Genomic DNA, 70,071 nt, shown 5'->3' on the forward strand with positions numbered 1-70,071 from the left:
CCCAGACCAGCAGAGGACTTTCCTTGGCCAACAGGAGCTGGGTACCAAAAAAGGGGATCACTGTGGCAAGATTCAAAGCAAACCTCAGCACCCAGCTAGGTAAAGCACAGGGACAAAACTCAACCACCTCCTCCCATCAGAGTGGGACCACCACAAACCAGCAAGAGAAAACAGTCCGTCCCAAACTGGAACACGAGGACGGGGCCGTCTCACCAGGGCTCTCCCTTGGCACATCCCAGCACCCATGCACTGCGCTTCGGATGCTAAACGATCGAGGTCACGGGGAATTTGGGCTGAGCTTGCTGACGAGGTGCACCACCAACTTCTGCAGGGCTTTGGCCCGGCCCGCTGAGACGCGCAGCACGTCCTCGTGGTTGGCCTTCTCCTGGCTGCCATAGCTCATCACCGCCGTGTTGGTGACGAGGGACAGCCCGAGGACGCTCAGCCCACAGTGCCGGGCCACGATCACCTCTGGCACAGTGCTCATACCTATGGGGGGGAGGGGGGAGAGGAGCAGGATGAGTGGAGGCGGTCTGGATTCCCAGTACAATGGCTCTCTGAAAAGAGGCTGTGCCAGGGGAGGTTCTGGTTGGGTATTAGGAACAATTAGAGCTCTGAAAAAGCAGTGAGGCCTCGCCACAGCTGCACCAGAGAGCGGAGGGAGTCACTGTGCCTTGGAGGTGCCCCAGAGCTGCGGGGATGTGGCACTGAGGGATGCGGGAAGCACCATTATTTCTGACTGGGTCCCACTGAAGTGGAGCCACCTGAGCGTGGGAGATGTATGATTTGGAGAATAAAGCAGAATATTGTGCTTGGCTCCTCGTTCTAGACAGACATAAGCACACAGACCCGTTCTGCAGATCCATCCTAGCAGCCTCGTGCAGGACAAGTTGTTTAACCCATTGCTAAGCACCCCACAAGCCCGGCCCCGCGCAGCTCACCCACAGCATCCGCTCCCAGGGCCTGCAGCACGCGGCACTCAGCAATGGTCTCGTAGCAGGGGCCTGCCATCATGCAGTACACCCCATCACGGGTGAAGCCCAGGAAGCCCAGCTCCTGTGAGCTCTCCATTGCCAGGCTGAGCAGGTCCTGGTCGTAGGCATCAGACATGCAGGGGAACCTCACGCCAAACCTGCAGGACACAGAAGGGCACAGCCACACTGACACTGCAGCTGCTGCCTCCAACAGAGCCCCGCAACACTCAGCCTTTGGAGGAAGAGGGAATGGTTGGGATGCCAGGCTGGGTCAGGGCCCTCACGCAGGCTATCAGAGCTCCTGGCTGGCTCTCGTATTCCTCCTACGAATGCTCAGGGCAGGAGCAGCTTATTTTATGTTCATAAGCACTAAAATATTACAAACAACTTTCCAGCCTGGTCTAAAGGAATAAGTACTCATCAGCATGAAAATCACTTCTTTCCTGAAGGATGCCCAGCAATGCGCTCAGGCCAATCTCTAATTTATTAAATCAAATCTGCAGATTCTTGCCTATATTCCTTTTCCACATCACTTCATTGCCTCCAGATTTTCCTAGCTATGCTTAGATAAATCCTCTCTGGTGGCTGAGTGGGACTGGCTTTTAGAAAGAGTTTGCTCAGCTGAAGCTCGTATGAATCAGCTTGCAAAGCCTTGTCGGACCTCTTGCCCATTTGGTGCCTCCATCAGCACTACAGAACTCCCCAGGCACTGCAGTCTGCACTGAGAAATTGCATCTGGGAGGCAATGAGACAGCCATGCTGCCTTTGAATTCTGCCCAGATGAAGCTACTGTTTGGCTGGTGTTTTCTCCTCCTATCCCCTAGTGATTCTGAAAGCCCAGAGAGCTTCAAGCACTCCTCTGTGTGGCTTCTTTGCTTTTGGTCATCCTTTCCTCCCACCCACACCAATGCCTATTGAAGATCTGAAAGGAACTAATGTTAACTAGAAACTAGGCAGACCATCGTGCTCTCTGCCAGAACTTTCTTTTTGGAAGGATCCCAGGTGCCCGCCCTGCAAACATGTCCCTGTCATCAAGGAGAAGGTCCCAACCCAATGATGCATTCAACCCCCCAGTTAACTAAACCCACTCTTTGCTCATAAGCTATCACCATCTTCACCACCTCCAATCCACCCTCTGGCTGTAGATAACTGCTTTTCATCCCACTTCTCTCCTACCCACTTGGTTAGGAGATCCTTCTTGTTGCTGTTATCTCCTTTTCATCACAATCCACCCTCTTTCTGCCCTGGACCTCCTCTTATTTTTAACTGACATCTCATGCTCCCTTCCGTGCTCAGCCCAAGTCTTCCACGGACACATCCAGCAAAAACTCTGGCCTGGGACCATTAGAAGACCTCTCTGAACCTCAGACCCCTCCGTGCCCGCTGACCGCATCCCTCAGAGCCATATCTCCACAGTTCTTGATCACCTCCAGAGAACATAACTCCCCACCTCCCTAGGCAGCTGTGCCAGTGCCTCACTGAGAAGAAAGTGTTCCCAACCTGTAACCACCCTGAAATCCAACCCCTCACACTCTTTTCAACCCTACTTGGAGACCTGGCACATCCCCTCTGGTGCTATGACCTTGCGAGCGTTGGTTGCCTTCTACCACACAGTGCTCTGGGAGGGATTCAGGATCATAGATGATTGGTATGAGAGATAATGGCTTCATGCTGTGGCAAAGGAGGTTCTCAGTTTAACGAGCTGGTTGCTTCCCTTGGGGCAGCTCTCAGTACTTGGGGTACAGGAGACATCTAGGGACTAGGAAAAATGTAATCAGCTATAGGACAGCTTGGATGTCACTGTGGAGGAGACGAACAAGGACAGAAGCTTTGTTGGAGCCTGCAAACAGCCCTTCGTGGAGAGAGTGGTTTGGTGCTAGCACTGAGAAGTGTGGGTGCCCCATCCCTAAAGGTGCTCAAGGCCAGGCTGGATGGGGCCCTGTGCAGCCTAGTGCCTTTAAGTGGTTGGCAACCCTGCCCATGGCAGGGAACTGGATCTGGATGGATGATATTTGAGGTCCCACCCAACCCAAGCTGCTCTATGGCACTGTTTCAAGACAGTAATATTAAACCTCTATCAAAAGAACACTTATTGAATGACTGATTTTTTGTGTGTTGCCCGCTATAGGACTGGGAAGCCTCCTTACCTCTCGTCGTTTGGTCCACGCAGTGGGTTCTGCCCTCCCATGCCAAACATACCAATGTGATCCCTAATGAGCATGATGTCCCCCACCTGGAAGTGGGGGTTCAGCCCCCCGGCAGCATTGGTGACAATCAAGATCTCCACCCCCAGAAGAAAGAAAACCCTGATGGGAAAGGTGACCTGCAGGAACCGAAGAGACACATCCAATGAGTGACAAGTCTCAGCTCAAGTGTTTGGCACTCAATGCACATGGTCTGCCAGTAAACTGAGAAGATCCAAGAATGGAAAGATGAGATCACAGTGGCCCAGTAGTGCAAACAAAGCTGAAAAAAAGCATTACGTAGCTGGTTAATTGCCCCTGTTCAATTAAATGTTACTGCAGCAGAAAAAGACATGACGACTGTGACCAAGAGCATGGGGAGTCCATGAGGGACAGGGAGACAGGGCTTGGAGCAGCCTGCAGTGGCCTTCCCAGGGAGAAGGGGAGGCTGGAGGAAGCTCATGCTATGCACAGAGGGGCCTCTGGGAGCCCACGAGCAGACAGGCCAATCTTTTTTCCCTAATTTTAAATTGCTCTCTAATTTAAATAGTTTTAACATTTTTTAAACATATTAAAAAGCTAATTTTGAGAAGAATCCCATTAAAATGCAAGCCCACATTTATTATGGTTGCTGTAAGGTTAAGTAAATGCAGCACAAATAGAATATGCTGATAATTTTTTTCCTCTCTGTCAAGGTCTTGTGGAGATCAAACCTCTGTGCTGATTGGAGAGACTACTTATGCACACAGGCCTGGAGTTTAATTGATACACGAGCTTCTTACAGCAACGATGCGTTTTGCAGAAGCACACAGATTGCTTTCTTAATTTCAGTTCATTCACATTAGTTTGCTTCAGCAACCTCAACTGAAGTTAAGGAACTGCTGGGAATGGAAAAAAAGCAATCAAAAAAATTAAATTTTGAGGAGTCAGGATGGAACTAGGAAGGTGGATGAAACTCCTGAAATGCTGAACAATGTAAATGCTTGAATGTTCACATATGTGAGCTGGGAGAGTACATCAGCTTATTCCAGTCAATGGAAAAAAAAAGAAAAAACTAAACTATACAAATGCAAAAAAAGATTAAAATGGATTATTTCTATCACTCATAGTTTTGTGGTTGCAGATTCAAACTGTGATTAAAATGACTGAGCTAAACCATGAAAATAATCTGCCTTGTACGATGTATGATTCTGCCCTAAGAGCATGGCAGAGCTATTCACAAACTGCCTCTCCCCCTTTGACTTCCTCATTTTATTTCATTCTGCAGGGAGAAAGCCATTTGTACGTTCATTGCTGGAGCTACCCTCCCACAGCTAGGTGCCAAAGCACACACATTGCTTTCCTCTCTTGGTAAAGATCCCTTTGGTGCATGAATGATGTTCAGAACTCACTGTGTTGATGGAGTGTCCCTCGTAGAAGTGGAAGCGTCCCTGCATGCAGACACACGGCCGCCCGCTCAGCTCCCCGAACACCAGCCTGCCCACGTGCCCGGACACTGCAAGGAACAACAGCATCATCTGGGGCTCACCCATTTTAGAGGGATGCACAGTTAACAGAATGAATGGTTCCGAGAAGTATTGCAGTGAGGATGGTATTTTACAGGTTGTATAACTGGAAAGATTATCACAGTGGAAAGAGATAATAAGAAATAAATGAAACGCTCATCCATGCCCTAGGCTTGCAGTTAAAAAACTCCAAAGGAGCAATCACCAGAAAGAGCTCCTTCCCCAGTGGTGGTCAGCCCAGACTCTACCCCTTCTGGTCACACAGGTGCATTGCCTTCACCTGTGCTCCTGCAGCTGACTCAGTGCTCGCCTCAGGTGATCATCAGCAGTTCAGGCTGTGATTCAACAGTTCCCATACAAGGGAATTCTCAGCTGGCTATACATCCCACCTGAAACGTGGATTTCTGCTCACTATCAGGTGAACCAAGAACACAGCATTCCTCACTGGACCCTGAAGGGTCATGAGATGTTTAAGAACAAGCAGTGAGAGATGAATTCGTGCTGATAGCCTGCAGGGGAACACCAGTTCAGGATGTTACCATTTCTTGAGGTTTCCCTCTGTCTAAGAAGCCCAAATATCCATCAAACCAATCTGCTGAACCCCACCACTAAACCACAACCACACCTCAGGGATGGAGAATCTACCACTGCCCTGAGCAGCCTGTTCCAGTGCTGAACCACTCTGTCCACAAACAAATTCTCCCTAACGTCCTGAACCTCTCCTGGTACAACTTCAGGGAATTGATGTTGAAACTTACTGAGACATGGAGGCCCTGCAGCGTGTCCAGGGGAGGGAGCAGAGCTGCGAGGAGTCTGAGCACAGCACTGTGGGAGCAGCTGAGGGAATGGGATGGGTCCATTGGAGAAGAGGAGCTCAGGGGAGAGCTCGTGGCTCTGCAGCCCCTGAGAGGAGGGCATGGGGGGGGGGCAGCCTCTGCTCCTAGGTGACAGCAATAGGGTGAGACATGGTAGCCTCGTGTAGAGATTCAGGTTGGCTACTGGGAACAATTCTGCACTGAAAGAGCAGTGAGGCAGTGGCACAGCTGCCCTTGGAGTGGGGGGAAGTCACTGTCCTTTGAGGTGTCCCAGAGCTGTGGGGATGTGGCACTGAGGGATGTACAGTGAGCACGGCACAGTGCGTGGTGTGGGACTATGCTACACTGAATCGAGGGTGAAGATGCAGGTCTGTGAATGCACACTCTGCCTCTGTGGGACCCTGTGCCCAGAGCCAAGCCACGTGGTGGATGCTGGTTGAAGTTACCCCCATCTCTGTTGCTGCTGATGGATGGGCTGCTGTGCTAACCTGTGCTCCTTGGGAAGTGAGGGATATCCTCATAGGGAAAGACCATCTTGTGCTCCAGCGTATCTGCCAGATCTCCCAGCCCGGATCCACAGATGATGGCAATCTTTGGGCACAGAGCAGTGCGGGCACGTAACCAGTCTGCTGTTTCCTTGTACACCTCATAGCTGTTTCTGCAGGAGGAGAAGAGGTCGGTGAACCCATAACCCCATCCAAAGAATAAACTTCAAAAGATAGCAGCCCTGAAAAAGTGCAGAGAAAAAAGATTTATTAAGACTAAAAGGGTAGGAACTTCACTGCTATTACAGAAGATGTTTCTCTATAGCAATCACTTTTAATCTCATTTTACCCCTGGCCACAGGCAAGTTATTTGAATCCTCTCTGCCAGACTTATTTTATAGTGGAAACTGGCTAATGATACCTATATCACCCAGATGTCACAAAGCATAACAGTTCATGCTTCTGATGTGCTCTAGCCTCTCCCCAGTTGGTGAAGGAATGGAAAAAGCACAGTTAGCCTGAAAAACCTCAACCTGTGTGCATACATGAGAATGTCTAACCCAGGCTGGGGAAGTACAAGGGAGAAAGGTGTGGGATCAAGCAGCACCAGCAGAGATGAGGAACCCGACTTCATCAGCACTGAGTGCTTGCAGCTCTCAGGGCTTTCTTCCAGAGCCAGGAACACCTTGCAGACATCCACATCTTGTGGTTTCAGTAAGGATGCTAAATGTGGATGCCTGGTTCTTCCTCTCCTCCCCCATGCAGCAGGTTACACTCACAGTCCAGTCCTGAGCAAAAAGTTCAGTAACACATCTATATGAAAATATAAATTAAACCCACACATTTAGTTTGTGGGTTTTTTTTCCTGTTTTAAAGGGGTATGCTCAGTTACTTTGCCAAAAATAGATCTTATTCAATGCTGGCATTACTTTGCCTGCTTTGAACTTGTCTTTTCAGTAGAGAGACAACTTCAATATTCAGGCGTGACAGTCCAGTATTCTTCAAACACATTAATCACAGTTTTGAAACTCAGTCAATAGAAGAAGAATCCCGTAATCCTTCTTCCAATAGGACAACAAAGATACTTTCTGAAAGTCAATATCGAGGTTGATTGGAGAGTCTCTTCAAATGCAAGGCTGTTGATGGCATTTCTTGATAGCTATCTGCTCACTGCCACCAATGAGCAGCATTGGTGGCCATAGACAGGGGAGGACTAGGAGCTGGAGTGAACCAACACAGCCACGAGCAGCACACTGCCTAGCAAGAGGCAACAGGATCAGAAACACCCAAGCACGTTACAAACTTGTGACACCGTGGGAGAAAGACCTTCTGCAGTCCTGAATTAAAGTGCAGTCATTTAGCTGAGATGCTTTTCAAAAGAGCTGAAATAAGCAGAAGGTTTGAAAACCTCGAGCCTACTCTTGACTACTATCTCTTGCCCAACAACAGCTGTCCCAGGCAAAAACTAAGAGTACTTTGCATATACCAAAGAAAAAATCCTCAAATATTCCTCTGTTGGGTAACTGTAACACTTAGCAAAACTGCTGAATAATTGAAAGCCTTATTTAGAGGGAACAAAGAGACCTTAAACACAATACCCAAATGGATGATGTACCTGTGGAGGCATAAGAAAAACAATGAGGTCATCAGTATCTGCTCTTTCACTTGACCATGGTTCCCTCATCTCTTTATTTTTACACATATGTATATGTATTAAAAAAAAAAGGAACATGTACACACCCTTGAAAGATAACATAAAAAATTGGCCATTATCCCCAAAGCCCCCAGAAATTTGGGGATGGAGTAAATCCAGTTCACTGTCAGCTGAAGACAACAGGACTGACTGAGCTGTATAGAGTTTCAGAGGGACTTTTGTTTTTCCCCTTCCGAGCAGAACATGAGAACACTTCCTATCCCAACGTGTTGGAGATGCAGAGCACTGCAATGCCCAAATTCTTTGCTGTGCCCACTCCAAGCTCCTCCTGGGTCCCCATCACCATGACCCAGCAAATGTAGCCTGTACCCTGGATGTGCACGAGGTCTAGGCAAGCTCCTTGACAGCCTGAATTAGCAGGGAGCACCGAGCCCCCTGTAGCTATCCCTTCTCACACAGTGCCTGCCTAATAATAGTGCTCGGTAGCATCGCTTTGGATTAAATCACAGGATCAGCTGAAAGCACAATCCCCTTCATTGTGAGGGCTGTCATCTGCTGGAGGAACACATCTGCTGCAGAGCACAGGATTGCCATTGATGACATCTTTTGTGGCATGAAAAAAAGTCCTCATTCCACTTATGGCTTGGTTGAAAGCAAATCCATGTAAAACGCAGACATCCCACAACAAATAGATGGGTTATATTTCAGAGAGGGTCACGCTGATATGCGGCGTACGCCCATCTCTGGTCCCACGGCCTCTCCAAGGTCAGCTGCTCGCTGCCATATTTCATAATAGCAGCACCTGACGTGGGCAGATGGCCAGAACCCTCTTCAGTAATAAGACATTTACTCCTGAGCAGCCTTCGCCTGACATTTATTGAGTACCCAGCGAGGAGAAGAAGAAAACAGGGCAATGCGTTTCTCCATTCCCTTCCATCTCTGACATCAGTGTATCCCCTATTGCAAGCACCTTACCTGTCCTCTTCTGCATAGGCCATCCTCCTCCTGCTCAGCTCAGCCCAAGAAAGGAACAGCTGCTGGAAGCAGAGCTTTTTTGGCCAGCCCAGGAGCAGAACCCAAGAGCAGGTAGGTGCCCACGGAGCTGCTGCCAGCCCCAGCTGGGCTCCGCTGTCCCTAATCCCCAAAGAGGAGGGGCACGTCAGGACAGCGGCTTTTCTGCTCTCACTCCACGACACGGCAGCTCCAGAGCTCAGCAGAAAGCCCCACACGTGCTTTTATCGTGCAGATGGAGCCTATGGAAAGTTCACGTGCAACTTTTCAGCAACCTCTCAGAGCAGCTGACAGCGAAGCTGCATCAACACGCACGCGCTTGTGTCAACCTGCAGAGTCTGCAGGTCAACCCGTGCCACCCAGCACCGTGACAATGAGTTGTTTCCACATCTCACGTTATCTTCCCATTCGTTCATGCCTGCCCTGCTAGCTCCCTGCAGCTCTCCATGCATTTAATTGCTCCACTCACCTCGAAAGGAAATAATACCTCGAGTCTGAGAGTCGCAGAAATGTGGGGGTGGGAAGGGACCGCTACAGATCGAGTTCAACCACTGCGCCCAACACGTCTGAACGAGTACATTAAGGGAGACCTGGGAAACAAAACACGGCCCCATCACACACCTTTGCAATATGACAACCAAGTGCCAAAAAAAGACATTGGTGATAAGTAAAGAAGAGACGGAACATCCACAAAGGCCACATGGGCCTGAAGTTTATAAGTATCCCAAGCTGGGAGAAAGACTTGATGAGAGCTTGTAAACCTCAAGGCAAATCAGCCTGACACGAAGAAAATTGAGCTAGACAAGTTTCAGATCTCAAAGCATTTCACAGTACTTCCATCCACGTTTGCTTGCTGGCATCCAAGACCACACAACGAACTCATCACCTTAGCAGGAAAGACCCTGATAAAGATGGCTTTCCCTCACACAAAACCCATCAGGCTGAGAGCAGAGACGGCTTCAGGCAGCACTGCACCAAACCCTGCACCCAAAGAGGCCACCCAAAGAGCACTGCTCACCTTTCTGCATGAGCTCACGTGCTCCAGTCACTGTCACCTGCCTCGAGTCCTGGGGCCACCTCTCTCTGTCCTTTGTGCCCTCTGGAGCCTGTGCTCTGCTCACTGGCACTCAGCACATCCCTGAAGGCGACTACCTCCTCCTGTTAAACTAACGAGTGGAGCAAAGCTGGGCCCTTAGCATTCACTTTCCATACAGTTCTTCAGCATCGGAGTTCTGATGCCCCCCAGATATGCTCCCTTGTTATAGCCTTAATCTGATTACATTCATTAATCTGATCTTTTTGCAAAGCAGACAAGAGATCAGACAGCCTGAGAGCTCTTCCCAATTTGTTCTTGTCTAGGACAATCTCCTCCCTAGTTCAGATTTACATGGAGAACAGGATTACCAAACAGGACCGTTTTATCTCTTCCTGCAGCACCCATTATTTAACAAAAGCTACTGAGGTTTATGTTGCAGTGGTGCATGGCCTGGACAGCTACGAGATAAAGGCTCACCCTGATAGAAAAAAAAAAAGAAGATTTTGGCATTGAGGGCATTCACACCAATAACACTCCAGAGAGGAAAAAAACTAATTAAACTTCTGCTCCTATACAAATACTCCAAAGAAGATCCATCTAAAGTTAGTGAATAGCTTGCATAATTCTTAAGAAAAAGTATTTCGTTGTGAATCTCTCAGCCCTCTGCGTGTGTCTACAGAAAATTATATCTCCAATCCAGATCTGATTGACTTGGGTGCCATTCAAGCCTCATTTCTGCAGCCAGAACTTCCACAGCTCCAGGATGCAGATACAATCACCTGAAATAACTTCCTAACGACGCTCTGCCTTCCTGCAGCAAATTTCTATCTAAATAAGTGTCGTGAAGTGTTTTTCCAAGTGTTTCATCAAAACATTTAATTAATGCTTTAGGGTACATCTCCCACTTCCCCATGCAGCATCGCATTATCACGCAGTCCTCTCACGTGTGCTGCACATCATGCTCCTGGGAAAGGGCTGCACAGGCTGCAAGCTCAGCTCAAGAATTAGTAGGTGTTCTCCAAGAACTAACCAGGATTTTCACAGTAATTTGTCAACTCATTGCTTAGGAAGCTCACTTGTTTGTATGCTTGGCTATCCCACAAGGAAGGCAAATGAGAGCTAATTATTTATCAGGAAAGTTATTCCCCTCGAGATGGCCTTAATCTGTTGGAAGATCTGAAGCAGTGCATGTGCTGCCATCATATATCCACAGGAAGGAAGCTACAGCAACGCACTACAAGAAAGGGGTGGTCAGGGGAACAGTGCTGAGAACTAACAGAGCTCGTCACAGTTAGCTGAGCAAAATGAAAACCGAGCAACGCCCTGATGGCAGTCTGAAAATGCTGCCATGGAGGCAGGGGAGAGAAACTCTGCACAGGCACCACGGCACAGGGGTGAACGTGTGGAATTGAGCTAGGCATTAAGAAAAAAAGCCTTCTAGCTACCCAAAGCACAGGGCTCCAAGCAGCCCCACTGCAAGGGCAATGGGGGTAGAGATACAATCATTAAGGTTGGAAAGGACCGCTCAAATCACCTAAGTCCAACTGTCAACCCATCGCACTCTGCACACTAAGCCATGTCCCTCAGGTAGGTCTGTGTAAAGGGTTGCACAAGCAACAAAGCAGAAGTTTCATTCAGAAACCACGCTGGCCCTAAAAGTCACCTCTTCTTTTGGAGTTTAATAAGATTTAGAGCTTGTCCAAATCTATGAATCAAGTTCTTATCCTGGCATCAGAACCAGCTGTTGGCTCTGGGCATGTTTCTCCATGGTAAGAAAAGGACTTCTCCATGGGTAAAATAAGGGCACTTTCCCATGCCAGGGCCAATGCTGGTTACATTTTCTGATCAGATTACCTCTCAATAGGCAATCACACCTTCACACAGCAGAGCTCCAGGCCAGACCTTCTACCAGGCTCCTGTGCACTCCCAGCTCCTCTTTAGGGAAACACCACTTCTTGGAGGTCAGTGGGTAAACACAATCCTCCAGGATGTATTTATGCTGTCCCAACAAAATAAATACTTTCTTTACTATCTCATTGAGTAGTCTGTAGGACTTCCACTTAACGTCCAGTTCTCAGTGATTGTTGTGTAAAGAAGTAAGAGCTGGAAACTACAGATCATTTTACTCATCATCAATATTAGACGTCGTTTATCAAAATCTCACAGTTTACTTTCATCACAAAAGCAGTTTGGCCACAACTCCTTTGGCAAAGGAAGCAAAATGCAAACCTGCCTGACTTCAGACTGCAAATCAGAAGAGCCCTTACAGAACCTGTCATCAGAGTCATGAGAAAGCACTGTGTTAAGGACAACCAGCCTTCCCAACTGGCATGCCCATGGTTACAAGTGGATTAACACCACCACGAGCTGCATGTCCCACCTTGGTGGCTGCCTCCTCCCAGCAGGGACTCTAGTTGCACCCAGCAGAGGCTCCTGGGTAACGTGAATGTGAAAGTCACAGCTGAGCACATCCAAAGCCCCCACAGCGGGTGCACTTCTGCAAAAGAAATAGAGGCTGTTATTTGCCAGCCTTCAAAGAAAGCCATGCTGCCCCCACAAACGACAAGCACCTTGCATCCTCACATGCAAAGTGAAAGCAAAACATATGATAAGCCTTGATCCACAAATACGCATTTTGGGGTCTGAGCTGGTAGCACTGCAGAAGTGGGGCTGACCCAAAATGAAAGTATTGCATTGCCACATGGAGAAAAGAAGACTGTGAGCAGTAAGATAGAAGAACCTACTCAAACTTCTGCCTTAACTTCAAGAGCTATAATGGGACACATGAGAAAGCTTAAGTTCACAGGGAAACTGAGTTTACAGTGAGTTGTGTAACTCACAGTGGAGTTAACAGTGTAGTTACAGAGTCAGAAAAAGCAGCATTTTTTCTTATTAATGCTATTCACCTGTACTGCCTTTAGCTAGGATTCTGATAACACCGTATGCTCAGTCCTTTCCTGCATTTTGAGAAATTCTCCTCCTCAGTGCAACAGGTCGTGGTACAGAAGCACCAGAAGCTCCAGTAAAGCCCAGCAGAACAGAACACAGGAGGTAGCAGTTCCTCTTCCACAGCACTATCCCTCGTGCACAGAATTGTTTGCACTCTCTTTTTTGGTGTTTCCAAAACACTTAGAAGTCAATATGGGGTGAAGAAACAACCTAAGCACCTGAAGAAATGTCAACTCAAAAATCGAGTGATGCACGTAGCTTACTGTACATTAACTACTTCAACTCTAGTTGAAAGGAATAGCAAAAGGAATAACAGAATACTACAGCACTACCACACTCACAACAGAGGAAAAAACAGAAGTAAAATCATACCCTACTTTTAGTTAATAATTATAAACACAAGGAAGAAAATAAAAACAAAACGCTTGAAACTAAAGCATGCCTGCTATGGTCTCAGTAGGTCTAAGATCTCCCAAAGCAATGGAAAAAGAAAACCTAAGCAATACTACTAGAACATTCTCTACACAGCAAAACTTAAAGAATTACAACAGCCCCTAAACACCCAGCAATATTTCCTCCCCCCTCCCTCTCTCCCAGTACCACTTTAACCTGCTTTTGCTTTCCCCCTTTTAAGTACCCAGAGATGTTGAAGAGTGATTTTTATCCAATCACAGGGAGAAGAGGCACCGCACTCATGCACATAAATCTTCCATCCACAGCTGCTGCTCCTTCTCTTTGTATAAAACTCCTCTCAAAGAGGTAGAAAATAGCATGTTTGTATTACATGGCGCTTACTGCATTTGGTTTTATCTTTATGCATTAACTCTCTCATAAGAATCAATTCATTTGTTTCTAGGGACTTAAAAGAGTGAAAATTTAAGCTGTGTATTTGTATTTACAAGTTGTATGCCTATTTTTAATGTGTATACATAATTCTTTTTCTATTTTTTCAGTATTATTCTTTTACTTTAGAAAGCAAATCCCCCCCAAGGGAGAAGGGAGGCTTATATATTTCACTGTGATTTTAACTCATAATTTCTCTGATTGTGATGCTTATATCCCTTTTCACAGAGCAGGAGAAAGTATTAACCTATGTATTACAGCTATATTCCTAACAGAAATGCATTGTTATTATTATTTTGCTCCTAGAAAAAATTCCTGTGGTTATAAAAGCTTTGGAATCCCTTGTACTCATAGCACTGTCTCTTTGTGCATTCTGAATTAGGGGTAGATCCTACTTCATCAGTGAGAAACACGTGGAATACAGCAAAATGAAATAATTATTGCTAATTATTAAATAATTATTGCTAATAATTAATGCTACGCTACGGGCTGTTTGCTCCCAATTCAACGAGTAGGTGTTGCATTTCCTAACCTGCATGAAAATCCATTTAAAGCACTAGGAGCAGCCTGCACGGAGCGCTCAGCACCTGAGCTGTGTAACTTTGATAAACGTTTATCACTTCCTCCTATAACGAGATACCGTTTGGGGCTGTGTTACAGCTAGGAGGTGGCCCTGAAGAAACTAGCCAGGCGCGCGTCAGAAAGCCTGCAGCTGCTCCCTCCGCTCGCTCTTCCTCCCGATCCTTGCTAACTGAGGGTAAGAGAGAGGAGCGGCTCGGCTCAGCTGCGGGGCCGGGCGCTGGAGCGAGAGGGGCGGTGCGGTGATCGCAGCCCGCCCCGCCGCCGGGCCTGCCTTGCCGCTGCGCCGTCGGGGTAAGAGCGGGGCCTGTACTAGGCCGCGCGGGAGCCGCGGCCTCGCGTAGTGGTGTGCCCGTGCAGGGTGCGACCTCGACGGGGGGCGCCTCTGCGAAAGGCCGGGGATGGGCGGGATGCGGCTAGGCCGCGCCGTGTGAGAGGAGGCGGGCCGTGAGCGGGTGAGGAGGGGAGAGCTGGTGTACAGTGTAGGGATGCGGCTGCTTGGGAAAAGGAGGCTGTCCAAACGAGGAGCAGCTGGGTGCTGTCGTTGGGGTCAGTGGCTTAGTGGCTTCCCTAGCCCTGCCCTGAGTGAGGGCTGTGAGCAGGGCTAGCGCTGTCTGCAGAAGGCTGGAACTGAGGGCAGGCCAGCTCAGGTAATGGCAGCTGGCTTCCCTGGGTCCTTGCCAAGCTTGTCAGGATTTGATGTTGTGAGCATTAATTAAAAGGCTGTGTCTAGCATTTGTGATAAAAATGAGATGAAACTAGTTTAGGATGCAGTGCTTGTCTATGTTGAGGTCTGTAAAACCTTCTAACTAGGAGGGGTGAGATTTAAATGGGATATAAGGAAAAAGCTTTTTACAGTAAGGACAGTGAAGCACTGGCACAGGCTGCCCAGAGTGGTGGTCCTGCCCCGTCCCTGCAGACAGCCAAGGTCAGGGATTGGGGCCCTGAACACTGATGGAGCTGTGGGTGTCTCTGCTCACTGCAGGGAGTGGGAGCAGACAGCTCTAAGGGTGCCTTCCTACTCAAACCATTCTATGATTTACCTTTTCTCTGTGGTGTTTATTGAGATATAGGGCGCTGCTGAGGACGGAACAAGTCCTCATGAGCAAAATTGAAATTAGGTGTGTTTTATGCTTATTGAATGGCATCCAAGGTGGGGAAACAGTTGGAAATATCACACTGACACTTCACCACGTGCTGCCTGTAGCGAGCTGATGTACGGCTGGGTTGGCTTGAGGTCGTTGCTTGGGTGGAGGGGGTTTTACCCATTCTTCTTTCTGTTTGCTTCCTAAGTTTGTCATCCCTTTTGAATTTAATCCAGTAGTTCTCAGCAAACTGTTTTCATAAGTTCCTAAGTTTTGTGACTCTCTACCATGATATTTTGTTGTATTTTGCTTCTGAGGTAATGGAATGGATTTGAGGATGGTTAAAATCACATGGTAAAGGATTTCCTGTCTTCTGTATTAATGCTGAATAAATAATGTTGCTTACATGAGAAATCTTAAGTTTTTGAGTAGACTGGCTGGTTTCTGGTTTATGAACCTAAATCCTCCTGTGCTGGCTTTGCACTGTGTACTGGAGCAGATAGCAGAAGACTTAGCAGTTTTGTGCAGCTGTGGTTATGGTGCCTTGGTCCATTTAGAGCACAACTTTGCCATGCTTTCATCTTCAGCATGAAGAGCACAAGTGACCACAGATGCAAGAAAATCTTTTCTCACTTCAGATATATCACCCTTTTCCTAGCAAGCTGTAAGAACTTGCCAGGGCCTGGTCAAAATGATGTGAGGTTGTAACACAGTGAATGTGTTTTGGCTACAGGTGTGGCTACAGGGAGTGGCTGTGAGGAGCTCTGCAAACATCACATTTGTTTTGATGGAGGGGGAATGCATATTATCTGTGATCAGCTGGGAGAAAATGGAAGAACAGCAGTGCTCCTTTTCTAGGGGTAGTTGCTGTTTGTCTCTCCTAACTCTTCATATTTTGAGCATACTCTGAGCACTTGGGTAATATATTGGTGTGATTGGATGAAAAGATTTGTGGCCCATCTGGTTAATTTGTATAGCTCTTGGCACGTTCTGTTTTGAGCCAGAGGTCTAAACGCTTAAATATAAATACCTGTGTAGTGAGTAGAGTGTTCAGTGAAGGGCTGAAGTAGCAGACTGCCCTTCTTTACTTCCTGTGTAAAGGGTAATGGAACTGGTGACCCTTTTCCCTTACAAATGGCTTTATTCACTATAGCCTTTGTCTATTTTATTTATCTCACACAAGAGTATCCTTTAAAAAAAAAAAAAAACAGATCAAACAAAACTCTCTTTGCCTATTTATATATGTTTATGATTGGAATTGTTTCTCTGCTTTTGTCTTTCAGGTTGTCAGTCAGTCTGAGAATGAGCACATGTAAGAAACCTTGCGTTGAGCAGACAACAAATCTTGAAAAGTTTGACCCTGAAATTCTTTCTGAAATTGAGCAGCTCTTTGCAAAGAAGTTTTCTTATGCTAAGCCACTTAATAATGAATGGCAGCTCCCAGATCCTAGCGATGCCTTCACGTGTGACCACAAGGAATTCAACTCACTTCTTGATCTGAAGAACTCGATGAATGAAGTGAAGAATCAGCTTAGTGATAAGAATCTTATTGAGTGGCATCAGCACACTTCATTTACCAATAAAGCAGGAAAAATAATTCCTCACGTGAAGAAATCTGTGAATGCTGAGCTGTGCACCCAGGCCTGGTGCAAGTTTCATGAGATACTGTGCAGTTTCCCTCTTCTCCCTGCAGATGCTCTTCAAGAGGGACAGTTGAATTCTGTTCACCTCTGTGAAGCACCAGGAGCTTTTATAGCCAGCCTCAATCACTACTTGAAATCCCACCACATCCACTGCAACTGGAATTGGGTGGCTAACACTCTAAACCCATATCATGAAGCAAATGATACCCTTATGATGATTATGGACGACCGTCTTATAGCAAACACGCTGCCTTGGTGGCACTTTGGCCCAGACAATACTGGAGATGTGATGTCACTGAAACATCTGACAGGACTTCAGGACTTTGTAAGTCATATGGCCACAGTTCACTTAGTAACTGCTGATGGCAGTTTTGATTGCCAGGGAAATCCAGGCGAACAGGAAGCTCTCGTCTCACCCCTCCATTACTGTGAAACGGTCACTGCTTTAATGATCCTGGGTGCTGGAGGATCCTTTGTTTTGAAGATGTTTACCCTGTTTGAGCACTGTTCTACCAATCTTCTCTTTCTGCTAAACTGCTGTTTTGAAGAGGTCCATGTCTTTAAGCCAGCTACTAGCAAAGCTGGAAACTCAGAGGCCTATGTAATTTGTCTTCGTTACATGGGCAGAGAGAGCATTCATCTGCTGCTCTCAAAGATGATGCAGAACTTTGGTACAGATATGGTCAACAAAGCTCTTTTCCCTCAGCATGTGATCCCAGAATCTTTTCTTAAAATACATGAAGAGTGTTGCATGTTCTTCCACAGGTGCCAGGTAGAGACTATCTGTGAGAACATCCATCTCTTTGAGCACATGGAAGAAGCGGAGCAGACGAAGCTGAACAAGTTAAGAGATTGTGCTGTAGAGTTCTTCATGCAAAGATTCTGTATGAAACCCATTGCTAGAAATAACTGGCTTGTCAAGAAATCTCAGACTGGTTGCAGCATGAATGCCAAATGGTTTGGGCAGAGGAACAAATATTTTAGTACGTACAATGAAAGAAAGAGGCTGGAAACCCTTACGTGGAATGATAAAGTGGCAAAGGGCTATTTAAACCATGTGGCTGAAGAGCACAGTGTAAATAATGCTGGTAAAATGTGCATTTTGGAAGGATTGTCTCCTAACCTGAAGTGCAACTTGTGGTACATTTTGGAAGGAAAGAGGCTACCAGCAGTGAAATGTTCTCCATTTTGTGATGGACAAGTCTTGGAGAATCTTAATGAAGCTATGAATGAACTGGAGGGGAAGCCAAGAAGCAGCCAGGTGCCACAGCTCTGTTGCTCCTGTGAGGTGCTTACTGGGGAGCAGGTACTGGCAGAAGTGTCTGATCTTTTCCAGTCTTACCAGGAAGTCCAGAATGGCAGATGTGGGGTCAAATTCAAGTGCCTTGTGGTGGACTTCCCATGCCTTTACGACACTGGAAGCCAGCCCAGTATGGAAATAAAGTGCCTAGACTCAACCACGCTGCTGACTTGTAGCTTCTCTTTGCTTTATGATGGAGAACCAAAATACCAACAGCAGCTTTTGGAGTGTGTTCTGCATTCCCTGAGTCAGCTTGCAAAGGGAGATGCACTGATTCTGCCTATTCTTTCTTGTTTTACACGTTTCACAGCTGGCCTGGTGTTTGTACTGCACTGCTGTTTCAGATGCATCACGTTTGCTTGTCCAACGTCCCATGATCCACTGAAGACCTGCACTGTTTTGCTGTGTGTTGGTTATCAGGGCCTCCCAAATCCAGTTATTGAATACCTGCAACATCTTCATAAAATAATGAGCTCTTTGCTAGACTCAGACTCTCCCAAGCAAGTTTTGCAGTTTGTGCCAATGGAGAGTCTCCTCCAGGGCAAACTGTTGGAGTTCTTGTGGGATTTGAACACAGCCATTGCAAAGAGACAGCTCCACTTGCTTGTGCAAGCTAAGCAACTACAAATGACTGGCAGTATTTCACCGTAAAATAACTCTAGAGTTGAGCAAGTTGCTCCTATACCTTGTTTCTCAGGCAGGTAGAAGTTAAAAGCATTGATGTGCAGGTAATGTCAGTGCCATGCCTAAGTTTTACAGTCATAGCACTGGGAGAATGTTTTGGGCTACTAGCCCTACTTGTGGTGTACTGGCCTGTAGAAACCCCTGGCTTAAATCTCAGGTGTGGGGAAGTTGGGGCAGTGATTGAAGCGGACAAACTGTTTTTTCTGTCACTGTTACCTGTTCAAATTTCCTCACGTTCCACCTAGATCAGTGTTGTGGCCTTTGTGATGAGAGGTGGTGTGGTGCCTTACCTGTTTCTTCTGGCCACACTGTGGTGGGCTCTGTTTTATGACATTATCCCTCTTGTGCTGAGTTCTGACACCACTGCCTTTTCTTACAGGGTCTGTGGGAGCTAGAAGTTGATGCTGGGGCCAGGATGTGCAGCAGTATGCAAGCTTGGTCTACAGCTTGAGGGATGAGTGTCCTGGGAGCAGGCAACTGGCTTGCAGGGGTTGAGTTGAAAACAGCTGTCTTTAAGCAGCAGCAAAGGTGTCCAGGGAATGATTAACTTTAAATGTGTTCTGTGGCATAGGACAGGTGATTGGCTTAATCTCTCTGCCCCATCAACGGATGGAGTGTTTTAACTTCATATATATATATATTTTTTAATGGATACCTCCTTAATGTGATTTGAAGTGCTATTAAGGAGGAACTGCAAATGTTTTTCAGGGTAGGAGCATGATCACGTAAAGCTCCGTGTTCTGAGAAATGCTTGGGAGGAGTGCTAAGCTGAAGAAATGCGATACTTTCTTTGGGTTAAGATTTCATTTGGTTCTCCTTAGAGATAAAAATAATGAAATTGCTGACTGACTGCTCCTTTAAGGGAGTCAAATTTCATTTTTCATATTGCTCCTTTGAGAGCTGCATTTTGAAGCCTAACTCGTATATTAACGTTTAGTTTTAAGTTTGTAGTTTACATGGGAAAACTTGCTCGGAGGGAGAAATGATGTTTGGAAGGAAAAATGATTTACTGCTGATATGTACAGGATCTCTTAGAAAAAAAGTCGGAAATGTGGAGCTGGAAGGAAAACAGTCTCCTGATTAATTACCAGTCACCTTCTGGAAGCACTTCTAATTATGTAATATAGGAGCTTGAAGGGTAATTGATTACTGGTAAGGATTTAAAGCACTGCTGAAAAACTGTTTTGTCTGGAGGTGCTGCACATTTAATAAGCTTTTTTTGCCACGTTGATTGGGGCAGAATTTCATGCATTTAACAGTTCATTTTTTATTTAAGGATTTGATATGAATGAGTTGGTGGCTCAGGTCTGACTAATTCATAGCATTTTCTAAAAGTCTTGTTTTTTTTTTTTTTTTACAGCTGTATGTAAGTAGAAACAGAGAAACCTTGCTAACAAAAGCTTCAGGGATTGGTCCTTGTCCCCTTTCATTTATTGAAATGAGCTTGCTCTGTCATGAGCTGAGTCATACTTCCTCCCTTGGACCAGGATTCGGGATTTCTTTTAATAAAGAAATACTGAAAATGGGAGAAAAATAAAAGCAGGAAAGAAATATTACAGGAGAATGAATGACAAGATGGGATCAAGGACCACATGTAAAAGTCTCCTTTGTCTGAGTGAAAGCAGGATGAAGGTATAGTCCAACAAAGACACCTCTGTGTCTCTGCCACTGTTTTGGAGGTGATTTATGCATCTGAAGCTCGCACTGAGCGTATGAAAAGGCTTCTCTCTTCAAGCAGGGGCAAATGAGATTTCTAGTGCGTGGATGCTCTTACACTGGGTATTCTGATGTGAAGGCACAGGTAGCAGAAATGTCCCAACCAGCAGATGAATGATGTGAGTTTTTCTCCAAATGTCACTCCGATGTCTTTGAATTCTTATTGTAAAGTAAAATCTGAGGTGACCACCACTCAGAATGTGTTTATCAAACTTCAGTTTTCAAGCTTTCCTTGGTCTGCTTTGTACATCTGACAAACTATGCAGACTTCTTGGAGATTACTGCAGTCCCACCTTTCCTCACAGTGTTCTGTTTCCCTTTTTTCTTTTTTTTTTTGGCTTAGTTTTTAAGAGAAAGCATTTTGAATAGCCACAGAACTGTATGAGAAGTCAGATCCCTTATAACATCGGAAATCCAATGTCACATGCATCCTGGTGCCTCGTTTGCTCTGGACCTTTTCTTCTGGCAGCTGTCAGGAGGTGATGGGAGGAATCCTTTGGCAGCAGCTGCTTCTCTTGTTAAGGAAAATGTATGGCCTGGGAGCTCTTCTTTTGTTGTTGTCTCAATGGCAGCAGTTTCAAAGTTAGGAATGACGCTTGTCTTTTTAATTGCGAGAGTCCTGCATTGTCCTAGCTGTCTCTAGACCAGAATTTTCTTTGAGAAGTGACACTTAATTTCACTGGTGACTTTTGGGATATGTAAGAATGCATGGGAAGAATGCATTAACCTTTGCAGAGAGGGGCTGCTGGCTCCTGCGTTGGTCGGTGCTGTCAGTCCCTTTGGCTGACTGGGTTTTGGGTGATGGTTGATGAAGTGTCTCAGTGTCCTGGCTGCCTTTTTGCTGGCCCTTTTTTTTTTTTTCCCCTTTAACCTTTTTGAAGATGAATTGGATATTGGCTCTCATTTGTAGGAGCCTCAACTTTCACGCAGGGAAGATCGTGGGGGGGTCAGATTGGTAGATTCAATCAAGGTATGTGAAAACTTGAAACACATTTAGTTTTGCAGCTCTGCTACTGTGTGTTTCCAATGGAGGACCAATATCTGTGTCCACCAATGAGCTGCAAGCCCAATTGTTTTGTTCTGAATGTCTGGATTTCCATTTTAAGGCATCACAGTGGTTGTGTGGAGGTTGAATGAATTGGATACCTCACCTAATGAAAAAGTTGGTTTTCCCTTTTTAGCTGAGTTGCATTGAGACTTGCCAGTTGATCTTTTGTGGATGTATTTGGATGTGCACAGATTATGTTCTTGCCACTGGCTCTCCAATTTAATTTCTGCAAAACATAATGAGATTTATAGTATGAAATCCGGTAGCTTATTAAAATGATACTAATTGGCATCTATTCATCTTGATTTAAGCTGACCTATCAAATTACTGGTGGTAAAAGTAGAATATTTAGCAGATTTGCTGTTCATTAAAAGCACAACTTGGGATTTAACAAGGAGGGCTTCGTGTTGCTCATATTGAAAGTAGGAGAAGAAAAGAAGAAACCCCACACCTTGATTTCAGACCACTGTAACCGGATGCTTTAGGATGCCATGAATGAAAGTTGACCAGCAAACCGAAGCCTCAGAACCTTACCACCTCTTACTGTTCCTAAAACCCATCTTCTGACGTCTGTTTCATTTACAGATGGTTTTCAGCACGTTAATTCTTAATGGTGAAACAGAAGAAACCCTACATTAATTTGCCTTGCCGTTTTGGGTTTTGTTTATCAGTGCACGTCCCTGTTCCTCAGCTTTAAACAAGAGCCTCCATCTCAGCTGCAGCCTTTGAATATCTGTCTCTTATTTTTGAGAGCTTTGAAGGCAGGGAGATGAAAATTTCCTCCCAGAAGTCTGATAATGGTTTCTCCATCTCATTCTTGAAACTGTTTTCGTGAATGCCATACCGATATCCTCAGCTCCAGTTGTTTGTGTTGCGTTCACCTGACAAAGATCAAGCAGGGCTGTTTATGCCAGCAATGCGTTCAGCCTGTGGCTGCTCATTTCTTACTCTTCAGGGAATAATTTGGGTTGCTGTTGAGCCCTCCTGTGCAATTTGTGGGGGTCCGGAGCTGAATGTAAGTCTGAACAATGGAATTTGCTGGAAGAATTAGCTGGCGACTGTAGGGACGTAAAGGTTTTTCTTCTGTAACACATCGACGTGTGCTTTTGTTCTGAGAGATGTGTGTGTATTTTTTTTTCTGTAGATGAAGGGGTGTTGGTTTACGTGGCCGTTGTGTTTCTGTTTGGTCCGCAGATGTGTGTTGGAAGAGCTTTTCTAAATGGAAGGAAAGCAAATTGTACGTAGAGAAAATAAAATATATCCTCTTTTAGTTTTGAAATGTTGCTGTTCATTTCTCTACCTGAACATGGAAGAAGATAACGAAGTGCAGGAGGGGGACCTGCCACGCGGACCCATCGTTGGTGAATGCAGGAGACAGGGCAGCCTGCTGAGCGTGGAGTGTCTGCTGCTCACTTCCTCAACCCTTTTCCTTTGCAGTTTTCTGTTTCAAAGAGACATCAGTGACAGAAGTGGTGCGAGCAGTGTGTAGGAGCTCCCTACCCTTGTTAGCCATGTGCTGTGCATGGAGCCTGCCTGCACAGCAAGAGCTGTCCTGTGGATCTTCAGTTCCTCCCGACTGTGACAGCTGCTCTGGTAGGAAACCACACTACGGTTTTGTCTGCAAAGTCCTTTATTAACCCTTATCCAAATGCTTTCATTCAAAGTGCTTGCCTTCACTGAAAGGTGTTACTAAACGAAGAGCTGTGTGCCTTATTTCTCTGCTGCACTGACAAGGGTTCCAACTGGTTGTCTCTGGCTTGGTTATCGGGTTTGTCACGAGGCTCTGTGCTAACTAGTTCTGATCACAGTTATGAACGCTGACACTTCTCATTGCCTCTCTCCTTTGGAAGTGGAGGAGAACCTCAGATAAAGGAGCTGGCCAAGACTGCGCCGCATCCTAAGAGGTAGGAGGTATAGTTTTCTGGTACCTTAATTTTCATACAGCTGACAGATATTGGGGGCAATCTGTAAATTAGAAGTGCTGTTGAATGCCTGCTGAAATGCAGGCCAACGTTGTCTCACTTGCTTTTAACTCTGGACTCAAGTGTTGGCAGTGAACATCAAAATGTGCTTCAGGAGACGCGAGCTTAGAAGTGAGTGGTCATTAAAATGGGGACTGCGTTGGAGGAGCCTGAAGGACTGTGTTGGATTTGGTGGAATTATGATTTAATGTGACTGTACTGAATTACAGACAAATGTATATGCCTGTAATTGTATTTAAGCTACCAACCAGTTCTTTGAAATATTTACTTTTCACAATATTGCGGTATAAAAATATTGCTTGAAAACACATGAGATGGCAGATTAGAAACAGAAGGGAAAGCTTGGCTGTCTTCGTTTTGCTGTTAGAAACCTAAAAACAGCATATGTGATTTCTTCAGTCTTTAAAGTCACTTTATATGCTACATTATGTTGATTATAAATCTCATTTCAGTTTTGATAGATCTCATGCAAGCTTGCCTGCCAGCTCTTGAGTTTTAGGTGTTGTCAAAGCTAAGCTGAATCGCTGAACACAGAGCAGAGGAGCTCTCTCTTTTAGGCTGAGCAGAATGATTGAGCAAATTCTTCCACTGTGTTCTGTCTATCTGTAACACAGTACTGTTTGGAGGCAACTGCTGCACCACGCTCAGTGGTCCCTTTTAAAGGATGTTTTTTCATCTGTAGGAAACCTGAACACGTTTATCAAAGTCATCTTCAGTATTTTATTAAATGAAGATGACTGCTGCTTGTTAACAAATTGATTTATCTAAGTTGAGGGGGAGCAGAGAGAAGCACCTGTCGTTTATTGACAAATTGATTTATCTAATTTGGTGGGTACTGGGGAGAAGTGAATCAATATTCAAGACTTATTTGTTGCTGAAGTCAGAGATCATTATCTGTCGAGCTGAGAGATGTGGATGGATGAAGACTGCCTGACACAAATGAAAGCTCGCGCTGCTGTACCCCGAGGTCCTAAGCTGTCAGGTACCTGTGCCTCAAAACAATGACCTGGTGGCCAGGCAGTAATGAAACCTCAATTAGACGGAGGAATGAAGGGGCTGTGGTGGTGAAGTGCCTTAATTTAAGTCTCTAGAGGGTTAAGGTGATTAAGTACTTTCTTTATAATCAGTTGACCGATTATAAGAGGTTGATGACAGTGTACTCTATAGCTGTTGAGTTGAAAAGTAATGAAATCTATCTTGGGGTCATAATTAAATCTGCTTCCAAGGTGGCCTGCAATAATGATGCTCTTTGGCAGAGGAGTGTGGGAGTGGGGCAGGAGGATGGTTGCTGCTGGGGACATCTGAATCACAGGAGCAGCGTGGGTTCCCTGCCTTCCTGCCGTACTGCAGCAGCACTGATGGAAGGTCCCAGCTACATGAGCCTGAGAAGACACACACTGCAAGGTGAGCTCAGAGCCCTGAATGGACTGTAGTGCAGGGTGTCTTGGTCCCTTCCTCCTAGGTTGGGATTCTTGCAAGATTGCTCACAGGAAGCAGTGATGCTGCTCAGCACTGGGGGCTTGCTGTCACACAGCTCTTAGAGCTGGCACTGAATGTGTTAGCGCAAACTGGAAGGGATCTGGATCGGCTAATGCAGTGAGCGTGAGAGAGCAGCTCGATCTCAGCCAGCTGGAAAGCCTGCCTAACCCTCAGTGACTGTGAGCTCACACTTTCTGTGGAAGCACTGGAGTAGCTGGGTGCTTAATAGCTGTCAGTGCTGTAACCTTAACTATAAATCACCGAGTAATTGATTTCAGGGTGTTAATGAAATGTAGATTTACAGAGAAGTACAATTGTGCCTAAGATGCACAGTTAATAGCACTGGTACTGAACAAACCCTAAATTGGCTCTGTGTTTCCATTATGAAACGGGGTAGCATTAGCCTGTAAACTCACGTAGATTGCTTTGTGTTTAATTACAAGACCAGCTTTACCAAAGTGAGCAAGCTCACGTACTTAAATGCGGGTTTTGAATCTGGAAAGCTGTTCAGAGCTCTGGCTGTTGTCCACCTTTTGTTCCCTCACCTGCAGGGAGTGAGTGAGACTCCAGGCTGAAGATGGGATGTTTTTTCGATCCAACTTCTATGGGGACTGTGCAAAGGAAGAGGGTCAGGTCCAAGCGTGAAGTTTGGTCTGGCCAGCTTGTCATTGGGTTACAGGGCAGACAGACCAGAAATCGTTCCTTAGGCTGGATGCTGAAGTGGTGAGTTTGCTCTGAGTCGTATTGTACCATAGAAGGTTGGAAAAGCCACTAGGATTGTCTAGTCCAACCATCAGCCCATCACTGGTGTCATCCTGTTAGTGTTCAGAGCATGCAGTCACACGCAGAGCTGACCTGCAAGAGGGGATGGACCTGCACACATGCAGTGGCTGGGAGCACCTCCCTGCTTCTCACTAACTACTTGAGTCATCCCATCACCCTTAGCAGTTTTGAAGGGACCTGAACCTCTTCCCAGAGGAAATAGTGACAGCAGCAGTCTTGGGAGCAGGAGTGGAAGTAATGAAGCAGTAATTAGCAATTAACGAAATGTGGTGAAACTTACAGTTTTAATAACTGCACTGGCCTAGAGGTTTGATGCTGAAGTATAGCAGTCTCTTGGAAACATGCTGCTCTGAAGCTTAATTATGATAATTTCCTTTAGACACCATCTGCTCTTAGAGCCAACTTGTGTGTTTATTCCTTCTCCTGAAGGCAGCTGAGGTTCTAAGGACTGCACTTCTGTGGCTTTTCACAGCAGAGAAGATGAGGAGAGCACTGAGGGGAACTGAGGTGGTCTTTGTGACTTATCAGTCTGGAAGGCAAGGTTGTGTTAAAATACACAAAAAGGTGCTTGGGTGTGGAAGGAATTGGGGAAAATCACAGTCAGAGCCTCCTCTGTAGTTTGCAGTGAGTTCAATCTTGTTTTCCATGGGAATACAAGTGGGCAGCATTCCCTTCTGAACCCACTGAGCAATGTCAGGAAGGTCATAACTCCTTACAAACGCTATGGTATAATGAAAGGCAGTGATTGCTAAGTCATCCCTCAGCTGAAGTTAGCACTGGGTTGCTAACACCAGGCAAAACCCAGGGTTGGGGCCAGTCACCCCATTCTGGGGAGGAGGAACATGGTCCCATGGCAGTGGTGATACATGCAGCAAAGCTTCTTGTGCCTCACATCTGTTGTTCTGCTTTGCTTTAGCAGTCATGCACTGTTTTATGCCTTGCTGAGCACTGTAAGGGCAGCTCAGGTTAAGGCCTCCTCACCGCCATCCTCTCTTAAAAGTGAGCCTGGAAATTCTGCAATCCCTGGTGACTGGAAAAAGGGAAACACAACTCCCATTTTTAAGAAAGGGAGAAAGGATGACCTGGGGAATTACAGGCTGCTGAGCCTCACCTCTGTGCCTGGGAAGATCATGGAGCAGATCTTCCTGGTTACCATATTGAGGCACGTAGGAGACAAAGAGGTGATCCGATCCGAGGCAGCCAGCAGGGTTGCACCAAGGGGTGGCCAGCAGGGAGAGGGAGGGGATTGTCCCCCTCTACTCAGCTCTTATGAGTCCCCAGCTGCAGTACTGTGTCCAGGCCTGGAGCCCCCCAGCACAAGAAAGAGGCAGAGCTCTTGGAACAGGTCCAGAGGAGGGGCACTAAGATTATCAGAGGGCTGGAGCACCTCTCCTACGAGGAAAGGTTGGGGGAACTAGGTTAGTTTAGCTTGGAGAAGAGAAGGCCCTGGGGAGACTTCATTGTGGCCTTCCAGCACTTGATGGGAGCATGTAAGCATCAGGTTAAATGACTTTTCATGGGTTAATAGCAATAGGACAAGAGGGAATGATTTTAAACTGAGGCAAGGGAGATTTAGGTTGGATGTTAGGGGGAAGTTGTTGACTCAGAGGGTGGTGACTGGACCAGAGAGGTTGTGGGTGCCCCATCCCTGGAGGCATTCAGGCCAAGGCTGGATGTGGCTCTGGGCAGCCTGGTCCTGCCCATGGCAGGGGGCTTGAAACTCGATGATCTTGAAGGTCCTTTTCAACCCAGGCTGTTCTATGATTGTATGAAATTGCTTGGATCATGACAGCAAACAGCCAAACAGCCCCTGCCTTCCCCTGAGTCCTCATGTAATCACTGATGGTGGGAGTGAAGGGGACCGGTCAGCCAGGAGCAGTGGATTAAGCTGAGTCTTTTCTTCCTTGTCTACTGCAGGAAAACCCAACGGACTTCAACAGAACAAAACACTTCTCAAGCAGCAAAGGTGAGAAAATGGGACATGGGAATTTTGAAAGATGCAAGTGCCGTTCTAGCCATCATCCCTTCCTGCTGAAGGGCTGTGTTAAGGATTCAATTTTGTCTTGTGTAAATCAGTTTTAATTAATAGAGCAGATGTACCAACAATGCATCTGGAAATGAAATGAAGGGGAAAGAAAAGAGGCAGCTGGTGCTGGTGGATGTAAATATTTGCTTTTTGGGAAGTGAAGCTCTGCTTCTGAAACTTCAGAGACTCCATTTCAATTTCAGGAGAATGCTTCTTTGCCTGTGGCTTCTGTGCCTATGGAGCAGAAAAAACCAGCTGAACCGTGATGCTTTGTTTGATTCTAGCACATGTGATGTAAGAAGCATAGGGTTTTGGAGCAGGGCCAACGTGTGAAGTCTTGATCCTACTAAAATATTAAGGCTCGGCCCCAGGTTGGTATAGCGTGCAGTGATTTCAGAGGAGCTGACTGAAACAGAAAGCCTTCCCCTGTCCTCTACGTCACAGTCTGATGGAGTAAAGCATGGGCAAACAGACATGCTAGTTTTGGCCCCGTGGTGCAGGGCAGGGGGCAGTGGTGCAACTACATAAGGCCTTGCTGGCGAGCGAAGTGGAAGAGTTGCATGTATTTGAAAGCTTCTGCTGGAGACATGACAGCTATGGCTGTGGACTCCGGTCTTTGTGTAATGCTGAGGGTTTCAGGAAAGAAATAAGCACTGTCCATTAGAACTTGGAGTGCTTTGGGCCCCTCTTCATTTCTGCTTGAGGTACTGAAGGATGGTGCCCCACTGGAGCAAATATTTCTAGATCTGAAGTCACTTGCCCTGGCTGCATTGTATTTACGTTGTGAAACACTGTCTGTCACTTCTGTTTCAGAGCTCCGCTGCCAGTTGTTTGATACCGTGCTCTGGTTGCTGTTGTCCTGTTTGCCATGCTTTGTTGGCCTTGGGGAGCAGCGGGCATCTTGAAGGTGAGGATGAGAGTGTAATGGATTGCAAGAGGCAGCGGGACCACTTGCAGAGAGTTTTGACAGGTCCTCAGCACCTCAGGTGAAGCAGCTGAGCATCTTCTAGGATGGCTCATGCAGTTTCCAGGATGCTGTGGGGCCTAATGTTACACTGTAAAGGGGTCTTGAACTCTAAATCTCAGGCAAGTAAGTAATTTCTTGCTATTAGAAAAATGTCACAGTCTCTGCTATTCCATTTGTCATTTCCAGATGTTGAATTAGCAGCAGCCAACCAGTGGACTTACTTCTATCTCTGCATCCTCCAGGTGATGTATTCTATCCTTGTGTATTGAGGCTGTGTGCATTTATGAACTTTCTGTACCTGTTCTGCTTTATCCCAATAACTGATTTGGAAAAACTGAATTGCTAACAGTCAGTGTTTTCAGGATCCCATCCTCAGCAAGTAATGGGATATTCCTGAATCAGTAGCTTTGACCATATTGGGGAATTTTTGCAGAGCCACATCTTGAGGCTTAAAAGTCAGAATGTTTCAACAGCAGCGAGGTAGGAAAGCATGAAGAGGTTGCAGAGCTCTCAGCTGAGGGTGCACATACTCAAATGCAGCACTGTGCTGCCCCAAACTGCAGAAGTGATTGTGAAAAAAAGCAGTTAAAGGTTGTATTGTTCTCTGAGGATTTCCGAAAACTTAATGAAAGTCGTGTTGTTCCTGACTTTTTATTCTCTTGGGTCCCAGTGTAGCCATGCTCACTCTGTATCCTTAGGGTGTTCCTTTCTATTCCTGCTGTGAAAAGCTGGTCTACTTCATGTTTGTGCTCCTTAGTAAGGTTATGGCAAAAACCAGGTGTCTGCATCCAGGATCACGAGGCTGTGCCTGAAGAAAGGAGCTCATGGCTTTCTTTATAATGCATTCTGGAGACTTGCTATTTAGTTTCAATGCTCAGATGCTTAACCTAGCCAGATAACCACTCCTGGCCAAAAAACCTTGCTAATTGTTATTCCTCTTGAACACATCAGCATGGTGTGGCAGGTGAGTTCTGTGGTTGCACGTTGCTCTTTGTCTTACCTAGGCTGGTGAGTGTAAAATGCTGGGCACCCTATCTTCAAACCTAACAACGAACAGCTCTTCTATGAAGGGCTGAATGCTCAGCAGTGATGCTGAGCCCTTGGGAGAGGGGCCTGGTGTGCCCTCAAGTTTCATTCTTTCCAATAGCAGTGAATTGACTGGGGTTTCATCTGTACTTCAGCTGACTGTAAAGCAGCAGGCAAACCTGTTGTCTGATGCTTAAGTGCTTGGGCATCCTGCCCTGCTCTGTAGGGGAACTGGGAACCTTTGGAGGCAGTTTGGTGACAGCTGCAGTGCTGTAAAGAAACGAGAGGAAGAAGTTGGTTGAATTCTGACATCAGATGCTGCAGGCCTTTTTCTGACAAAAGGGCTTGCAAGAATGCAGGGCAGAGGGCAAGAGAAGCTGTTCTAGGTGGGCAGTTGGGAAAGAGTGATGTTTTTTGTCAAGGACTCAACTAGCTAGCTTCCCACTGAGCTGTAAGATGCAGATCTCGAAGCTGCCTCAATTGAGATGGAGTTCTTGCTTCAGAGCTGCACTTCAAAACCTGGTGGAGAATGTCCCTGCAGGGGGGACTGTAATTGCCACCTATTGTGACCATAATGATACGGGGGAAAGAATAGGGGCAGCTGTAGGGAATAAATGATATGGCGTGTCTGATGACTTCCAGATCTCATTTTTCGTGGGTGTTAGATCTGCCTGGAAAGCAGGAGGAGGGAACCTGGGTCTCCTCAGCTGTGCGCACACCCTCATTTCAGCCTGGCTCAGCATCTGTTAGAAAGCAAGATGGAGAAGGGAGACCTGGGCTGAGCTCTCAGCAGAGCATAACTTCTGCTCTGGTTTTGTACAGATAGAAGGTTGGGGTTGGCTGAGCTTTGGGTCTAACTTCCTCTGTGTGCTGCTCTCCCCAGCTGCCCATCACTGACACTCATGTTTTTGTGTCTGCTCAAACAGTTGGGTAAAGAAGGCCTTGGTTATTTTCTTTCCTTTTTTTCGTGGTGGAGAAGTGTCTCATTTACTTTTTGCAGCTGTCCTGACTCTCTTGTACTATCATTACAGTGAAGCAATGTGGCAATTACAGGGCTGGCCACCCCCAGGAGGAGGGTGTGCTCTACTGGCTTTAAAAGAGTGTGCAGCACTGCACTTTGTAAAGCTTTTCTCTGCTTCTGAAATGGGTTTTAATGCTCTGCCATTCCAAGCATCCGCACAGACAGGGAGTGTTTAGATCATGGGTTGGTTTCAGGAAACTTCAGTTTTTTGAGTCTCCTTTGTTGCCCCACACTCTCTCCCTTCCCTCTTCTTAATTGAGTGTATCAGAGGTGGTGCAAAGGCATTGATTGCTTTGATGTCAGAGTACTGAATGAGGACAGAGATGAAAACAGATGTTTTGGTGATGTCTTGGAGATTTGACCCTATGGGAGGCTGCCTCTTCAGAAGGGATGGTGGCACTGGGGTCTGAGTGCTGTCAGCCCTTGGCCATGTCCCGGGTTTGTCAGGCCATGTCACATCTGGCTTTCCTGCCCCCAGCCAGACTCTGGTGCTGGCTTGCTGCAGGGCATCCAGCTGGTCAGACAGCATGGCCTGAGCTCACAAGGAAGGAAGGGTTTGTGGTCCAGCTCTGATCCTGCTGAAGCCACTTACGTGGCCAGTTCAAAACCCAGCCCGAATGCTGGGGTGGAATCAGACCTTGCACGCTTTCACTGAGGAGAGCAGGATGCTTACGGGCTGATGCCTAATCCTGTAGGCAACCTCAGAGCTGCTTCTTTGGTAGCTTGTAGGAAGTATTCTGTTTTGGGTAAAGCAATCCAGCTGGAGGCTGGAGGGAAGGGTGTTTCAGGGCTTTGAAGAGCTCAGCTCCAGTGGGCAGCTGTCTCACTGCTGTAGCTCTGTATTTTGTTTCGGAACAGGAACAAAAATGTTCCTTGCATTTCCTTTCCTCTGAGGTGAGACAGTTCCTGGAAGCATTAGGTCCTGATGGAACTGAGGAGTGTTTTGTCAGTCTTTTTCCATGAACTGGGTTGAGAGCAGCTCACAGAATGCTTGGTCCTGGGGGCACTGACACGGTGAGTCTGGGAGGACCCCTGGCGCTGGGGCTGGGCTGCAAGCTCAGTGCGAGCCCTGGAGGGAGATGCTGGTTGTTGGGGTGGGCTGACCCCGCAGTGGTTCAGTGCTCTGCCTACCAACTAACAAGCTGTTTTCCATTGGCAGAGCTGATGGTGCATCCGCCTGTGCTCTCAGATGAACCCACAGGAGCCCCTTGCTGCGGGCTGCAGTGAGCTCTGCTGTATTTTGACAGTGTTTGACATTTCCCAGACAATTATTAAATCTGCCAATTGGTGATATTTAACGCTCTCCTTCCAGCCTTCCAGCAGTGCTGCCTATAAACCTTGGTTTGCCCTTCAAAGAACTGTTAGCTGAAGCTTCTGCATTTTGTCACTTGCCAAATGCCACCAGTGAAGCTCTGCTTTCGTTGCTTTGGGCTTCTACACGTTGCCTTTAATTAGGACATGTGCTTTTTCTGGCCAGGGGCTGATTGGCAGCTCTGTGCTGACAAAGTCCAGGAGAAAAATAGATGGTGTACTGTATTATTTGTTATACTTGAAGGAATGGGTTTTTTAGGCCAAGTGTCTTAGTGCACATCCTTTGGGATGGGGGAGGTACAAGGCCTCAGAGTCCAACTTCCTTCACAAGTTTTTTTTAAAGCGTGATCTCTTAAAAGGTTAAAATACCTCTGGCAATACGGATCAATACGTGGGGATTTAAGAGTGCTCTAAATTAAGCAGACAAATGAGTTAAACTGTATTTAGCTAATTCCCTGGCTGTGAATAACCCAGCCAATCCTGAGCCTCAGCTGGACACATCTGAGGCTGTCTGGTATTTATAGCAGAGATCTCAGACTTTCTTGGACATGGTTGGTCTGTGAGTTATGGCTTTACTGACCAGAAGGTAGGAGGCACTTGTAAGTGGCCTCTTTTAATGCAGTTCTGAGACTTTACTTCTGTCCTAGACATCAGACAGTAGCTTTCACAGGGGTCCCATCTCGGATTTGCTTTTTCCCCTTAGGGCACAGCTTTGTTTTGCCAAGGCTCAGTGAATTAGGACAATGTCTAGTGTGGATCTGCAGATGCATCCCTCTAGGAAGCTGTGCTCTATGGGGATACAGGGCAGCCTTAAAAATAGTTCCACCTCCCATTAATTACTCAGTAGGAAAGCAGCTGCATGAATAGCCAGGCAGCAGCTCTGGTTGAACCTGCCTTGGCCTGTTGTTTAATCTGAGGGGCTGCTACAGCAGTCTCCCTGCGAGCAAGAATCTTCTGAGTGGCTGAGCTGAGGTCTCCAGGTTCCTAATCAGAAGAAAGGCTGTCCCAGCCAAATCAGAGCTGGACTCCTGATTGCACCCTGATAGAAAAGATTACTCATTCAGTGGAAAAGAGCTACTGTTTTATTGAGGGTTTTGGCATATGTTAGCTGAGCATCTCTTGGCACTCAGTAGTGTTTCAGCTCAGCTTTTTGGAGCCTGTGAGCTGGGCTTGCCTGACTCTAAGGAACATTACCTGCTTTCTAATGAGGATGAATTTGGATTGATGTGATCCCAGATAGGTGTACGGACTGGTAGAAAAGCTCACTGAGAACAACAGCCCTGTGGAGAGGTACTTGGGGTCCTGGTGGGTGAGAAGCTGGACATGAGCCAGCAGTGTGCACTTGCAGTCTGGAAAGCCAACAGCATCTTGGACTACATCAGCAGAGGGGTGGCAGTGGGCAGGGAGCAGATTGTCCCACCTCACTCTGCCCTCATGAGGCCCCATCTGAAGTCCTGTGTCCAAGCCTGGGGACTCCAGTCCAAGAGGGATTTGGAGTTGTTGTTGGAGCGGGTCCAGAGAAGGCCATGCATGTGCTCGTGGAGCTGGAGCACCTCTCCTGTGAAGAAAGGCTGAGTGTTGGGCTTAGCTTGGAGAAGAGAAAGGTCTGGGGACACCTCACTGCTGCTTTCCAGTACTTGAGGGGAGCTTACAAGCCAGAGGAGGACTGACTTTTTGCACAGTATCACAGTGACTGGAGAAGGGAGAATGTCTTTGAACTAACAGAGAGGAGATTTAGTTTAGATGTCAGGAAGAATTCTTTTACTTTGAGGGCAGTGAGCCCCTGCAACAACTGTCCAGAGAACTGGAGGTGCCCAAGGCCATGGATGGGATCCTGGGCAGCCTGAGCTGATGGTGACATCCTGGCTGTGGCAGGTGTTTGGAACTGGATGATCTTTAAGCTCCCCTCCAACCTAAGCCATTCTGTGGCACAATTCTTTGATTTCTACTTTTTCTTCCCTTGTTTGGCTTGGGTGCTTCAGGAAGCCCTTACCTTCTTTCAGCCAATTTACCAATTTACTTTTTACCAATTTTACCAGGGGTTGGAAGGGACCGTTAGAGATACCTAATCCAGCCCATAAGTCCTACTACACTGGTAAGTGACTTGAACTGCCCCTTATGTTCCTGCTCCAAGGATCACCTTTATTTTTCTTGGTAAAGAGAACAAGCACAAAGACATACCTCAACACAGAAAAAATAAAAATCAAATTTTTCCTTTTGAGCTTGTTATAAGAGGCAATTAAATCTGAATCACTGACACGCTGGACCTTCGTCCTCTCACTGGGACACACTTTGTGCTTGCAGCCAGCTCCTTCAGGGCAAGGGGAATGGTTTGCCATGAGAGTACATTGGGTAAGCTAACCCATACTGTTCCTGCTGCTGCTAATTCTAGTTCTAGCTCTTCCTCTGAACAGTGGTGCTTGCTGTCTTAGCTATCAGAGCCTTGGTTGTTCTTCCATCTTAGCTCCCAGCTTCTTTGACGGGTACATAACTGATGGGTTTTCTGCCCATCGTTTCTCTGACGTGCTCTATGTGCAGAGTGCTGTGCTGTCAATCCAGCTGTGCCCCTGAGGACAGACTGTAGTGCTATTCGATTGCATGGCTATGAAGAAGAAGTAGATATTCTGTTCCACTGCAGGACCTAAGATATGTCATAGACTTGAGTTTTTCACTTGATAGGTACACAAAAAGTGGGTGGCTGCATATCCTGATGTAGCTTGCTCAGCGGAGGAGGAACAATGAGAAAAATCCATTTGGACCATCCAGCCTTGGTCTGACTTGGGCCAGGGGTGCCCTGCATACTGTGGGCTCAGATATTCACCTTCTTGTAGCTGTGGGGCTGGCTGTAGGTTCTCAAGCAGCTCCAGATTGCAGACGTGCAGAGATGAGTTGGTGCAGTACCCAGGGCTGTGCTGTACCTGGAATGAGTCTCAGCCTCTGTGCCTGCCCCAGCTTCCAGAAAAGCTCCTCTTTCTGTTGGGTTCACTGCTCACATGTATGAGGTGGATGCTCTCAATGCCTTTCAGCTAAACACAGGCTTCCCTCTTTGGTATGGAGCAGCTGGCATTTTTGTCTCAGCTGATAGTTCAACAGATGGCTGCTTAAAAACAGAAAGCAATCAAAACAAGAGACTTTCTTCTCTTCGAGTTCTGTGCTGAGGTTCAGCTTCCAGGACAATGAAGGATGTGTCAACTATGGCACGGTGTCCAAAAGGACAAATTGCATGTATCTGGAAATTTTAGAGGCAGATAGAGGCCTATGTGACCTGAAAGTTCAGGAATTTCCATCCTGGAAGATACTTAACCATTGTATGTAGTTGCATTTAATTTTGAAACTGGCCCTCCTTCTAACAGGGGATGCAGTGATCATTGGACTTTGAGGTCTTTTCCAACCTTAACGATTCTCTTGAAGTGCAGTTGTTTCAGGTTCACCTGGACTATCACCATGATGAGTAGGGCTTCTTTTGGGAAAACATCCCCAGGAGAGATTGTATTTGCTATCTGACCCTTGTTTGCATTTTGTGCCAGCTGTTTGTTCCAGGAGCCTTGAAATTTTGCTGTGGGCTCAAAGGGACAGTTAAATCAAGGAGAATGAGTGTGGGATTAGTTCCCAGGGTGACAGGATGTGTGCTAAGAGGTGTTATGTTCCCTCAGCTTTTTTTTTTTCCAGAAAACAAACGAGCTTTGTTGTGAGCCAAGAATAGCAGAATGAACGATGGATGCTTCTGGAAGGTGATGTGCCTTCAGAGCTCTCTGCAAATGCTGCCAGTTTGTCTCCTGCCCTGCAAACACTGCTGGTTGGGAAGGAGCAATACTGCTGTCCTGGAGGAATCCTCAGTCAGCACTGAGTGCTTTTCAGCTGGCTGTGCTGGTGAGGCAAAAAGGGGCAGCCCCAAGTGCAGGAACTGTGCCTTGTAGGGGAGGGAAGCATGGTGTGGAAGGGCTTCTCTCTGGGGTCCTCTTTAGTTCAGGGAGGGGGTGAGCAATGTGTGTCCAATGAGGCAGAAAGGCTTCCTGAGCAGCAGAGAGGAGCAAAGCTCAGCCCAGGGACCACAGCTGCCATCCTAGATTGTGATGTCCTGTCTGAAAGGAGGCTTGTTATCTAATCCCTCTGTCTGGGAAGGGGAGCTTGCAAGCCTAGAGGAGAAGGGAGCTGAGCTCTACACACAGCTGGAGCCTTCCAGAGTCAGCCCTCAGAGCTGTCACTGCTTCTGCTGCTTGCAGGCTGGCTCCCTGACCAGTCTCATTGCTGCCCAGACCTCCTTAAGGAGGTTCATCAGCTCCCCTTGCAGCCCAGCTATCCTCATGAAGTCTTAGTGTAACTAACTTGGTTAATTCCAGATGTCTCTTTAATGAGAGTAAGTTAAAGGACTTCTGGTGAGACCAGCCAGGAAAAAAAAAAGATTTCCAAGCCGGTTTGGAAACTACCTTCCATAGGAAAATCAAGCTTAAACCATTTTATTTTTTTAATAGCCCAGCAATGTGAAAACCTGGCTGGGAGAAATTAGCATTCAGATCTTAATTAAAGGGGCAACAGCAGCTGGGGAGGGTTAAAAAAAGGCATCTGCCTTAAGGCTGTGCTAAAGGAAAACTGTAGACCTGTGTTTCCCTAAGTTCATCAGAGGACTCCTCTAGGAGATCTTGGTGCTTGGGTGTAATTTTAATTTACCCTGCTGTGTTTTTCTTTTAGAGGAGGTGCTGGGGGCTGAACACAGCAGCTGGATGCTCAGTGCCATTCCTTCGAGGCTTTAGGGTGAGTGTACAAGGCAGGAGGCAAGCAGCTGGGATTCTCAGCCCCCCCACATCATACCTCATACCCAGAGTATGACTCCTTGTGTCCCCTGTGGGGCAGGAACCTGCACGTAGGTAGCTGCCAGAGAAAAGCTGATTCCTGGTGAGCTTGGATCTTAATTTTCCTGCACAATACAATGAGCATCTCAACTCTATTCAGGACTGCAGCAAGCATGTTTCAATAGGTTGATAGAGTCAGTATGCTCTAAGCATATGGACGAGATAAGGAGTCTCAGTAATACCTATTGTTCCCCATCAGTTAGTCTGATGAAAGGCAGCATTTTCTATGAAGAAAGCTTATTCCATATGTTGCAAAGCACAAAGCTGCTTGGGAGAGAGGAGAGGGGAGATGAGCTCTGTAGCATTCACACAGGGTGAACGTGAGTTGTTCACTAGCCCTTGTGACTTTGCCTTTTCTCTAATAACTGTGGCAGGGCTTACCTCCCGAGGAAATTGAGTCCTGTGAGATCAGTCAGGTTGCCTGGTCCTTGGCACAGCTGTAATGAGATCAGTGCAAAATTCTGACATTTGCTGTCATCCTTGGTCTGTCTTACATGCTGCACTGCCTTTGGCATGGGAGAGAATTTTTTCTGTAAGGAAGAGGGAAAGGTTTTCCACTGAGTATGGAAATGGGTATTTTTCCTTCTGTGGGCGTTAGGAATGAAGTCCTGGGGTAGGTCTGGGGGAGATGAAGGCCCCTCCCACCCCCTCAAGGTGAGAAGCTGTTGTTTGGGCTTGTTTTGGCTTCTTGCTATGGGGAAACGATTGTGATTAAACTTGTTAGACCTGCTGTAGGCTTGTTCAGCACTGATGTGGTAGAACCTGCCATCAGGTTCCCTCTCAGCTTTATCATGAATGGTGTTTTTCTGCAGTCAGGCTCAAGATGCTCAGTAAGGCCAGATTTCCAAGCTGTGTGGCCAGGAATGAAGCAGACACCTGGAGAAGAGGGTTGATAGACACCTACCTTATATTGTTCTTTTGAATGTGTGACAGGAGCTGAGTCTGTGGCAGCTTACCAGAGCTCTCCAGTACCCAAAATGAAGGCTTCTTGCAGGCCCTGCTCAAGATCCCTTCTTGCACAGTGGGACTTTGCTCCTGGGTTTGCTGGTACCTTGGAGGCAGAGGAGTGCTGGAAGGGCTTCAGACATTGCAGCTGTTTCGGTTGACCCACTGTTTCTTCTTGTTTGCAGGGACAGAAGCATTCTTGGATGTGCACAGTCCTCATTCATCTTTCCTGATTGGAGATGAATTTCTTCCTGATGAGAGGTGCTCTTATCTACCATGGCTTCTTCTGCTTATTTCCCACCCAAAATCCTTCTTGTTTCCTGCTGGCCTTGTTGTCCTTCCAAGAGCAGGCAATCACACTCCTGCTGCAGCACGAAGAGGGATAGGGTCAGTGGCTGTTAGATGACAGCTCCTTTTTATGTTCCCATCTGTTCCCTCTCTTCCCTTCTAATGAGATCAGGTGCTGGTGCACACTGGGAAGACTTTTCAGTGTGAGAGGAAGTCACAAATGAGGTACTTAGGTCCTTGCTTTCATCTTTGCTAGCGAGAGGCTGCTCAAATCAAACCTGCAGCCTCTTGAGCTGCTCCTAGAACAGATCCAATAAAAAGAGACCAAAACTGTGTAGCGAGGCTGGCAGCCCTGGATCAGGTAAGTATTGCAGTGCTGAGCCTTGCCTTGCAGAGATGCAAATCTGGCTGTTCTGAGGCTATTTTAAAAATTCACTTTTATTTTTATGTGGCTACTGTCTTGTCTTCTAAAACCTCAGCTAATTTAAATGGTGTTATTGTTCTTCACTCCTTAGGGTGTTGGTGCTTTCCAGAGTCCTGTGAGCCTTTCTGATCGACCTTTCTTTTGTGTCACGGGTGACTCTACTCCTGTTTTGTTTTGATGGTGGGAATGTTTCTCTCAAGGAGAAACTGGAGCAGCATTTTGGGTCTGTTTTCATTTTTGGCTGCCTGATTTTTATGGCTGTTTTGGGCACGTGTGAAGGATGGAAGAGGTTCGAAGGAGAACTTGCCAAACCCACTTAATTATTCAGCTTGGTCAGTCTCTGCGTGGAGAATAAGTTGCCCCTCTGCTCCCACTACTGAAATGTATCCTCACAGCATAGGGCAAGGGCTCTTTTTAGGGATGCACGAGATGCCCTGCTCAGGAATTAGTAAGCACTGGATCAAATCCAGCCCAGGACAGCCTCCCTGTAGCTGCTCATTAACAAAAGCTCCCAGTTGATTTGGCAGAAGGTTGGCAGCTCTCGTGGTCACTGTGGTGCTTGCAGGCTGCCCCAGCTTCTCTCAGAGCTGAGCTGTGCTGCAGGGGGCTGCACCAGCTGGCCCAACAGCAGCAAGGAAACCAGCTCTTCACAAGTGATAAGTAAAATAAGCTACTCCCTTCACAGCACTGCTTCTGGTGCTCAGTAGCTGCTGTAATGGTGCCAGGTGATTTAGGATGAAATGTATGTCACAGGTTGGGTTTGTCCTTTCCATGTGTCCCACTTAAAACTGTTGTGTTGGGTTTTTTTTCTTGCTTCAAATCACAGAACCAGATGCTGGTGTTTAAAAACGCTCTGCAGGAGAGAGAGGTGCTAGTCTTGGTGGCAGTGGGTGACAGACTTGCTGCAGAGCCAAGGAGACCCTTTCCACGGACTCAGGACAAATCCTACCACAAATAGATCTGCCAAGGGATGCTGGAAACTGCAAGTGCTGAGCAGGCTGGTGTACACCAGGTTAGGCAAGAGAGGGTTTTTTCCTTTCCCTGGTGAAGCTGGATGAATGCTTGTGGCATCCAGTGTGGTCCTTGTAGCTGATGACATGCTAATGGGATATGGGTGCTCAGGTATGGGTATGGATAGGATGCCAAGGAGTACTCAGGTTCCTGGTGGACAGTTTCTTCATGGATTTACTGCCTGCATCTCTTCCTGCCCAGTTCTTGTTCAAGGAGCAGGGATGCTTGAAGTATCTCCCCCAGCTGTGAGGAAAGGGTTTGGGGAAAGGACTGATGTCCTCTTCCCATTGTCCTGTCTGGTATCGCTATTTCTGCCCTCCAGCAGAGAGGAGAAGGAGAGATGCTCCTGTACCTCTGGTGGGGTTGAAGGCTTGGTACTCCCCAACTTGTGGTGCCAGGTGGCATGGGATGGGGTGGAGAAGCTCCTGTCAGGACCCTGCCAGCTGCTGGGAAGAGCCACACGTGAGGGAAGTGAGGCTTTCTGCCTCGATGGCCAGAAAAGACCACTCATACATCAGAAACTCCCCTGGGAATTGTGAATAACTTCTTGAGTTGTATATATATATTTCCTTGTGCCTTTACCCACTGAGACAGCTGGCTGGATTAAGTGTTGCCGTGGTATGAAAGAAAACGTAGAGGGCATTGCACTTGCAGGGGCTGTGGTCTTTGCTTTGTTTTGAAGAGCTGTGGAGAAAAAACAATTTACTCTTCTAAAATTTGATGGCTGCACAGGCAGTGTCAGGGTCTCTGAAGCATATGCGTTTGAAATATTGTCTTGACTTCAGCAGACAGGGAGAAGAGGGCTCAGGGTTTGGAAATGAGATGGAAAATAAGCAAAAAGTGAGGATAGGGTTGATTGCCATGGTGGGAATCAGAAGGCAGAAAAGCAAACCCAGGGCTGTACTACCAAAAAAATCAATGCTTTCTCCTGCAACGTGGGATTGTATTACTCGGAGGAAAGCAGGGGGAGATGTGGCTGAAAGGAGCCAAGTTAATTTCCCTTCTTTCTCTTAGTGGGGGAAAATACGGATCCTGCTTAAACTGAAGAGGATTATTTGTGACTTCATGAAGTTGAAGTTGGGTAAGTGATTTCAGTGCGGTTATTATTCATTAGGAAATGTTTTGATGGCATATGGAAATGCAGGTGTTGTGGGTTTGGAGTAGTTAGTGCAGTACTGATGCCAGGAAGTGTGTGGTGGTTCTGAGATGCCTGGTGCAGACCTACATGGAGACCCTGCTTTTGGTGTTTGCAGTGCCAGCGTCATCGAGCCTCTCTAATTAGGCCAACTAATCAAGTAGTGGGGAGAAAGGGAGGTGGACCTTATTGGAAAATCTTGCTCCTTCAAGTCAGAAAGGTAGGCAGCCAAATGGGAAGTGAATCAGAAGTGATTCTCTGAGTTGCTCTTGATGGCAGCAGTTGGGTACTGCGACAGAAAACAGTTGTGAGCTCATGGAGCGGAGAGGGAATGGAGGCCTTGGTGCTCTCTTGAGAGCAGAGAGATGGGATGGTGGTTCCTAGAGATGAAAGGGAGCAAGGAGGGTGTGAGTAGCCAGCATTTCTCCCTTGTTCCTGGTCTGCACTTACCACTGTGACTTTTGTCCCTGTTGCAGGTGCGTCTCACCCAGATCCTTGCAGCCTCCATGCACCACCTCTGTGTTCTCCCATGAACCAACTTTGACTGCAGGGGGAGGATTCACCTCTCACGTGTGAGGTCTTGGATCTGAAATTGGTTGGAGAAACCGCTTCACTACCTTGAGCACTGGGCTTAGGAGCCTGGGGGCTGGGCCCAGCTCTTCCGTGTGCCCCCAAACAGTTCTTCCTCTGCTTTCACTTTTGTATCTGGACAGCATGCTCTGAGGGGATGCTCTTAATAAAAGACTTCTACAGCTTCAAGCACGGTGAAGCATGGGGCTCAGGTGAGAAGGCAGTGGCTGCAGTCCTTTGCATCCTGCAGTGTCTTAAACCATGTGTATTTGTGCAAAGTGTGGCTTTAATTTCAGGTTTGTTGCAGGGTTATCTGCTGTCTGTAGAACCACAGCTGTGGTGAAGAAGCTGCAGGAGGAGCTGGCTGTGGCCTTCCTCTGCTCCACTGCCAGCAGTGAGGTGCGATCCGGCTGACGGTGTGCACATACAGCAACATTTCCCTGCTGTCCACTGGGCTGTCTGTTGGGGATGCAGTGTATTCATTTCCTTCCAAGTCCCTGCTAGCTAGAAAAAGTAATAATCTGCAGTGTTTACCTTCCCTGTCCTCAGAAATTAAGTAGCTTTGGCAGAACACATGTGTTTTGCAAAATGCTGGAGCCCCCCGAGGGTTTTGTGTGCAAAAGCTGAGAGAGCCAAATGAAGCGGTGTTTTGCACAGGGAGCACGCACTCCTGCTCCATCACCACGCTCTCTGCAGCAATCTTGCTGTATCAGCTGGCCCCTGCTTCCTGCAAAGGTTTGGGATGTTGAAGGGGTGCAAAGGGAGTTGACCCCTCTCTGGGCTGACTGCAGGTTATGCAGGGGTTCCAGGACAGAGAGGGCAGCTGGGTGGCTGAAATGGGTGCTTTGGAATCAAGGTCATTGCAGAGAAAAACTCTTAGGATGTATTTTTCCCTATCCAGCATGTTTGAGCTCCCCTATCCTAGCTTCTCCTGTGCTGTTAACTCTGCTTTGTGAATAACTTGTCAAGGAAGAGGAACAACTGCTTCAACTTCGTGCAACATCTTGACAAAACCTTAATCTAATGTGGACCAAAAAAAAAAAAACAACAGTGAAATAACCAGACTACCATAGAATGGTTTTGAGTTGGAAGGAACCCTTGAAAACCATCTGCTCTCCCTCCCTGCAATGAGAAGGATCACCCACAGCTCCATCAGTGCTCAGAGTGCAGCCTGACCTTGGCTATCTGCAGGGACAGGGCAGCACCACCTCTCTGTGCAGCTGTGGTATCCTCAGCACAGTGTCCATCTGGCTCAGTGTGCTGATGGTAAGTAAACTGACCCTCACCTGCTGCCCTGGGGCTGGGAAAAGCTGCAGGTCATGTCTTCACACTGAATTCACTGTGCTCCCCATGCGGCCCCTGGGCTGTGGCACAGGAGCACGATGCACAGGCTCCCAGGTGAATGCATGGATGGCTGCAGTTCCAGCTATTTAAGCAGCAGCATTTTTGTCTGAGAGTGTTTGGGGAAGATGAAGCAACGACACATTCTTTTAGATAATTATTTCACACTTTTCAGTCCCATGGCATTTGCCCAAGGCTCAGTCTGAGGTGTGGGGGACTGATTCTTAATGAAATAAGCTCACGCTTGCTACAAAGGACAAATTAATCTCTGGATGTCTGATTTGGAAATGCTCTCATTTGCCATCTTGTGCGAGTTTGCCGCTGCGGTCTTGTCAACCAGTGAATCAGTTGTTTCTTTATTTGCAGAAGCATCTGTGGCTTAGGTTGAGGGATTCAAGCAAAATTTGGCAAGCTGCGATGTCTCTCGAGCCCTGTGTTTGACCCTGCACAAGCACGTGGAGCAGAGGCACTTGGGTGAAATGCATCTGTTAGAGTGGACTGCGGGGATCTCGTGACAGCATCTGTGGTCCTTTGGGCTCTCAGTGAAGAGTAGGCAGCTCTTAGGCTGTGCTTATGGGAGAGGGCTGTGTGGTAGCTGTGCAATGTCCCCATCTGGAAGGGACCTCTGTTGGACCGTTGTGTAGGACCACCCAAAATTCAAACCTGGGTGCTGTCCAAAGCTGCTTCTCTTAGACCTGACCCAGGTGGTAGAGCTGGGAGAAACACTTTGTGTTCTGCCACATGTTTCCTGAACTGCAGCTCTGCCTTAGGACAAATGCAGGGATGCTCTGTTTGGGGAAGTTTCCCTGCATGCTCGCCGTGCTCGTGAGCTGCTTTCTTTGAGCCTTTGTTATTACTTTGAGAGAAGGTACTGCTCAGCAGCTGTCTCTGCCATCTGTGCCTTTCTTCTGCTACGAATGAAATAGGAATAAAGGGAGAAATGCAGCTGGGTTGTTGAGCAGTGGGGTGGTGAGTACTGAGCATCCCACACCCAGCCCTGTCCCGTGGCCACCTCCTCCCCGAGGCAGTGACGTGGGCCCCGTTGGGCGGCCCCGTTGCTTTGGGAACGAGAATGGCAACAGCCTGGCAGTGCTGAGTGCTGCAGTGGAGACTGGAGTGTGAGTGCATCCACAGTGCGAGGAGGAGGGTGGTCCTGGGGTCTGCGACCACGCTGCAGCAAGGTGCTGGTAGCTGTGTCCCCTCCTTCCCCAAAGAGTGGGGGGGGGGGAAGGGGGGGGTACTGGGTGAAACAGAGGACAGCTTTCGGTGCTGGGGGTTGAGGGGGCAAGGGCCTCTGTGGGGAGGTTAACCCTGTGTGGTCCTGCAGGGCCGTGCTGGGGTCCCTCTGAATAATCCACAGTGGGAAGGCTGATGGGGATTGGTGGAGGCGACTGCAAAACTCTGTCTGTCCTCTCCTGGTGCTTTGCGTGCATGGGTGGCTTCCTGAGAGGCTGCTCCTGTGTGCAGCTAGGGAAAATAGGAGGCTTGGCTGCACCACGTGCCCAAGAGGGTATGGATCACAGGATCATTAAGGTTGGGAAAGACCACGAAGATCCCTAGTTTCAGCCCCACCTCACTGTGCCCACTGACCACGTCCCTCGGTGCCCCATCTCTGTGGTTCTTGCACACCTCCAGCATGTTTCCTCTGACCAACACCTGGAGCCTCTGTCCCTTGTCCGAGGACAGGAGTCACTGGAACCAAGGATATGGCACAAGGCTCTATGTAGCCAAGGTGGGGTCGAGGGGATCTATTCCTCTGCCTTTAGTTACCAACTCATCTCCAGTTTGGCATCTTTGAGTTGAATTCATGCTTGTGTTCTTCCACAGATGAAAGCAGCGCAGTGAGAGCTGGGAATGAATATATATACATCTCTGTTTCGTGGGAAAGCTTTTGCAGGCAGATCAGAACAGCTGGGAAGCTTGCAGGGTTGAAACTTCTGGTGCCACTCAGCTGCTGTCCAGTCCTCCAGGGTCACTGCTCAGGGTGTGTCCTTTGCTGCAAACTGGGGCTGTAGAAGCTGAGGTGGTTCAGGAAAGGAGACTGTGTCTCCTAGGAATGCTGGCAGTTTCCCTTCTTCCTGCTTGGACGTGCAGTTAGGTGGTTATTGAATTAGCTGTTGTAGGATAGTGTGAGTTGTGTGCTCAGCACTTGTTCAAGGGTAAGAAATCACACGTGGACAGAACCTGGTATCCACAGGAGTTGTTCTGTGCTTTCCAGGAGCTTTGGATCAGGTTTTGATGTAGCTAAGTACTGGTGCTGCTTTGCTAACTCCGGATTTGCTCTTACAGAGCATGGAGAGCTGCAGGCCTGAGCATCCATTAGTTAGTCATTTGGTTTCTGCATCTTCATCCCAAAGCCATCAGCTGCTTGGAAGCTCTGTTGTGTTACAAAGCAAAACACAATGTGTTCATGTGCCAAAAGATAAGCAAGCAAAAAGGGAGAGCTGCAAAGTCAGGATGCTGGGAGAGGCAGCTGGGAAGGGCCGACAACACTGTAAGTGCCAGAGGCAAGAGCTGAAGTTGTAAATAGTAATTTATGGAGCTGGGGAGCCTCCAGAAGGCCTTGTAGAGGAGTTTGGGCCACCTTAAGGCCAGCTGAGAGCTGAAGTTTGGTCAAATGGGAGGCATAAAACCAGCCTGCTATTAATTATCTCAGCTGTGGTAGAGCTTTTGTGATAAATTGTAGGGTGACAGTACCTAAGTGATAAAATATGAAGGGAGTGGAATGTAAAGGTGGCAGGTGAGGCTTCCTGGGTAGTGTGACTTGATTTAGAAAGCATTCAGCCACTTAGCAGTGGGCTGGAGGAGAAGGAGATTAGTTCTGGAAGCTCTGCTTCTCCTTTCTTGGCTTTCTTGAGATGCTGTTTATATGGTAATTATGGCTAAGCAGGTGATTTCTAGGCAAGAAATGTGATCTTCCTACTTAAGCCTGAATGGGGCAAGGTGATTTAGACGAACAAAATTGTTCAATAGCATCCTGATGCTCCGTTTTAACGGATCTCCTGTCTCACTCTTCCAGCAAAGCGTAATAGAAAGGCCAATTATCCAATTACTCCAGAGAGATGCTTTGTCTTTGCAGGAGGAAGGAGAAAGAAGATTTACAGTGTATACCAAAGGAGAATTCAGCCACAGATGGGTTTGTGCTACAAGAAGAGCTGGGTTCCACATACTGCAGTGCAGAGTGTGCTGATGAGCAGGGAAGGGCCGTGGGCCAGCGAGGAACCAGCTCCTAGCCTGCACTCACAGCATGTACAGACCCAAAACTGCCCTCATCCTAACCCCTTTTTTATTCCTTAAGTAACAGATTTCTTTAGAAATTATTTCTTACTTGGTTTGGCTTCATGTGCTGGACGTGTGCACACAGCCCTGGCTGCTGCCTGCAGGTCCATGTGGCTGGTTTGGCTACGTGACCCCAGCCCAGGCAATGAGCTAAGCAGTGGCTGAGATGTGCTTTTTGCAGCTTGTGGCTGCAAAGGCTCACCTGGGAGCTGGGAGATGCTCTGCACACCCTTCTTTGTTGCAAGGACTAGCTGCAGCAGCTGTGAGCCCACTTCATGAGAAAGACCCTTTTCCTTCCCTCTGAAGATGATCCTGGTCCTTGATAGTGAGGAAACAGGCATCCAAGCAGAAAGTTGCTTTGGTCTCCTGAATCCAGAGCTCAAATCCTGGTTGATTCTTCATACTTTTAATCTGTGGCCACTTTGATGACTTGTTTGCCATGGCCCAGTACTTGGGAATGAAGCACTTGTGCAAGGCAGGGCTCTGCAGCAGCTGCTCATGCTAACTCAAGCTCTTACCTGGCCACACTGAGGAATTTGGCTTCCTGGTGGAGCAGGAAGGTTTGGGCTGAAAATGGCTGGTGAGTTCAATAGCAGGAGCAAAACCAAGCGTGGAGCTGGGTCACTGAGGCTGAGGACAGCTGACGGAGCATGAAGGCTTACTCCACGTGTGCCATTTGCCTGCAGTAGGCCGGAATCACATCTGTGCTGGTTAAGGGAGGCTCTAACATTGCTGGGAAGGAGCACAGTGTGCTGGTGAGTGCATCTCCGGCCAGGTGCGAGAGGCCTGATGGCTTCTAATATGACACCTGTCTCTTAAGCTCTGCCTGCTGAGATGAAACCACAAGCATGGGTGGTGCTCCCCCTCACCTTACGGCACATCTGTTGGTGCCTTTAGCACATGAAGCTCTTACATCTGAGGCTCCTTTGCCCTGGCTCTTGGGTTTGTGGCTGAGCACCAGGTGAGAGCTGTTCTGGTGTGAATTTCTGCACTTGTTTCCAAGGCTGAGACCTCCCTGACTCCCAAATACTGAATGTTGGCTTTCAAGCTGAGATCTCCTTGTTCCCTCCCAAAAGGATGTGGAGATTTGGTTCACCTGGGGCTGAGCAGCTCACAGAAAGCTGTTCTTCATAACATGCGCTGTTCCTCTTAAAGAAATGATTGCCTTGTCTGTGGCATCTGAATTCATTTGTCTGCTGTTCCAGCACCGTTAACAAATGTGACTCCACGGCGTGCTTTCTGATGCCACCGCAATCACTCACTGCGGAGTGAGATGGTTAAGAAATAGATGGGCTGTGGTGATTTGCAAGGCTGTATTTTTTATCTGGACGATAGGCTCATAGGTTCATAAGGTTGGAAAGGACCTACAAGATCATCTAGTCCAACCATCCTCCTATCACTATCCCTACCCAACTACTAAATCAAATCCCTTAGCACCTCATCTAAACGCTTCTTGTACAGCGCTAGGGATGGTGCCTCAACCACCTCTCTAGGCAGGCCATTCCAGTGCCTGACCACTCTTTCAGAGAAAAAATGTTTCCTCAAATCTAATCTAAATCTTCCCCGCCGCAACTTGTGGCCATTCCCTCTCATCCTGTCATTATTTATCAGGGAGAAGAGGCCCACCCCCTCCTCACCACAACCCCCCTTCAGGAAGTGGTAGAGTGCAATAAGGTCTCCTCTGAGCCTCCTCTTCTCCAGACTAAACAATCCCAGCTCCCTCAGCCCTCCTCATAAGACTTGTGCTCCAGACCCCTCACCAGTTTTGTTGCCCTTCTCTGGACACGCTCCAGGGAAAATCTTGCAGATCTTGGCCAGTTCTCTGTAGTCACCCCAAGTAGCATGTCCCATCTTCCAGAGGACATAGACTCTCTTTTTCTCTCGGAGTCTCAACAGAAGTTCCCGGTTCATCCACACTGGTCTTTTTCTCCTCCGGCTCGACTTAAGGGACTCCGGGACTGCCTGCTGTGCCTTTAAGATTTCCATCTTGAGGAGCATCCAGGCTTCCTGGACCCCTTTACCCCTCAGGAGCAAGTCCCAAGGGACCCTTGCAACAAGCATCCTGAACAGGTCAAAGTCTGCCCTACGGAAGTCCAAGGTAATAGTTTTGCTAGTCACCCTCTTGACGTCACCCAGAATAGCAAACTCCACCATTTCATGGTCACTCTGGCCAAGACAATCTCCAACCTTCACATCCCCTACTGGTCCTTCCCTGTTAGTGAAGAGCAGGTCTAGCAAGGCATCTCCCCTGGTAGGCTCTTGCACCAGCTGTGTCAGGAAGCAATCATCCACACATTCTAGAAATCTCAAGGACTGCTTCCTCTGCGCAGTATTATATTTCCAGCATGTGTCAGGGAAGTTGAAGTCCCCCATGAGAACGAGTGCTGGCCATCGTGCAACATCTACGAGTTGTTTATAGAACACCTCGTCTATTTCTTCATCCTGACTAGGCGGTCTATAACAGACCCCCACCACGATGTCACTCCTAAAGACTATCCCCTGATCCTTACCCATAGGGATTCTACTTTATCATTTCCAACCTCAAGCTCTTCAACATCAAAACACTCTTTGATACAGAGAGCTATGCCACCGCCCTTTCTTCCCTGTCTATCCCTTCTGAAGAGCTTGTAGCCATCAATCCCAGTATTCCAGTCATGGGAGAGGTCCCACCATGTTTCTGTAATAGCCACGAGGTCATAGTTAGCCTGCCTCACAATGGCTTCAAGCTCTTCTTGTTTATTGCCCATGCTGCGTGCATTGGTATAGATGCACTTCAGCTGAGATATCTGCCTCACCCCTTTCTCCAGCACAGCCTCCTTAGGCTCTTTACTGGTGAGCCCTGTTTTATCCCCTTCCCCCGTCACAGCTAGTTTCAAGCTCTCTCAATGAGTCCAGCTAGCTCCTGTGCTAGGATTCGTTTCCCCCTTTGAGAGGGGTGCATCCCATCAACAGATAACAGGCCACCTCGCACAGGAGAACTGCTTAGCACCCTCATCCAGCAGCAGCAGGCTCTGGCACTCCTTGCAACCAGAGACCTGTGTAGCCACGCTTCTGGGCAGACCTTCTGTCTGGGTCGCCACAGCCTTCTTAAGGCAAGCCCTCTGTCGAGTAGAGACCATGGCACAAAAAAGAATAAAAACAAATAAATGAAAAAATTGAAAGTAAGTAAATAAATAAATAATAGTTTATATAAATAATATATAGAGATATGAATTGTAATAACTTAAAAATAATAATAATAATAATTAAGAATATATATATAAAAGAAACACAAACAAACAGTGGATAGTGACACTTCGCTGCCCTCCCTGAGCCCTATTCAGCTGAGGGCTGTGGGCCAGGGCGCTGAAACCCTGGCAATGCCTACGCCTCGTTAGCCTCTCGCAAGAACAGCCATAGGGACTGCTGCTCTCACTCGGTTCCGAGAGACTGGAACCTCCCGAAAACCCGCCCTGTACCTCAATCAGCCACTGCAGCTCCGGCTGTGCCGATTTCAAAGCAGTTGATCACGAGGACTGAGTGATACTTCCGGGTTCTGACCGGTTTAAATCCCCCGCCGTTGCCCTGGCAACGCCTATGACACATCAGCCTCTTGCCGTTGCCCTGGCAACGCCTATGACACATCAGTCTCTTGCGAGAGATGCTGCAAAGCACACAGCCCGAGTCAACCTCCTTGGGACACTGAGAAAAGTCCAAGGCAGAAGGCAGTCTCCTCTCCAGCCTGAAGCTGAAGAGGGGCACTCAAGCAGCCCAACTCCCAGGCTCTGGCGGTTTCCCTCCGTGTTCCGTTGGGCTCCCAACGGTTCCCTGTCCCACTGCCTCATCCAGAGCCACTGGGGCCGTTCAGGCAGCAGGACTGGGTGCTGCAGGAAGTGAATCCTGACAGAGGAGCGCTAATTACCTGCCCTGAGGTAGGGTCTGAGCACCCAATGGGGGTGAGGAGGTCTGGTCTGTTGACTGGAGGACCAACTGTTGCGTGATGCTCAGCAGGGGCAAACTGCCCTAGTAGATCATCTGGGGGAGATGGAGGGGTGTCAGGGGTTGTGAAGTTGCTGTGCAGCTCGCAGTGCTGGCAGTGGCAACTGATTTAGCTGTGGGTTAAAGGAAGCCTCGGGGGCAGAGTGAAGGTTGCGTGTCCTTGGTGACCTTCGTCTTAGCTTTTTCTGCTCTGCTGTATGAGGTTTTTGGAGACATACTAGAGCTTCCACTCAAAACCTGCTTAGAGTTCTCCTGGGCTGATGGTCAGCTGAGGAGCATACGTGCTTGATCCAAAATGGAGGTGCCAGCATTGGAGGCATCACTCATTAATAGTCCTTTGGACCAACAGACCTGGAGCACAGGAGGATTGCAGTCCTCTTGTTCCTGGCTGCTTACAGCCTCTACCAAACCTCAGTGAGGCCGTGAATTCCTTCTGTCCAGTGGGGCTCATTTCCTTATCCTGCTCATCTCCTAATGCTGGAGCACAGCAAGGCCCTGGGCTGCTGCTGTGCCCTGCTGGAGGTAGGGGAAATGGGATGGGGATGGAGGTAGATGTCGTGGGCATGATGAAAAGGATTAATTTCGAGCAAAGTTAAATTACAGCTTGAAAATTGTAACAGATAATCCAGTTATTCTCAAGACCCAGTAATAAAGCGCAGAAATCCAGATTAATGTTGTATCATCCCCATTACATCTCTCTTGAAAAAATAGTTATTTCCAGCTTGAAATCCTGTCTCTTGCTGCAGCACGTCCTTGTGCCTGCAGGGTAGGGCTGTGCTCCCTTGTTTCTCCCACAGCAATGGAGGGAGACAGCTGCCTTGTGTACCTGTCTGCACCTTTTGGGTCGAGGACTGTCCTTTATTCCTACACTTGTCCTTTCCTAGCACTGTGTGAGGAGTCTGGCACCACAAATGTGTACAGCACTGCTTGGGGAGTGAAGAAATGAAGTGATGAACTTCCTGGGATGCTGATGGAGGACTTGCCAGTGGCCCCAGTTTCACGTGTTGCATTTACTTTACAACTCGTGTTCTTTAAAGGGTTTTGTGCTCTCGCTGCTGTTAGAGCCTCTATGATGCCCACAGGGAGCTTTGAGTTTGGGTATTAGTAAGGGGAAATTAAGGCCCTTGTTCTCCATGGAGAGGTGCTCTTGGGCACCAGGGTAATTTCATGCCTGGAAGGAATCGTATTTACTGGATGATATTTGTAACTTAAACCAACCAAATCAGCCTTGAGAAATGATAATTCCTCATCAGAGTACTGAACTGGATGCTCCGTTCCTTAGAAGCATTGCAAGGCTCTTGGCACAAAGGGCAGAAACTTGTCTGGCAAGGCAGGAAAGTGGTGTGCCATCATGATCCCAGGAACTGTGAGGTTGCTGGTAATGCTCTGAGTACCAATGGGTGCAAGGTTGTACCAGGATGGCACTGCTGTGTTGCTTCCTCCTGTGCCAATTGCATGGGAATGCTCCTGTCCAGGCACCCGGCTGCAGCCTGGATGTGAATCTCAATGTGTCTGTGTTGGCACTGAGACTTTACAATCAGAGTTCTCTTCTGGATTTTAAAAATCCCACTGATGCTTCTTGCAGGTCGGCTGAGACATGGCTACTAGCAGGCTCCACCAGTCCGTGGGATCCTCCAAAAGCCCCAGTGAGTTACAGAACAAAGTGGTGGCACCTCGTAACCCGAAGCTGGTCACTGAGGAGAAGCCTGTAACAGTAAGTACCAGCTGTGGCCAAGTGGGAGCTGTTAAGGTTGGAAATGTCCCTGTATCCATCTTCCATTTCCCCGCCTTGCTGCCTTGTTTCTCTGTTGGAGGTGGCTGTTGAGGTGCCTTGGGGACAGGCTGTGAGTTGCCTAAGGGAGAGTCCAGGTTCTTGCCTTGTGAGCACCTCTGAGCTGAGCCCAGGACACAAGGGCACAAGGACAGCTGGAGCTCCAACACGTGCTCCTTGCCGTCCCCATGGTGTGAGGCAGGGACACCTCCAGCCACAAGCTGTGATGGTACCTGTGGCTGCTGAGCTGCAAACACTGCCTGAAGGCTTGACAGGACGTGGCCAAGAAAACCTCCAAAACAGTTCTCATCCTGCTTTTGAGCATGCCACAGTGGAGCAAGGCCAGTCCCTCTTCCTCATCCCCAAATGTCCCCTCTGCTGAGCCGAGCTGACCTGATGCTGAGCCTCTGTTGAGGAGATATCTGTGCAGACCTCTGCACGGGGTTTGTGAGGCCAGCCCAAAGAAGACAAGCAGTTAGAACAAGGTAAATGAGGACTCAAAACTCCAGCTCAGTTCTGGCACTGTGCTGCTCTCCAGTGACTTGCCCAGTGGTGACATCTCTGCACGCGTTGTGCAGAGCTGGGGGCTTTGGGTGGCTCCTTCCCACTCCTCCTCAAAGGTCACCAGCTCCGTGCAGCAAAACTGAAGAGGAAACAAATGCCCGAAGAGCAGAAATCCCCAAACATGTCACGTTGAATCACGGAGGAGAGGCTAATGGGACAGAGCTGCTCTGTTGGAGCATGTGAATTCCGCTCTATATAATTAATTTACTGGTGATGAATATTTCAGCAGGTAACTTACGGGACTTCCAGGACTGTCCTAGTGGCTGCAGTCATAAATGATGCATCAGTGGGGCTTGAACAAGAAAAGCCTTTCAGGAGGAAGGCCTTTCTGCAACCCTGGCTGTGTTTTGCCTTGCAGCTGACTCCTTCTGCCTTCCTGAAGGAGATGTCCCTCACCACGGAGCAGCGGCTGGCCAGCACCCGCAGCACGCGGCAGCCCCACGTTGTCCAGCTCCTGGACATGAGTGACACCTCCTATCAAAAGGTAGCATTTTCCTGCCCTTTTTCTTTGCTATTTGACATGACATTTCAGGAGCACGTGTGTCAGGCTTGCCCCCAGCTTCTTTCAGTAGCAGGGTGAGAAGGTCCTGCTGCCCTCTGAAAGCGCTGATGGTGCTGGAGTTCCTCGTGCTGAGAGAAGGACAAAATGTTTTTGCAATGCTGGGATCTTTTTAGCACTGAAGCCAACAAACTGCTGAAATCAGTGGGTTCTGCTTGAGTTTAGCTACCCCTGCTAAAGCATAGTACAGGGAAAGGATGGAGCAGGGCACATGCTGCCCTCTCCCATCCTTGCCCCCAAATGACCCCCCAATGGGGTTAAGGTCATGGCTCTGTTGCTGGTGGCACTGTGAGCCATTGAAGACTGGGTGCCCTATGGCAAAGGCTCAAGATTGGCTAACAGAAGTAATCTCATTAATACTTTGGGTTTGCCAGTGGTCCTGCTAGGTACCTACTCCCGGCATAGTGAGCAGATGTGCTTTATCTCAGAGGATTGCTCAGTATGTAACATGAGGTAGGTTGCTGAGCAGGAATTTGCCAGCCAGAGACGTAACAGGTGGGTGCAGAGTTGTCCTGCACAGCTCAGGAGTTGGGAGTGCATTGGATGAGTGCCCAGTGCATAAAATAAATCATTACTCCATGTAAAGCTCGTGGGAGAAGGAGATGCCAGGTCCAGAAATGCTTAATAAGAGGCAAACTTGACCACCATCCAGCACTCATTCCACTTGCCTTCGTCCTGCTGTATTGCTTTCCTTTTGGCCTTCCCTCCTATGACACTGCTCTGTGCTTGCTGGTTTCTGTGCATCCAAACAAGATATGTGGGGACCTGTGGGACTCAATCTCTGTCTCAGAGCAAAGCTCATCCCAAGAGTTGGTCTCAGTGCCCTACTTAAACACAAGGGTTTCTGCTCCTCCCTGAGTGCTCTTGGCTTTTCTGATGAGCACTTTGGCACTGTGTGATCACGTTGGCTCCTCTCACCGCTGTCTCGTATCTCCAGTTCTCCTCGGTTGATCTGGATCAGACCTTGTTCCAGCCTTTCCCACCCGAGGTGGTGTTCCAGAGCTACGATCCCTGCGAGGTCTACGAGGTACCCCTGGTTCTGAGGAACAACGACACGGTAAGTGCTGGGCTGTGTGGCTTTAACACTGTGCTGGGAGAGGAGGGTGGCATAGTGCCCATGAAATGCAGCATGCCATGTTTGGATCCAAGTGTCTCACCTTCTTCCTTTCACAAGGATGTAGAGGTTTTCCCGGGATATTAGTGTTTTTCCCACTGGTTTTGATCACACGTGGGTGAGTTCAAAGCCAAAGGAGCTCTCTGGGACAGCATCCTTCCTCTTGAAAGATGGGCAGATGGGCATGTCAAGGGCTGCACAGTTCTTACCTTCCTTGATTGTGCTTCACCTCCAGAGCTACATTTTTTAGGCTCCTGCTCAGCTTAATTTGGTTCTGCTCTGGGTTTTCTAAGATAATGTGGCTTTCTGCTTCGCCTTTGGAGTGCCACAGCACACCCAGAGTAATGGGCTTTTGAAGGTCTCTGCCTTTACTTGAAATAATTTTGTGAGCGTTCTGAGATTTCTCAAGAAAGCCGAGAAGGGAAAAGTTGAAAAATGTCAGCAATTTTGCTTCCAGTTTAAAGGGGAAAATTGAGACCTTTTCAGTTTCAGCAGGGGAAACGTTTGCTCAGATGAGGCATGTGCCAAATGTGAGCTGGTGGGAGCAGACAGGAGGGAGGAAAGGAGCCAAGCTGAGAAGCGCTCTGGGGAGAGCATCGTGTGTGCAGGGGTTTCTCTTGGCACGTAGAAATAAACATCCTGTAAGCAGAGGAAGGTCAGTAAAAGAGGGATGTAATCAAAAATATGGATCTTAGAAGCATGGAGAATGGAATCATTAAGGCTGGAAAAGACCTCTCAGGTCCCCAAGTCCACCCCCAACTCACCCCACCTCAGTCCACATCCCTCAGTGCCACATTCCCACAGTTCTTGACCACCTCCAGGGATGGTGACTCCCCTCTCTCCCTAGGCAGCTGTGCCAGTGCTTCACTGCTCTTTCTGAGAAGAAATCATTCCTGATACATGGCACGTCTTCAGGCCATTCCCTCTCACCATATACGAACAGTGGGATGTATGTATAGGGAAAGTGGGTGCATGAAGCCCTCTCCAGTTCTAGCTGCTGGGCTTAGACAGGTGGACAAAAAGCTCTTGGGGTGTGTAGTAGGTAGAGGAACAGCAAGAGGGAGCATAGTAGACCACAGATTGGAAATGGAAGATCCTTTGGCAAAGATGGATGCAGTGTTGTGTCTCAGTAACTTTTAGGGAGCTCTGCTGTGTTCCTTGTCCAGCACTGAGCTTGGGAATCTTGGGAAGATGCACCAGGAGCACCCAAGGAATAGTATTTGTGCAGTCTGCATGGAAGACTTTGCTGTAGAAATTTCTTTTTCTATTTAAGACTTGCCTTGGTTTCTCTTCTGCTACAGCCTTTTGGCTTCAGCTGCTCCATTATCCACGTGGCACTCCATGATGTTTGTCTTTGCCAGGTGCCAGCCAACAGGCAAGCAGTTCATTTGCTCTGTTCATGCTTCCTCAAGTGGAAAAGAACATCTGCATCAACATCTCTGCCGTTCCCAGTAAAAAATAATAAACTCCTACAGCTGTACCCTGGGATTTGTATGCCCAACAAGGGGGAGACAAAGTGTGAATTGTTAATTTTTTTTCCAAAATGAATTAGTTGTTGAAGCTACTAAGACCTCAGCTATTGGACAGCTCGGATGTAAAAGTAAGATCAGCTCTGAGGAAAATCCTTGGTATATTTTACTATATGGAGATAATAATCCCAAGAGGGGTTGTTATATTCTAATTTAATTGGCTTTCAGTTGTTTGTGCTCTCATAAAGTTTTCTCCCAGTTTCCCAGATCCCTCTGAATCATACTGACTTACATTGCACAGTAGCTTGAGGTTGTCTGCTCCATAAAATCCCGAGAAGTGTGGTACAGATAGAGGCTCTGTGATGATTCAGACAGGGCTTTGATATACATACTGCTCATGTCTCTTGTGAAGTTGCTTTTCTGCCTTCAGGCTGCTCCTTTCTCCCCTCTGAGGTGTTGCAGGTGGCTTTTGTTTAAGGTGCTCATCTTCAAGGGGACTCAGTGACCAAAGGATCCACGTGCAGTGGGTGGGTTTGTGGACTGGTGAAGCTGCCTGTTGGTAATGGCCTGTTGGAGGCTTTGAGATGAGACTCAGAGCTCTGGGGTTGGTATCTGTGCCCCTGGAAACACCTGCTCTCTTGTCTGCAGCTGAGAATGGCTTTTAATGACCAACCCACGCAGCAAGTCAGTGCTGGTCACGTATCTCAAGGTGGAAAATGCCATTCAAGCTCATATTTGGTATGCACAGCCCACAGCATAGGGGATAGAAGGCAAAGGTAGTCCAGCTCTCCATCCTTTTGGCAAGTTGGCTGCTCTCATCTTCTAGATCAGCTCCACATGGAGTGTTGAGCTCCCTTCCTTCTTCACAATCCCCTTTAACAGTTCTAGGCCGCCTCCTTTTTCTTCTGGAGTTGTCTCTGTCTTCCTACATTCTGAACTTTGCTCTTGCTTATTCTCCCCGTGTATTGTAGGCATGTACCTCTGGGGCTAAAAGTGCTTTGTAAAGGCAGTTGAGGAAGGATGTAACCTGCACAGGGTCATGTCTTTGCAACCTAGGTAGAAATAGAGAAAAAATCTAATACCTTCATGTCTTTCCTGCAGGTTCCTCGGCTGGTGAAGGTCATCTTGGAGAGCTCACCTTACTTCAAGCTGATCAGCCCCAGCGATGCGTGCCGCAAGGTAGCACCTGGCATGCCTTTGACTTTCCACATCCTTTTCACCCCTGAGGAGAACAAGGTGAGACTGGAGGTCACAGGAGGTTGTTGTCTTGGCTTGGCATCAAATCCCAATCGCTCAGGCCTGGATTTGAACCAGAGGGTGAAGTGTGGCTTTTGGAGAACAGCCCTGATTTCAGTTGGGTTGTGCTGGATCCAGAGCTGGGGGTAACTCTTCAACACGGGCAAAGATTGTGCTGCAGGCTCTGGTTTCAAACTTCACGTGTTTCATAAAATCATCTGTCATAGAGGCATGTAGAATCATAGAATCATTGAGCTTGGAAAGGACACCTAAGATCTCCAACTCTCACCTCAGCCCACCCCTGTCGTGCCGACTAACCATGCCCTTCAGTGCCACATCACTACAGTTTCCTGAACACCTCTGCCAACAGTGATGCTCCACCTCTCTGGGCAGCTGTGCTGCTGCCTCACTGCTCTTTTGGATAAGAAATAGTTCTTGATATCCAGCATGAACGTTTAATGTAATTGTCTGTCGGGTACAGGGGTGGGGAGCTCCACTTTTTGTGGTGGGGTGGCTTCACAGGGAAGAGACACACAAGCGTAGGAAAACAAAGAAAATGACAGGGGGGAGAGTCGGTAAGTTATCTTTCTCTTCTAAGAGAACGGTGTAATTATCATGAAAAATGTTGCAGGAACAAATAGATCCAGAAAGAGCTTCTCTCTCTCATCTGGCAGCCACTTCCCTGCCTCACCCAGGGCTGGAGTGAAGATGGTACTCATTCATCCCTTCTGCTACTCAGCTGTGCCATCCCCAGGGTTGCTTGGCCATTGTTCAGCTGCGAGCCTGGATGGGAGGAAGCCCTGCATGTGCCTGAGCCAGCCTGGCACAGGCTGTGGACATTCCTCACCCAGCAGGAGTTTGGTGTGATGCAAAGGACAAGGCATGAATAGGAATAAGTGGGCAGACTCCATCTGCCCTGTTCTTGCATGTAGAGATGTCTCACACTTGTGGGCTGTGATCTTGGTGTGGCTGTGTCCTTGTGTGCGTTATCGTGGTGATGTCTCTCTCAGTGGGCTCCCATTCCATGCCACTGTGTCCATTTCTGCACTGGGGCACAGGTAGTGTGTCTCTTTGGGTGTTGTTGCCTTCTCTTCTGTTTTTTCACTTGATTGATTTAGTGTAATGCCTTTGACTCTTTCTCAAACAGCAGATAGAGAAAACTAAAGAGGAAATGCCCTGTGGTCCCTAGCTCCCCAAGCCTGGGGAATAATCTGTTCCTTTGGAGGGTCTGAGAAATTATTTAACATCATTAATATTTAGGGTAAAAATTTGGCTGGCCTAGGGCAGTTCTCCAAGCTACCTAATAGCTTAATCTCACCGATGGAGGCTTTGGAAAGTACACTGGTCACTTTAAAATGTAATCTATCTGTACTAATGACTGAGTGTCCATTTTTGGGGGTGGAGAGGGAAATTTGGTGCCCACAGAGGGCATAGTGCCACTCTTCAAGGTTAGAGAGTCAGCAGGGCAGCATGGGGACATCACCACAAGCAGAGGGAGAACCCAGAGTGTGTGAAGGACCAGTGCTTTAGGAACGCATCAGTAGCACAGTCAGGAGACATTCCTTCTGGACGTGACCCTACTGGAGAAGGGTGGCACTTTGTGACCCTAGGGGTCCCTGCCAAGCCCAGGCACTCTAGCTGTGCACCTCTGCTGCCTCTTGAATGCTCCATGACCCAATGGATGACACAGAGAATTGGGATGTGGGCACCAACCCCTCCAACTGCAGGATCGGTTGGGGGTTTCTTGCTTTGGCTCTCACTGCTAATTCAGGAGAGCGAAGCACAGAGCTGGGCTGTGCTGAGCCCTAAATAAGAGGAGCACACAAGTGGTGTGTGGCTGAAATGCCACGTGCCATGTAATCCCTTTCTGAGAAATGAGCAGCTTCTTGCTGCCTCGCAGCCATCTGGTAGCGTGCCACATAGCTGGGCTGTCAAAGCCAGCGTGCAGCCGACACATCGTGTATTGGCACCCACATTATAAATACAAACTGCTAATTCTTCTGCTGGGCAGCATTTCCAATTAGTTACTCTTGCTGCCTCTGATTTCTATGTCTCTGCATGCTGGCCATGCAGTGTGGGTGCCCTCACACCACGTGTCCTGCTGTTATGGGCTGCGGAGCAAACAAGCAGTGGGCAGGAATACGCACCGTGTCCTTCAGCTTTGTTACAGATATCAGAAAGGCAGGAGGTGAGAAGTGCCCAGAAACACAGCACAGCTCAGTCTGTTTTGTGTTTGGTTTTTATTTTCCTTGCTATTTTTTTCTGTAGCAGTACAGTGTTTGCAGGCAACGTGAGTTCAGTCTGAGGTTTGCAAAATTCATTCCTGATGCTCAGCGGAGGCTGCGTTAATGCTCATTGATAATATGAAGTGTGACAGGATGTTGAGTTATTGGGTTGCTGAGATTAACTCCCTGAGAATTCAGGCCAGCCCTGCTAGAGGTGTTCTGATATTACAGGTGCACATCTGAAGAGACTTGTAGGGGGAGAGAGAGGGGACAGAAGATTGAGGTGGTGAACCTGGGACCCAAGGGGAAGCATCCTGTGAGCCTGTGGCTGAGGAAGGGAGTAGAAGGGGAAGCCATCCTCCTGCAGTGCTGTCATTGCCCTCCAGCCTCTCCTCTCATTAAACAGCCCTTTATAGTAGCATGGTTCCAGCAGGGAGCTTCCCTTTTAAACTTCTTGTGTCACCCCACCCTACTTGGTTATCTGCTGCAAGGAATTCAGCAAAGTATTTACCAGTTATGCAGCTCAGCTGACACCTGAGTTTGCTGGTTTATTGGGCAGTTAATGACTGTCATGCTGACATCGACTTTAATGTGAGTGTGAGTTTGCAGAGAGCCTGGAATGACAGCTCTGATGTGAGCAGTTGCTTTAATTTCAGTGGGCACTAATGCAAATGCCAGCAGTCATATTTTGAAGGCTGGGGCTTGTAACTTATTGCTTGTCAGAGGTGAGTAAGGGAAAGGGCTGCATTGTGGGGTGATTTCTATTTTCCCTCTAACAGAGGAGTCACACGAAGGGTGAGCTCATATTTTTGTGGAAATCTATGGCCTAAAGCTAGCTCTAAACAACCTTTAAAGCATGTCAGTGATGCAATCCCTCTCTCTCCCAGGCATGTTTGTTTAGGAAATTGCTTTGAAACGATCTGCTGGGGGTTTGCAGTTGCAAAGATTGGTTTTGGTGATACCCCTGGACCGTGACTGAGTGCATAGTGGAGCTGCTGTCCTGGCAACACGACAGAGGATTGCAGCCGTCGTTTTCGTCTCTCTGCAGCAAACCTCACGCTGCACTGTGCAAGCAGCCCCAGTGCTTGTGCATGGTGCCCTGTGCTTGCTTTGGGATTTCAGCTGGGGCAGGTATTAATTCCTCGGGCTCTCATTGACACAGCTGCTGATCTGCTCCCTCCTTCACAATAACGACTTGAAAACGAGTTCCCCTTATTTCCCTCCAGTAGCTCCGCTTGCTGAAGTTTCTTTCCTTCTTATCCTGGTGCTGATCTGAACTCCCTGTGTCCTCCTCTGTCTACCTGGCTTCTGCAGGGCAGAGATAAGGAAAGATGTTGTGTCAGGGCTTAACGAGGCATGAGACTTTCGGCCGGGTTCCCAATGCCTGTGTTACAGTAGGGTGGCCGAAACAACAACAACAAGAAGTAAATTGCTTTTCTCATTTCCTAATGTGGTTTCTGAAGATCTGAACGGTCCAGAACATGAAATACCAAGATAACAGATGCTTTGAATTCACAGGAGCTGTCCTTCTCCTTTATTTTAGAGGACTTAGGCTGCGAGATTGAGAACCAAATTGCTAATTCAGAAAGACTTGCCGAAGATGAAACTCTCTTGAAACGTGATATTCTATTCCGTAGGCATTGCTGCACTTCCCTTCCTGGCGTTTTACCTTCTAAAGATGAGAAACCAAAACCTTCCTGCAGGGTTTCCAATGTGAATTTGAGACACATCTAGAAAACGAGACTTTCCTTTATTCCTTTTTATGTCTTGGATGCGACAGCATCTGTTACTGCAACCCTAAGCACAGCGGAGCAGGTGGTGAGCACGCTGGGACAGCGGGTGCTGCTGGGGCTGGGTCCCAGCCCAGTCCTGGGCCTCAATGTCCTGCCAGGCTCAGGGAGCTCGAGGCAGGCCAGGGAGCCTAGGCACCAAGGGATTAGAATGGGTTCTGGCTAAGGAAGGTTGATGGTAAGCACGATTTCTCCAGCAGTTTTGTATTATTGTGTACTTGGAGCAGCAAGGAAATGATCTCAAGGGAGTTCAAAGCACCCGGGGAAGAGGATCAGCATGAAAGCAATAGGAGGTGAAGCCTGTGTGGTGGGGCAAGGCGTTGCCTCCAGATGGTGCTGTCATTGGTGAGCATGGAGATCCATCTGTGAGCATGGAGATCCATCTGCTCAGCCCTATGATGGGGTGTTTGGATTCTCCTTGCCACTGCTGAATGGCAGGCAGCTGGGAGGAGGGGGGATTAGTCTTCTGACTGAGCTAAAGGCTTGAGGTGCTGGCTGGAGTAGAGGCGGATGTTCATCACACTGCCAACAGGGCACCGAGGCATTTGTTCCATGGGAGCTACGTGAGAGATGTAATTAGGGCATCAACCATGCCAGAACATGCAGCAGAGAGGAAGCAGAGCTATCTTTGCATCCTCCGTGTCTAGGATGAGATGTGAAGTGAAACAGAGATGAGACACAAAGAGAACTTCGTAGGACTGTGGTATGATGGGAATGGGCTGGTGGGAGTGGGTGGGAGTTGTCCCAAGCTTGTCATTGGTGACACTGTTAGGGTGGTGATGGGGAGCACACACCCCACTTGCCAACCTGCTACTGAAATAGGCACTGTGTCCAGCTTGTTACATCCTTCCTCCCAGTCTGGCTGTTAACTGTGTGTGTGACCTTTTGAAGATGTACCTGAGCAGGCCTTGCCAAGCCACGTCACTCCTTGGCTGGGCTTAGCAGTGTGTAACTGGGTTACTTGCTGTGCTTTGGAGTTCAGAGCAGGTTCTTGTTCTCGCTCTAATCCCTCCTGTATAATCATTGCATTGGTTGTTCAGAACCCAGCTGTCAGGTAACTCTGTCCTCCCGTGGCATGAAGCTGGCTGTCAGCTCGCTGGGAAAGCAGGCAGAGCAATGGAACTGTTTCCTCTTGGCAAGCAAACAAACCTCTACCAGTCATTCTACTGGAATTAAAAGTCATGAAATAAAAAGCACTACTGCATTGTTGAATGAATGCATAGCAAGCACTGTCTTTCCTTCTACGATGGCACTAAATGCATTTCTGATGATCCCGTTTCCTTCCCGCAGGACTACTTCCACCAGCTCACCTGCATCACAGAGAGGGAGAAGTTTGTGGTGCCCATCCGAGCCATAGGAGCCCGAGCTGTCCTGGACTTCCCTGACCAGCTCAACTTCTCAGTCTGCCCAGTCAAGCACAGCACCCAGAGAACTCTGCTGGTTCACAATGTTGGCAACCGAGAGGCTCGTTACCACATCAGCACCCACAGGTAGGGGCTGCCAGGCTGTGCCTTTCAAGGTTCTGGAGCCCTGAAAACAGCACCGTGTGGTTGGGGAACTTTGGGTTTGGTCTGAGCCCTGTGATCCAGTGTTAGGTGCAACGAGCTCTGAAGTGGAGTTGAGTGGACCCTGATTTCAGAGCTGCTCTACAGCCCCAAACCAGCGATGATGGATTTTAATGGGGGGAGGAGGTATACCTTGTGCATGGGATATGGAGCCCAAGGGGAGCTCCAGAAAGACTGGGTGAGCAGAGGCCTGGGATTTGCTTCTCCTCCTCTGTTGACTTCCCAAGGATGTGCCAGTTTGGCCAGGAAGCAGAATGGGAAAGAGCGTGTCATCCTTCGTGGAAGAAGGGGGTGCTTCCTACTAGAAATCCCCTTTGCTGAAGCCTTGCAGCAGGGGAAGAAAGACAGAAATGCATGGACAGAAAAGCTGGTAAACAACTGAGTGAGTTCAAGGGTCGTGCTCTGCATTGCAGGAAGGCAGCCTTTGCATTGTGGAATACACGCAGGCAGGAACTTCTAAGTCACTATGGTTTTCCTCAGGGATTTCTAGGTCAAGCTGTCAGAATCTAAATAGAGATTGACTAAGTGTTTAGCATTTTTCAATACTCTTAGCAACTATTCTATCAACGGATACAGCATATATTGAGTTCTGCTTGCTATGGATATTAAAAGTTGAAGTTGGGCATTCAAACCCTTCAGTCCAGATTTGCAATAAAGAAATGGGAAATGTTAGAAAAGCTTTATCTCAAACTGCACAAAAAAGCAGAGCTCTGGATAAGTGGATTGTGTGCATTCAAAGATCAAAAGCTGATATGATTTCTCTTGCCTGCTGAGGGCATCTGTCATCTCTTCCATTTCATTACAAACTTTTGAAAACCAGTTTGAAATTTCAAGCAGATGATTTAAATCTTTGAATATAAGCAACATTTTATTCTAATTAAGAGTGGCACTCGCTTTCCTTCAGATTCCTTCTTAACTACTCAGAAGTTCCTGTGTTCCTGCCTTCTTATTTCTGTTTTTGTTCAGTGAAATGTCATAGAGAGTTCTTCAGTGGGAACCTCTAAAAAGGCTGGGTGCCTCTAATGCCTGTCTGTCTGCCTTGTGCCATTGTGTATGTGCACAGATGTATGGGAAGTATGGGAAATTTGAGGAGCATGTGAAATGGAAACGGGATGGTTGGAATTGTCAGACAGAACGACGGAATAATTCGGGATGGAAGGGATCTCTTGGAGATCATCAAGCAAACACCCTGCTTGGAAGATCACAGCTTCAGAGTTTTATCAAGTTTTTCTTTTGACCTTCGAATGTCTTCAACACTGAAGGTTCCCTCACTTCTCTAGTGTTCATGTGCCGGGCATGGTCAGCAGGAAAGCAACGAGCTCTGGGCTGATGTGCCAAGGAGATGTGAGAGTCAGACCTGTGCGCTGCTCTGCAGGCTAATAGATCATTAGCTGGCAATTGTCTTTGAACAAATATATTTACACAGCCTTTCAAAGTAAGAGGCCGTTCTCCTGCTAATGTTGGGGGATTAATTTCCCTGTTAGAGAGGGTAGAACAAAGGCTGCATCATTATTAGTGAAGATTTAGTTGAATGTGTCGCTAGTTCTTCTGAATAACTTCCATAACAACTTGATGATTAATTATCATCACAGAGCATTTCAAATTGTGCTGGGAGCTTTGGAAACGAATGACTTACGTTCCCTGTCCTGGAGAGCTCAGTGTAAATATGAGATGTGGTAATGGAGAGTTATGGCATAGGTGCTCTGAGAGAGGAGTGCTGTCCTTACTGGCTTAAATTTGAGGCAATTTCAGTCTCTTCTTATTTGGAAAATAAGGGTTTGAGGAGCTTAAGTTGAACGTGTTTAATTTTTGGTGAACAAAGGAAGCGAATCTGTGGAGGTAATTCAGTGTCCTTCAGCTGCTGCCTGCTCAGAGGTCTCCCTTAGCATGGCATCTCCCAGAGGACATGGCCAAATTTGGACCACTGGTGAACAGAGCACTACCTTTGTGCTGTCTGGCACAATCTTAACTGTGTTCCCTCTTCTTGCAAAGCTTGATAACAAGTAATACAAGCCCCTCTCCCTCTCCTTGTCATTAAGGCACAATAATGATAATGCTCTCTGATATTCAGGAATATAAATGTAATTCCACTACATTTGGAAAACGATGTGCAGAAGCAGATTATAGGCTATGCATATATACATGCATGTATAGATGTATATCCTAGGCTACAAAGACCATGGAGGGGCACAAAAATGGAGGACAGAAGCAGTGAAAGAGCAGGAAGATGAAGCTGTGAGCTGCTGACCCTGCACAAGACTTCTCAGCACTGAGAAGTTGTCTTCTTCTCAAGCCTTGGTTGCTTCTGAGATCCAGCGGACTCAGCTTGATGGAGCAGCTACAAGCTTGACTTCAGCTGCTATACTATTACTAAAATTAATATGTGCTGAGATTAACTGATCTTTGTTTTTCCTGCAAAAGATCTTAACGGACAGATGAGGCAGTTCAACCACCTGTAGATGTGACTGCTCTCTTTGGAGCGTGAGCCAACTTTTAATGCAGTCAAACAGAAAGCTGAAAATTGGTGATTTTTTTTTTTCCCAAATCAAATGTTCTTAAAATACAGGTTAAGGCACCAGTAGACTAAAGAGGAAGTTTGGTTGGTTGTATGAGAGGAGCGTGCCATGAAGGATCTCCTTGCACAGTGCCTGGTTGTAGGAGAAAAAGAGGACCTGAGTCATGCAATTGTGATGGCTTTTCTCTCGAGTCAGTCCCTTTCCAAAGGGCAATAATAAATGAGATCTGAGCAGGTACCAGCGAGAAGACCTCTTCCAAATCAGTGTGGCTGGATAACGTGTGAGCTGGGGATCTGGCTGTGATTGTAAGTCACCATTAGGATATTAAAGAGCTGGACCTACGGAAGTTTTGATGTCGTACACCAAAGCAAATATTGTTTTAAAAAGGATGTCAGAAGAAAACGAGCTATTAAAAAAGAAACCACAAAGCTTATCTTCTGAAAGATTTCCCGTCTTTTGGGAGCGGTGGTGATTCATTAGAAGGGCAGATCTAGCAGGGCCAGAATTATCTTTAAAGAACAGCTCACAATTAAATGACAATTAATGGATAAAAGGCCAAGGTTTAGGCTGCCAGCTTCCGCACTTGGCAGTGGTTTTCACTTGGTTATTGCAGTGTGTCAGGGATGTCTCCTACCATTTCTTATCTGGGGGCTGCAGGGAACAGCTTAGCTGCATTAACAGAAGTTTGGGGGAACTAAGTTTAGCTTTTGCATCTTTGTGTCCTGACATAGTGAGTATGGGTGGGAGAGTTTGGGGTAGGGTATGAGAGGTGCAGGGTTACTCCATCCTGGCCAGCACCGGAGAGGAATGGGGAGACAGAGCAGGAGGTGGTACTGAAGTGTGGGGAATTTTCCTTTGCTATGCTGGGGGTCCCACCCAAGCACCAGCTCTGCCCCAGGCAGCCTGGATGGAGATGTTGAAGGCTCTGGAGATGTGGCCCTGAGGGATGTGGTCAGTGGATATGGTGGGAGTGGGCTGGGGTTGGGCTTGGGATCTGAGAGATCTTTTCCAACCTTAATGGTCCTATGATGGTATAACTTCTGAGCAGTGCTGGTAACTGAATCCCTTCCCTAGCACGCAGCAAGGGCTTGAGGAGCTGATCTGTGTGTTTTGGTGGAAGGAACAAACTGTGTCCTTGAGGAACCCCTTGGGGTGACTGGGAACATCTTATTGGAGATATGTGAGAGCCTCCTGCTCAGCTGCAACAAAGTGAGCTCTGCCCTGTGAAGAGGCTGAGGTCTCCTGTCAGTGTGCAAATGCTGTGGGCTCACTGTTGCTCCTGCTAGAGCCAGCAGCAATGCTCCAAGCGTAATGGGAACAGGTCAGACCACTAATTGCTGCCGTATCTCGTTAATGAGCAAAAACTCCAGCAATTTTATCAGCTGTTGCTACTCAAATGAACAAAGTTCAGCTTGTGCATGTCTCCGGCTCTCATTATTTTCGAGTGGATTGCATTTCTCTAATCATGGTTAAAGCTCAGCAGAGCAAATTTTGGAGGTGATAATTTGATGACCGGCAAAGTGCTGAGCACAAAACTTCTGTCATTGGAGTGGGGCTCTACAGAAACCATGAAGCCACACTTGGTCTGGCTCCTCCCTTTACATGAAGGTAGAGCTCTACAGCTGGCAGCCAAGAACTGTTTACCTGGTGACATTGCTGTCTGTAGTAATCCCAAAGTGCGACAGCACACTTGGATAATTATTTTCAGCCCATTTGTGGAATTTGAGTGTTGACACTGTCTGCTCAGAGAGGTGGGGGAGTCACCATCCCTGGAGGTGTTGGAGAACCTTGGAGATGTGGCACTCTGGGACATGATCAGCAGGCATAGTGAGGGTGGGTTGGGTCAGACACGGTGATCCAGGAGGTCTTTTCCAACCTTAATGTTTCTGTGGTTCTGTGAATTTATCTCGTGGGCCAAGCAAATGGTTGTCAAGATCAGATTACAACCCAGAGTCACAGACTACATGTCTTGTGAATACATCAAGCTGTTAAATACCCATTGATATTCTCCTGTTGATGATGCTCGATGGAATCCTTCAGGCCGAAAATGGGATGATCCTTTTGCTGTTGTCTTGTTCCTGTGGCTTCACTCTAATCTGCATTTGCACGCGTACTTTTCTGTTTGTTCTTTTTCTTAGAGCAGCTTTCATTGAGTGACCGATATAATGTGCCCTTCCTTACATTAAGACAGGTTATTTTCAAAGTAAAAGGCTGAACTCTGCAAGTTAATGAATAATTTTTCTCTGGTATTATAGGAGAACTTATTCCTCTGTGTGAGTCTAGGCTGTAATCTCCTTGGAACAGGCCTCGCTTTGACATTTGCCTCTCTTGAGGTGAAGTTTATAGGTGTCTGAGTGAGGCAGACTTGAGAAAATTGGGGTCAGCTTTGCATGCAAATAGCAGTTGGAGGCTCTGCTGTTCAAAAACAGCTCTCTGATTGTGTTGCTAGCAGTCTGACTCCTGAGATACTGCAGAGAGGAAGAGCTGGATGCAGAATATGGGGGAGAAGAGATCACTTTGCACCATGTGGTCTTCTGAGGGTTGAATCTCTTCAGAAGTGGGAGAAGTAACTGCGTGTCTGATCCTCTGTATTCTGTTCTTACTCTGCTGATGTGTTTATCTGCTTGGTGAGGTGAAGTGGAATAGCCTTAGCCCCTTGAGGGGATTATTATCTCCAAATCTCCTGTGATATCTCTGATGCCTGTCCTTTGCATTGCAGCCCTTTCTCTGTTGATCCCTCCATCGGGACCCTTGGGATCGGTGATACCATGCAAGTAACAGTGGACTTCCACCCATTGAAGACTGGGGACCACTCTGGGTCCCTGGTGGTTCACTATGACACAGGTGAGTGCTGGTTCACTATGACACAGGTGAGTGCTGGGCAGTGTGCTGTGCACAGCTCTGCTGCCTTCTAAACAGAATGACGTGAAGTTTCCCTTGCATGCGACTTCTGAACCCTTTTCTCTGAAACTCCAGATTCAGAAAAATATGGATGTTTCAGTTTTTGGAGATGTTCAAGGTCAGGCTGGACTGGCTCTGAGCACCTGATGGAGCTGTTGGTGTTCCTATTCATTGCAGAGGAGTTGGACCAGATGACCTTTACGGGGCCCTTCCAACTCAAATGAATCTATGCTTCTATTCTGTGCAATAAGGACATGGGCTGAGTCTGTCCTTCATGTCCTGTGTCGTCGTGTCATAGAGTCACCAAGGTTGGAAGAGACCTGGTGCATCCCTGGGAGACCCTAGTGTCCATGTATTCCCCACATACCACAGTGATTCCATCACCCCTCTTTGTCCTAGCAGCTTGCTTCCCTTTCCAGATGGAGAAAGACCAAAAGATTTTCATGGTCTGCTCTGAAACCCTCAGTTATTTTTTTTACATTGGCCCCAGAGTGGTTGGTCGACCAACCCCAAAGTGGTTGACCTGTGTGCAGCTGCTTGCTGTGGGATGGGTGACATCCCAGGGCCATGCCCCACCTACATGGGGATGAGCCCATGATCTCCCTCCTGCTTCTCAGCACAGTGCTACTGTTATTTTTAAGTAAACTACAGATTGAGGAGGCGAGCAAAGGAATAATAAAGAGATTATCTGCCTAGCTTGGCAGCATACAAACAAGTAAAATGCTGCAGAGTTGAACTGTCGAAGTGAAACTGAAACGTTTAATGATTAATTCTCCAAAGCTGCTCATTGCAGGGGTAGTGCAGAGTTCCAGCCTCACGGTGGGGCTGGGCTGATTTGGCCATCACCATGACCTGCATACAGAAAGCAGCCGTGCTGCTCCTGCAGAGCCGCCACCAGACTTGGTTATGAAATGAGCACTAAGAGCAAAATAACAGCTTAGGACTCCAGGAGGCACTTTGCTGGCATGGCTGTGTCTGTATTGCCCTGCTGACTTGTGAGTGACAGTGGTTCTCCATGGGTCAGTTGGTTGATTCGTAGGGTTGGGTGCATGCTGTGTGGTTTTTGTAGAGGTTGTGTAGTCCCTTTGTTAGGAACATTTCAGATGAGTGCAATGGAAACGTATATGTAGTGAAAATCTGGCCATGGATGCTCTGCTTATCCGTCCTGCTCCACGTCTGCCATGTCTGGATGCAGAGTCGCAGCCTGTGCTGAAAGGGGGGGGCTCAAGGTGTTTTGGGCTGCAGCATGTCCCTGTTTGTCACCTTAACATCAGGTGGTGGTGTGAGACAGAGGTTCAGGTAAGCATTCCTGCTGGAAAGGGTCCTGTGTGGGGCACCACAAAGAGTCTAACTGGTGGCTTCCCAGATGACTCCCAGCCCTCACACCATGTGGATATGGAAAAATGAGGTCAATGGATTTTGTCTCATCCAAGTCCATACCTGTAAAGCTTAGCTATTCTTTTAGCTCTCAGGCAGTTCTCAAGTGAGATGCCCAGGAAGCACATGAGCAGCATAGCACGAGATCAGTGAGAGGATGCTCAGGCTGAGGAGATGCATGACAAATTCCCAAAGCTGTGCCAGAGGTAGAAAACTGATTCACCCATCCCGTGGCACTGAGGAATGATGTCTATGTCAGATGCCCCATTGCAGTGACCAGAGTGACCAGCTGTGGAAAGGAGGTGCTGGAGAAGCACTGGGAGGTGGGAAGAAACCCTTCTCTGCTCTCTACAATCCTGCCTCCCATTGGACTCCAAGAAGCACTGCAGTATGACTCAGGGGGTGATCTCTAAACTGTGGGACCCAATTCTGGGTGTCTGTTTGTAGCTCCTGTGGGCCTTAGTGGACTTGAACAGCTCTGAAATGACTCTGTACGTTCTATTTTTTTATTTTCCCGTTGGCCACCACGTCCCTTGGGATCCTTTTGTCAGCACAGGAAGCTTCAGTAATTAGCAAAGCCCCACTGAGCTTGTGCAGAGCTGACAGACACTATGTACAGAGATGCTTTTATTGCTGTCAGTGATAAAAGTAATTTGCAGATCGTTTTTCCTTCCTCTGTGAGACTGTGATGCAGAAGCAAAGGCCTGGGGGCAGGATGTTTGAGGGGAGAGATCAGAGGTGGTGAATTTTAGGAGACGTATCCAAGCAGAGCCAGCCCTCAAGCAGAACGTCTGCTCTGCTTCTGCCTGCTCATGGTGCAGAGCTCCAGCAAGCAGCTCCGTGGGACGAGGTTGTGGGCTGGCATCCCTGAGCAAGGGCCCCTTCCTAAGGCAAGTCTCAGCTCATTTGTGGAGGCCAGACCCAGGCTCACCATGCTCCCTGGGCTCTGTGTGCAAGAGCAAGGAGGGGAGAGCTCAGCTCCTTGAGTGATTGCTTCAAGGGCAGATGGAAGGTGCCAGCAGCATCTGCCTGCAGTTCTGCAGTTGTCAACCAGGTTG

General features: G+C 47.8%; 3 protein-coding genes across 3 annotated transcripts in view; 2 read left to right on the top strand and 1 right to left on the bottom strand.

Annotated features, from left to right (window-relative positions):
* Positions 1–277: 277 nt before the first annotated feature.
* Positions 278–8,614, bottom strand: PNP (purine nucleoside phosphorylase). The gene is made up of 6 exons (XM_065734270.1): positions 8,592–8,614; positions 5,966–6,135; positions 4,549–4,652; positions 3,122–3,297; positions 942–1,132; positions 278–489 (listed from the first exon to the last, which is right to left on the bottom strand). Exons 1-6 carry the CDS (start codon positions 8,612–8,614, stop codon positions 278–280), a joined length of 876 nt encoding a protein of 291 aa, XP_065590342.1.
* Positions 8,615–14,286: 5,672 nt separating this feature from the next.
* Positions 14,287–19,092, top strand: CMTR2 (cap methyltransferase 2). The gene is made up of 2 exons (XM_065733396.1): positions 14,287–14,328; positions 16,403–19,092. Exon 2 carries the CDS (start codon positions 16,422–16,424, stop codon positions 18,711–18,713), a length of 2,292 nt encoding a protein of 763 aa, XP_065589468.1. The 5' UTR covers positions 14,287–14,328; positions 16,403–16,421; the 3' UTR covers positions 18,714–19,092.
* Positions 19,093–51,523: 32,431 nt separating this feature from the next.
* The window catches only part of HYDIN (HYDIN axonemal central pair apparatus protein), an 80,220-nt gene continuing 61,672 nt past the window's right edge, over positions 51,524–70,071 (top strand). Inside the window, exons 1-6 of the mRNA XM_065734211.1 lie at positions 51,524–51,640; positions 52,620–52,745; positions 53,758–53,877; positions 56,505–56,639; positions 61,945–62,144; positions 67,455–67,579. Of these exons, the coding sequence (XP_065590283.1) occupies positions 51,524–51,640; positions 52,620–52,745; positions 53,758–53,877; positions 56,505–56,639; positions 61,945–62,144; positions 67,455–67,579 (823 nt within the window). The remainder of the gene's footprint in view (positions 51,641–52,619; positions 52,746–53,757; positions 53,878–56,504; positions 56,640–61,944; positions 62,145–67,454; positions 67,580–70,071) is intronic.

The sequence above is a fragment of the Cyrtonyx montezumae genome, unplaced genomic scaffold (genome assembly GCF_038088225.1).
Source record: "Cyrtonyx montezumae isolate F1298 unplaced genomic scaffold, pur_monq_1.0 scaffold_17, whole genome shotgun sequence".
In the NCBI taxonomy this organism is placed as follows: Eukaryota; Metazoa; Chordata; class Aves; order Galliformes; family Odontophoridae; genus Cyrtonyx; species Cyrtonyx montezumae.

Excerpts from the sequence above, each read along its gene's own strand:
- PNP (XM_065734270.1), bottom strand. The coding sequence starts at position 8,614 with ATGGCCTATGCAGAAGAGGACAG. Across the intron at positions 6,136-8,591 it reads GCCTATGCAGAAGAGGACAG|AAACAGCTATGAGGTGTACA; the intron begins GTAAGGTGCTTG and ends CTCCTCCTGCAG. Across the intron at positions 3,298-4,548 it reads AGGGACACTCCATCAACACA|GTCACCTTTCCCATCAGGGT; the intron begins GTGAGTTCTGAA and ends CGGTTCCTGCAG.
- CMTR2 (XM_065733396.1), top strand. The coding sequence starts at position 16,422 with ATGAGCACATGTAAGAAACCTTGCGTTGAGCAGACAACAAATCTTGAA.